Source organism: Sarcophilus harrisii, chromosome 1 (genome assembly GCF_902635505.1).
Source record: "Sarcophilus harrisii chromosome 1, mSarHar1.11, whole genome shotgun sequence".
Classification (NCBI taxonomy): domain Eukaryota; kingdom Metazoa; phylum Chordata; class Mammalia; order Dasyuromorphia; family Dasyuridae; genus Sarcophilus; species Sarcophilus harrisii.
This window is the reverse complement of record NC_045426.1, coordinates 660,348,382-660,420,310: the sequence shown is the minus strand read 5'-3', so window position 1 is coordinate 660,420,310 and position 71,929 is coordinate 660,348,382. Positions and strand designations below refer to the sequence as shown.

The following is a 71,929-nucleotide window of genomic DNA, read 5'->3' as shown; positions in this document are numbered from 1 at the left end:
CATTCCCTGGCTCAGGAAGGGAGGGAAGCAAACTCCTTGAACTTCAGCCAGGGTCTTCACTCCCTGAATGTATCAGGCTTTAGCCAGAGATCTGACTTAAGTGAGAAATGAAGGGATGTGATCTACTGGGCCCCAAACTTGAAAAACCTTGGTATTTGGGGATTTGTAGAGTGGGAATGGATGAGCACCCATTGGTCTGAGGCATTTGCTTTTAGGAAGGTCACTGACAATTACTGTGTCCAGAGATGGGGGACAAGGATGGAGAGAGGATCCCAAATCGTGCCATCTGTAGAGTAGCCTTCTCTCTGTTCCTCAGAGAAAAGAAAAAGAGAACTTGGAATTTATGGACTATTGAAGACTTCAGAATGCTGTTAAAGGTGGGGATGATCACTGTCTTCATATGTTGAAAGGGTTGCCGCCATGACTCCTGGAGACAGAGTTAGGAGCACTGGGGGGAAGTTTATATAGTGAGGCTATAGACTTATTTTCCCAACTCATACATTTGCTAGCTCAGCCCCTGATCAGGGCTCTAGAGGTATCCTGAAGGGCAATGGAATTCTTCTAATGCTGTTGACTTGAATTTCCATTCTGATATGTTTTCTTAATATCAAATACCAGTGTCAATATAGCTCCAATATTATTTAATCAGTTGATTTCTCTTTGGTGTCAGTGATAAAGAAGTAACATCATGAAATATTTACTGAGAGCCTATAGTAAAATTAGAAATTCCAAAATATCCCTTTTCATCAGTGAAGCACGCTTTCCTCTCTACTGGCTTGGTTCCTGGGGGGAAGAGGCTCAAATTGCGAACTGTTGTTACCAAAATTTCCGCCCCTCCATCACTGAGTGCAGCATCACCAATAGGTGAGTTGCTCTCTTTCTTGTAGAAGGTGATGTCTCTGCTGCCAGGTGGAACCGTTGCCCGACTGGTTCAATCACGTCACCCCTCAGGGCAATCTCTTTTCTAAAATTGGTTCCTGGACTAGAACTCTTCTGTGGTCCTTCTGAACTCTGAAAACCCATAAAGTCATAGCCTAGCCATTTTCTATATTCATTTTTTATATTCATTCACCTAAGACCAAGAGAAAATGAAACAAAACAGAAACAGAAAGCTAAGCCACATAGCTGCTTGGACAGGACAAGAGACCCGAAGATTTCTCCTCCACCCTGGGGGCTCACAATCATTTTTGCCTTGCTGGCCATCAGGGAAAAGAGATGAATCTCCTACCCTTTGAGCCTTTTGTATGCTTTCTTGGCTTTTCATCATTACCCAATAAGTGGATAAGAAATAGCCATTGGTTTGGTCACATATACTTATTTTGTATTTAATTTATACTTTAATGTATTTAACATGTATTGGTCATCCTGCCATCTAGGGGAGGGAGGGAGGAAGGAGGGGAAAAATTGGAACAAAAGGTTTGGCAATTGTCAATGCTGTAAAATTACCCATGCATATAACTTGTAAATAAAAAGCTATTAAAAATAATAGTAATAAAAAGAAATAGCTATTGATGCCTGCACAGGGTTGGGACACAAGCCCAGAAACAGGATTCCCCAATGTGGGTTGGTACCAGGCTGGGCAGATTGCACATCCTTGGATTGGCCCATTTATATTGGTTCACACACATTTATAAGATATATGTTTTGCCTATCTAGATTATGTGTCGATTTACATGTGTTTGTCTAAATATGTCTTGCAAGGAGGTATGAATAGATAATCTCTGGAATATCACCCACTCCTCATCAAGAGAAATGAATTCTTGCCTGGAAGGGAGAAAGAAAATTGGGAAACAAAGCTGGTCTGTTTTATTCTCTTTGGAGAGGAAATACTGAACTACATCTATCTGTACCCCCCAAATTTTGCTCATCTAGTGGAAATAATTTTTAGATTCAAGTTGCTTCTCTTTCCTGATTGCCATCCCTTAACAGGAAAGGAGTATCCGAATTTAATGTTGAAGTCTTGACTCCTTCATACCAAATGCTAGCTATATTGAGTATTAAACAAATCCATTTATCCAACATGATAGCCAACAGAAATCAGAAATTATGGAGATAAGACTATATTAGAACATAAAAAGGGGAATGAGTTCTCACTGGGAGTAAGATATTTCATCGAGAAATGGACAAACAGAGATAGAGACAGACAGATATAGAGATAGAAACAGACAGAAAGACAGACACAGGCAAAAAGACAGAGACAGAGAGAAACACTGAAGTACCACCTCACACCCATCAGATTGATTAACATGAAAGAAAATGACAGGTGCTGTAAAGAATGTGGAAAAATAGGGATATTAAAAAAGAAAAATGAAAAAAAAGAAAAATAGGAATGCTAATGTATTCTTGGGGTTATGAACTTGTGTAAGCATTCTGGATAAAAATTTGGAACTATGCCCAAAGGGCTATAAAACAGCATATACTTTGATCTGGCAATACCACTACTATGTTTATACACACAAAAAGATTAAAGAAGAAAAGGCCTATATGTAAAAAATATCTATAGCAGCTCTTTTTGTGGTGGACCAAAAATTTGGAAACTGTAAAGGGATGTCCATCAATTGGGGAATGGCTGAACAAACTTTGGCATGTAATTGTGATAGAATACTATTAAGCTGTATAAAATGATAAAGGAAATAGTTTCAGAAAAATCTGAAAAGACTTAGATGAATGATGTAAAGTGAATTGAATAGGGAAACATTGTACACAGTAACAGCAATATTGGAATAATGTTAACTATGAAAGACTCAGCTACTCTGATCAATACAATAATCCACAACAATCCAAAGGACCCATCATGAAAAATGCTATCCACCTCCAGAGAACAAATTGATAACTGTGAGTGCAGACTGAAGCATATTTTTTTCTCATTTTCTTTATTTTTTGCCTTCTCAATGTTTAAGGGAGGGATTGAAGGGAGGAAAGTAAATTTGGAATTGAAAATAAAAAATTTAAAATTCAAAATAGGAAAAATGAAAAAATAGCATGAGAGAAAGAACAAAGAGGGAGAGGAGAGAAGAGAGAGAGAGAGAGGGAAAGAGAGAGAGAGAGAGAGAGAGAGAGAGAGAGAGAGAGGGAGAGAGGAGAGAGAGAGAGAGGAAGAGAGAGAGACACAGATAGAGAGTCAGAGACAGGGACAAACACACATAGAGCATGAGCTGATTTACCCAATGGGAAATTCCCTGATGTGTCTAGTGTGGCAAGCTGGAAATAGGGATATGCTTGGGATGCCAACTCTTCTACATGATGGTTTTTTTCTTGCTCTTTCTGTTCAGGGACCTCTCTACGAACAAAGCTTGGAACAATATGTTTTCTCTTGAAGCCTGAAGCCAGAAGAAAGTTGTATTTTTTCCCCAAGTTTTTGACAACTCTGCCCTTTACATTGGGTACAGAGGGCTGATTTTCACCACTAATGAGAGTCTAGGTGCAAATACCTAGGCTTGAACTCAGGAAACAAGATCACAACCTACTACAAGAAGATTTTCCTAACCAGTAGAGCTTTTCTACTTTATAGAAATTTATTTTATGGAACTTTATAAGGTAGTGAGGTCCCTGTCACAAGCAGAAGATCAATGACCATCAGTCACAGATACTATCACAGAGACTCAACTGAGAGAGTTTATATTAGATGATTCCTTCTAAATGAGATTCTGTGATTCTAAATTATCCTTTAAAATAATTCCATAACCTCGAAAAAAATGTAAGGGTATCAATTTCAACCTAAAGAGAGCCATTAGCTCTTAATATGAAAATCTGCTCCCTATGTGATCGGGGAAGACCATAAAAGGCATTAGAAGTGGGAAATGCCCAGACACCCAGACACTGATAAAGAGAATCCTTAAGTTGAACTAGCTTCATCCCCTCTCTGAACTAGGCTTAGAGTCCTTTGGCTCAGACGTCCATCTATGCTTTGGGACCTTATCTCTTTCTTCAGGGTTAATTTCAGTGTTCTCTAAACTTTTCAAAAGACTTGAATTTCATCTCAATTCAATTAGCAGGATTCACAAGGAGAAAGGACGAGTATGGAAGGTGTCTGGAAATGTCATCAACTATAGGAAGCTATTTAAGGGTTTTGAGCTAAGGAGGAAGGCAACCAAAGTGGGCAACTTGGGCAAAATGGATTGGAGGGAGGGAACTTGGAAATGGGGAGACTAATCAGTTAGTTGTTTATTAGTGCTTATTATGTGCCATGTACTGCGTTAAGTGTGGGGATGATCTGGGAGTCATCTGTGGAGTTTAAGATTGAAACTTTATGGGTGAATAGGATTGCCAAGCCAGAGTTGATTCAGACAGTGTTTAGCACTGTCTATAGTGTTTATAGGCATATAGCAGGCACTAAAATGCTTATTAGAGGAAGCTTCTCTGAAGAACTTTGGATTTGACTGAGTGACATAGGAGACACTGGCATAAAACTGCCTGGCATAGCATGCCCTCATCAGTGAAGGTGGTGTGCTCTAGGAGCAAAGCAGATTGAAGTAGCTTAAGAGAACTTCAAGATGAGCAAATTTAGAGAATCCTCCCCAAATGTTCACGTGGATTGTTTGTGCACAATCTGTGGTGGAGGATTCTAAGTTTATCTTGGGACAGATCAGTCACACACTCTTTGCTTGATTCTAACGTAGTGACATCATTTTGATCCTCTTTGAGAATGAAAATCAACAACCAACCAATTAAGGGCAGCTAGGTGATACAGTAGATAGAGCTCAGACTTGAGAGTCAGGAAGATTCACCTTCCTGAATTCAAACCTAGCCTCAGATACTTATTAGCTGTGTGACCCTGGAAAGTCATTTAACCCTATTTCCCTCAGTTTCCTCATTTGTAAAATGAGCTGGAGAAGGAAATGGCAAACCATTGCAGTATCCCATTGCAGTATCTTTGCTGAGAAAACCCCAAATGGGGTCATGAAGAGTCCAAACATGATTGAAAAATGAACAAGAACAAAATGTTTAATGGCTGGTGATTGTAGAGAAGATTGAGATCAGAATTTGACAGGGTTAGGAGGCAAAAAATGAAGAAGAATCAGCAAAGAAGTTAAAAAGAGAAGCTCCATTAAAAAGGTTGGGGGAGAACCTATAAAAAAATCAATCAAGGACAATGAAAGAGGTAATTTTGATATTCCTGTAATTTAAAGAAAAACTCCTATCCCTTCATATGATGAAGGTGAATGAAATATATTTTCCTTGTCATTTCATCCCATTTTTGGCAAATGCTGAGGGATCCCAGTATCTATTCACAATTTTATACTTTTATCAATTATCAAATAGATTAGGGCTTCTTAAACTTTTTCCACTCAGGACCCTTTTCACTGAAGAAATTTTTACATGATGCTGAATATATAAAAATATAAAATGGGTATATAACCCAAACATTTACTGATAATAATAAATCATAATTTCACAATCTCAACATTCAGATATGACATCCCATATGGAGAATGTGAACCATAGTGTAAGAAGTTGGGAGAACAATGACTTGAGTATTATTTCCATTTTCCAGATGAGGAAACCAGAGAGGTAACCTAATTTGCTTACAGTAACTCGGGAAGTGAGTGTCAGGGCAAGGATTAAAGACTCCCAAATGCTCTGACTCCAAATTCAGTTCATTGGAGTTTGCACTCTCCTACATCACTCCTGCCTTAAGGAACCCACATGTGGAGAATTCTGTCTAGTTTTGTACTCCTTATTTCAAGAAAAACACTGGAGAGCTTAACCCATCTTAAATCGTGCAGAATCTTGGGTTGGAAGGGAGCCTGAGATCATCTAGTCCAGATTGTATGTAAAAAGGAAGTCTCTTCTACAAGGAAGTCTTCTTAAGCAGTAAGCCAGTCTTTGCTTGAGAAACTCCTGAGGAACCCATAAGCTCCGGAGATGACCCCTTTCACTTGGACTGCTCCAACTGTTAGGAAATTTTCACTTAAATGGAGCCTAAATCTTCTTCTGTAGCTTCCAGCCATTGTTCCTAATCCTGTCTTCTGGGGCCAAGTGGAACAAAGCTAATTCTCTTTCCAAGTCACAGTCTTTCAATTAGGAGACCGCTATCATGCTTTCCTCAATCTTTTCCAAGCTGACCACCCCCACATCTTTCAACAGATCCTACATGGCATCATACCCAGACCCTTCTTTCATCATCCAGATTGGTTGACTTGGACTCTCTCCAGTTTATCAGTGCCTTCCTAAAATCATCTAGCTTGGTCAATGTGAACAATTTTATATTCTTCTTCTCCTTCCTTTTCAAATTTTAAGGTGATTAGATTTGGAGGACTCCAAGCAAGCCCTCATTATGTGAGCTACAACCCCATTTGGGGGCTTGTAATTTCCATATTTTAATTCATGGTACAGAAATCCAAATCTTGTTCTCACACACAACTTTTTTAAATTTTTTTTTTATTTTTAAAGCTTTTTATTTTCAAAATATATGAAGAGATAATTTTCAACATTCACTCTTGCAAGACCTTGTTCCAAATTTTTTCTCCCTCCTTTCCTCTAAACCCCTCCTCTCCTCTACCCCCTCCCCTAGGGCAAGTAATCCAATATATGTTAAACATATGCAATTCTTCTATACATATTGCCACAATTATCACAAGAAAAATCAGATCAAAAAGGGAAAAAACAAGAAAGAAAACAAAATACAAGCAAATAATAGCAACAAAAAGTGAAAATACTATGAATTCCCATAGTCCTCTCTCTAGGTACAGTGGCCTTCTTCATCACAAGACCATTGGAAGTGGCCTGAATCATCTCATTGTTGAAAAGACCCACGTCTATCAGAACTGATCATCATATAATCTTGCTGTGCTGTCACACAACAACTTTTGACCACTTTCCAAATCTAATTTTTTCTCACCAGAAGCCAAGGCCTTCAAAGGTCGGCAGTATTGGAAACACTTTCTCAGCCTTTAAGGTCATCAGTTTCTTTCCCAAGATTTTGCAATCTTTACCAATGCTTTCTAGGTTTCTTCTGGTATTGTTGAGTTCACATGAATTGATAGAAGTGGGCATTAGTTATCTGAATGGACAAATCTCGGGAGAGTGTGTGTCATATCCTAGCTACATGCCTCAGGAAGAGAGCTGATCTTTCTATTGTTGTTGGGTCAACTAGTAACTACTCAGGACCTAAGCCTCTGCTGGGAGTCACTATCCACTATCTTTCTTTCATCTAACCTTTTAATGAGGTGACCTGGAAGCACCTGTGGATCTACAGATTCATTCTTGAGAGAGGGAAAGGGAGGAATGGGAAAAATATTTATTATATACCTACCATGTGCTCTCGCTTCTTCTCTTCCTCCTTGTCCTCCTCCTTCTCTTCCTTCTCCATCTCCTACTTCAATTTCTCTTTCTTCTCTACCTTTTGCTTCTCCATCTTCTCTTCTCTGCATTCTTTTTTTGCCTCTCACATTCTTCTGCTCCAGTCCTTTTCCTTCAGCTCTTCACCACCTCTTAAAGCCCTTAGCTCTCTTCAAGACTCCATTCACCTCCTATGTGGAGCCTTTCCTGATTCCGTTAGTTGTTCTTTTTCTCTACCTCTTGAAATGACTTTGTATATACTTTTAATTTACTTATGTGTGTTATATATCTTTCTCTCTTGTAGAATATAAGCTTCTTGAAATATTTAGGGAGTATTTTTGTCTTTGTATTCCCAGTATCTGACATACAGTAGGTGTTTAATAAATGTTTATTGAAGAGAATTGTTGGATTGATGAATTTAAACTGGGGGAAGAGGAAGAGCTGGAGGAGAAATACTTAAAATGAGGATATTCCAAATATGAGGGTTGGACAGGGAAAGGGTGGGGATAGAGCAGGTACCCTAGTAAGTTTTCAAGTTCCTTTCAGTCTTTTACCTTCTTTGCAGTTCCCAAACTCTCTAAATATCCATCAAAAGTCTTTCTTCAGGTAAAGTCCTTCTGTTCTTCCTCTCATGTGACTTTCTTGACATGTACATAGACAAATGCAAAGTAAATAAGTTCAAAGGAGAAAGAAAAACTACTAATGGTTTTGGAAGCTCAAGGAAAATTAGGGGAGAGAGGTCATCTAAGGAGGGCTTTAAAAATAAGGATTCTTTGGAGAATGGTTGAGTAAACTGTGGTATATGAATGTTATGGAATATTATTGTTCTGTAAGAAATGACCAGCAGGATGAATACAGAGAGGCTTGGAGAGACTTACATGAACTGATGCTGAGCGAAATGAGCAGAACCAGGAAATCATTATATACCTCAACAACGATACTGTATGAGGATGTATTCTGAAGGAAGTGGATTTCTTCAACAAAGACAAGATCTAACTTAGTTTCAATTGATCAAGGATGGACAGAAGCAGCTACACCCAAAGAAAGAACACTAGGAAATGAATGTAAACTGCTTGCATTTTTGTTCTTCTTCTCAGGTTATTTATACCTTCTAAATCCAATTCTCCCTGAGCAACAAGAAAACTGTTCGGTTCTGCACACATATATTGTATCCAAGATCTATTGTAATCTATTTAACATGTATAGGACTGCTTGCCATCTTGGGGAGAGGGTGGAGGGAGGGAGGGGAAAAATCGGAACAGAAGTGAGTGCAAGGGATAATGTTGTAAAAAATTACCCTGGCATGGGTTCTGTCAATAAAAAGTTATTTAATAAAAAAAATAAAATAAAATAAAAATAAAAATAAGGATTCTGAGACATAGACTAGAAAATTGTATAGGGTTAAGGGGATACAAAACTAGTTATACCAAAGTGTATCATTAATAGTTCAATGTCCATTTTAATGAATGAATGAAAAAAAAGCACATACCAAGCTTATGTGCCAAGCACTGGCGGCAAAAATTTTAAAAAGCAAAGAGTCCCTGGCTTCGCCTCTAGCTTACACTATAATGGGGGTGGGGGGAGGACATGAAGGGAAATAGTGGCTAGTTAGTGAGTCAAAAGCATTTATTTTTTAAGTTCAGTTTTATTTTCAATATTCAATTCTCTTCCTTTCCTCTCTCCCTCCTCCACCCCTTGAGAAAGCAAGAAAAACAAAAACTATTACAAATATGTATAGTTAGGTAAAGCAAATTCTCACATTAGTTATGTTTTTTTTTAAATAATAGAAAGGGAAGAAAATTATGCTTTAGTCTGTGTTCTGAGTCCATTACCACTCTGCTGGAGGTAGGTTGCATGTTTCATTACGAGTCCTTTGGAATTGTGGTGGGTCATTGCATTAATCAGACTTACTAAGTCTTTCAAAGTTGATTACCTTCATAAAAGAGGAAAAAGGACCCATAAAAACAAAAATGTTTGTAGCAGCTCTTTTTATGGTGGCAAGAAATTGGAAATTGAGTAGATGCTCATCAATTGGGAATGGCTAAATTAGTTAAATGGTATAGTAATGTAATGGAATATTATTGTTTTATAAGAAATGATCTCAGAAAAGCCTGGAAAGATTTATATGAACTGAGCTTGAGTGAAGTGAGCAGAACCAGGAAAACATTGTACACAGTAACTGCAACATTGTGTGATGATCAACTATGATAGACTTAGTTCTTCTCAACAATACAATGATCCAAGACAATTCCAATAGACTGGAAGAGAAAATGCCACTGCATCCAGAGAGAGAACAATGGAGACTGAATACAAATTAAAGCATATCATTTTCACCTTTTTTGGAAATATATTTAAAATGATTGTTATGGAAGTGAGTGCAAGGGATAATGTTGTAAAAAAACAAAATACCCAGGCATGGGTTCTGTCAATAAAAAGTTATAATTATTTTTAAAAAAGTGATTGTTATGTATAACCTATTATCAGGTTACTTGCTGTCTTGGGGCAGGGGGAGGTAAGGGAAGGAGGGAGAAAAAAATTTAGAACTCAAAATTTTACAAAAATGAATGTTGAAAACCATCTTTTCAAGGAGTTATGTTTTTCAGTGAAGTCTTGTACCACCTTTTCCAAGCTATTAATTCCTTATATATCTTTCCTCTCTAGCTCTTTGCCTCTTTTCCTTTTGTCTAATGCACTTATTTGATTTTTAAAATAATTTTTTAGCTCTTTAACTCTAGGAATTCTTGTTGGCTATAAACTAAATCCTAACAACAGAAAATTGAACATATAAAAACCAATATCAAAGATCAGTTTTAAGGAATTCAATGTGGATACATTGTTTAAACATTTACAGATTTTTTTTACATGAGAAATGTATATTATATGTTTAAGATTCACATTAATAATGGGGAAGCTCAAAAGAAAGATTGGCAGAATTAAGGTAAAAATAGTAATCCTGTTATACAAATGAGATGCAGAGAAAAAATAAACACATAGGCATTAGAGAGAGGAGGAGGGCTCATGGTTTTGAAAACCTACTCACATTAGGAATGGGTTTAATAGGCAATACTACATATATACTATGAAATATATACCACACTCCAAAATCTAGAAAGAAATAAGTGGAGAGGGATGGGCAGATGGGGAATCAAAGGGTAATGGAAGAAAACAAGGAAGGGATCCTTGGGTGGGGATACATTAAGTAATAGCAAGGCAAGTTATGGAACAGAATTTAATTAAAGAGTCTGCAGGGATAAGAAAGATGCGTGTATGTGGGTGTTTGTATATGTATGTATATATTTGCATATGTTGCTTAGGAATGGTGGAGGGGGAAAAGAGGGAAAAAAGAATAAAGTAAATAAGGTGTGCAGCAGAGAACCAAAGAACAATTTTCAAGGAAGTCAAGAAAAAATTGACAATCTTGAATATAATTTCTACTAATATATACAATTTCTTGATTTAGTAATTTGTTGTTTTCTATTTTGAATTCTCCCTGATGTTTTGCTAGGCACATGACAATGTTCTCTTTTGTTTTGCTTTATTTTGTGTTGTATTTCTTTTATGTTTTTTTTTTTCAAATAAATTAAATTAAAATAAAAAAGGAATTCTTGTTGAACTTAGGTTCAAGCTGAATTTGTCTTTGAGGTTTTGCTTGTAAGATGGTATTTTTTTTGAGTCATCTTTTTCTTCCATGTTTGTGTTTTGAGCTTCCTGTCACCATATTTGCTCTTTGTGATCAGGTTCCTTTTTTGTTTGCTTGTTCATCCAGTTTCCTTCTTGACTTTGGATTTTACGTTATTGTTTTCCACTTTTTTTGGGGGGTGGAATGTCTGATTTAAGGTTCTATACTTTTATATTCTTCTGTTGCTTTCACAGCTCTAATTGGGGGCCTACAAGCTTTTGATGTAGACAAAGTGATGTGATCTGGAGGGAGGTCTGTTCACTGTCTTCCTGGTCTGAGTCCTATAAACTCCTGTCCCCGTTTGAGTCCACTGACTTGTTTCTCTTTGGGAGTTTCAGAAGTTTACTACTTGATTTAGCTGCTATTGGGCTGCTGGGAGGCTCTACAAGTTCAGAGGGACTGAACTGATGGTTCTCTTTTGGTCTGTATCCTTCTTCTGAGATTAGAGCCATATAGTTATCAAAGTTTGGGACTCTTCCCTAAACTTTTGTCATACTGCTAGGTCACTTTGTTCTCTGCTTTAGACCTGTGTCCTAGCACTGGATAGTGAAAAAGAGAGATACTAGATGGCCCTCCCACTTGCTAAAGGATTCCCTGGGATCTTAATCTGATGCCCTCCCTCAGCATTTTCTTAGTCCCTTAGTGCTAAAATGTTTCCTGCAAGAGCCAAGAGCTTGCTGTTTCTAGCTCTCATCCCCATTGTCCATATCCTTCTTCCTAAGCTACCCTGGGTTTGGAAAATATGGTTCACTGTCACTTCTTGACTTTCCTGATAAAAATGCAATCTGTTGATTCTCAATCATTCTCATAATTGTCAAGGAGGTGCGGAGAGAGAGCTAAACTCAATAATCATTTACTAAGTGCTTACTTTATGTTAGGCTTTGGGTTACATGTTAGGGATACAAAGAAAAGGAAAAGATCACCTCTGAGATGTCCTTGGTCAAATGGGGGAGACAAAATATAAATAATAGGTACAAACAATATATAAAATAAATTTGGATAAATTGGAAATATTCTCAGAGAGAAGATTAAGGAGAACTGGGAAAGTATCTGTGCAGAAGGTGGTACTTGAGCTAAGACTTGAATGAACCTAGAGGAAGAAAAGATGTTGAGATGAGGGAGATCATTCTAGGCTTGGCACATAGCCAGCAAAAATACTTGGAAACTGGAAGTTGAGTCTTCTGTTCAAAGAACAGTGAGGATGTCAGTGTTCCTGAATTACAGAGGATGTGGAGAGGAATGAGGTATAAGAATATCTGAAATATAGGAAAGGTTCAAGTTATAAAGGGCTTTAAAAACTTGGGATAAGAGTGGGGAAGGTATTTGGAGATCCCTAGAGGACAATCCCAGGGATCAGAAATTAGTCCTCTATCATTTAATATTTGTATCACTAATTGTGTACAAAAACATAGGTGGCTTGCATATCAAATTTGCAAATATTACAAAATGAGGAGGGATAGCAGACACATTGAACAACAGAGCCAGGACTGAAATAATCTCAACAGTTTAGAACATCAGGCCTAATCTAGTGAAATGAAAATGAACAGAGATAAATTTGGTCTTAAACTAGAGTTCCACAAACTTAATTCTGTAACTATGAGATGACATCAGTATGGCTGGGCAATGGTTCATCTCAAAGAGATCTAGGGTTATTAGTTGACTGTCAGCTCTATATGAGTCAACAGAAGGAGGTGGCAGCTAAGAAGGCTAATGCCATATTAAGATTAAGGAAATGTTGGTCCCTTGCTCCTCTGCCCTGGTCCAAACATACTTTGGAGGGGAGGGGTGGCATGTTAAATTATGGGTACTGGATTTTAGGAAGATCATTTACAACCTGGAGAGCCTTTGGTAAATCAAGATGGTGAAGGAACCGTAGATTTAAAGAAAGGGACTTTACAAGGTTATATAATCCAATTCCCTCATTAAACAGATGAGGAAGTTGAGACCTAGTAAGGAAAAGTGATTTCCTCAAGATCACACAGATAGTCAGGGAACACTCCCATGGGTTTTATTATCATTTTTGTGCAGATGACTCCTGGATCTCTATTTCTAGTCATAGCCTCTTCCCTAAACTCCCAGCCTGCATCACCAAGTTCCTGTTGGACGCTCTAAACTGGATGTTTGGTAGGTATCTCAAACTCAGCCTATCCCAGACAGAGTTCATTATCTTTCCTTCCATCTCATCCCTTCTCCTAATTTCTCTTTTTCTATGATGTGTACCACCATCCTTTCAATCTCTTAAATTCACAATTTTTAGATCCCCAGTGTCTAGTGATACAGCCTGGCATCTGGGTGGTACTTAACAAATGTTTGTTGAATTAAATTTAATGAGGGAATGAAGAGAGGCTAGAAGTGAAAAGACCAATTAGAAAGTCACTTCAATAGTTAGGGGCCCTGGCTTAGGGGGTAGTATTAAAAATGGAGAGACAGAAATGAATACTGAAGATATAGAATTGACAGGACTCAGCCACTGATTGGATATAGAAAATAAGGGAAAATGAGGGGTCTTTAACTCAGAGGCACATAGTTATCAAATTAATATTCTGAAAGCACAGGTCTAGCATGTTCTTTCCCTTCTCATGAAGCTTCAGCAACTCCCTATTCTTCTAGGATGAAATAGTTTCCCTTTTTTTTTAACATTAGAGTCCTTCACAAAATGACTGTAGCTTCTTTTTGTAGACTGATTTCATATTATTCCCCTATGTGCACTCAGTGTCACAGACAAATTGACCCACTTGCCATTCTCCATATGCCTAGGTGGACATAAACTAGGAGCCCCAGACTCCATATCTATATCATCGTCCTATTCAATAAACTCCAGATTCTTCTTCTCAATTTTAGGATCAAATATCAAATTCTCTGTTTAGAGTTCAAAGCCTTTATAACCTGGCCCCTTTCAACCTTTCTAGGTAAGAACAGCAGGGAAAATCAGGCCAGCAGGAACAATTCTCATCAAAAGATATCAGTGGCTCTGCAATATGAAGCATCAGTTGTCCTCCCTTTCCCTATATGTGTGTTGGTCACAGATTCTCTATGTGTGTGACATCTTGGCTACATATATATTCCTTGCATATATGCTCTTCTATGCCTCTTTCCTGTCTGTGTTCATTCTTTCACACTAATCTGATTAGATTTATATTTCTAGGAAATTGTACCTCAGATTTATGAGAAATATTTTATGACTTTTTTTCCCATCCTATCTTCTCTTTCCTTTTTTCCCTTCCTCTGTCCCTCCCTCCTTTCTTTTTCTTTTTTCCCTCTTTCCCTTTCTTCCTTCCTCCTTTATTTCTTCTTCCTTTCTTTTTTCTATCTTTTTTCCTTTCTTTCCTTTTTTCTTTCTTTCCCTCTCTTTCTTTTCCTTCCTTCCTTCCTCTTGTTTCTTGATATTTTCTTTCTTCTCTCTTCCTTTTCTTCCCTCCTTCCTTCCTTCCTTCCTTCATTCCTTCTCTCCTTCCTTCATTCCTTCTCTTCCTTCCTTCTTTCCTTCCTTCCTTCCAGTGCAAGGGCTCTGATAGTATTCCATTATTGATGGGTATAAGTGCTTTGACTTATTCTATTTCTGACCTAGGCCAGTCCACTTCTCCTTAGGTAACCTAGTATTCCCCCATCCTTGCCTCTATCTTTGCTAGGGGGATACTCACCATGATGATACAGAATTTGGTTCAGACAGCCAGTGGATTTAGGCCACTGCAGCTCAGAATTCTCAAGGTCAAGGGATCTGGGTGACTACTTTTCTTGGAATATTATTACATTAATTGTCCTAGCTGGGAATTGTTTAGGGCACAATGGGTTAAATTGTGTCTGGGGAACTCAAAAGAGACCCCCCACATATTACATTTATTTTGCATCTACTTCATATTTATATATCTGTATCTATGTTGTATCTCTGCTCCCCATAGAACATAAATTCTTTGAGGTCAGGGATAATTTCAATTTTGTCCTTGGGTCTAGCGCCTAGGAGGGTCATGCATTTTGGATAGAAGATACTTTTGAAATGAATTTAGCTGAGTTAACTAGAACCATGTGCTTAGGGATTATGAAAGGATACATGTTTCCCAATGTAACTGTATATATGTTTTTTCTCTGACTGGATCTTCCAGAGTTTGGCCTGGTGGACATTGCTATACCAGGCAACAGCAGAAAAGTATAGATTAAAGCTGGAAGGGATCTTTGGGATCCTTTAATCAGTGTTCTTTACTTTGTGTGTATGTATGTATGTGTGTGTGTGTGATGGACCTTTTGCAAATCTGGTGAAGCCAACTGACCTCCTCTTGGAATAGTTTTTAAATGCATAAAGTAAAATATACAGGATTACAAGGGAAACCAATCAACAGTTTTTTTTAAAAGCCATAGAATTTCATGGACCTCAGATTAAGAACCCCAGATATAGTTCCACCTCATAATTTTATCGTGGGGGAGGGGGGGAATCTGAGTGCCAGGGAAGGGAAATGGCAGAGCCAAGATCACAGAGATCCCCTAGTGGGGTTTGAATTCGACGCTTCCCAAACGTTCCACATCCAGGGCTCTTTCCTACAAGGGAAAGGATCCGTGCTCTAAGGGCCTTTCTTGCTGCATCTGGGACAGCAGGAGAAGAGAGAGGAGCTGAGCCCGTGCTTGCTTCACAAGTTAGAAGTCAGTTCTCCCGCAGCTGGCCACAGTCACGCCATTCCTTTCCTCCTGGTGCCCTCTAGCGGCTGCTGCCTCGGGAAGAACAGTCCATACTACCTTTTTCACTTTAAATCTGGACAGAACTGGCAGAGGAGAACCTAGTTCTGAGCTTGTGACTTGGGCCTGGCTATTGGGCTTGAAGGGTAACGAGATCTGGGAAGCTGGGAAGGCCCTTGGACATGAGCTGGTCCCTCTTGCTTTCATAGATGAGGAAACCGGACGACAAATCCTATGGGGACTGGGAGGTGACCTCTAGCCCCACTACCCTCACTTTACAGATGGGGAAATGAAGGCCCAGAAGAGGGGGAACTCACTCCCTCCTCCGCCACCCCATCCCCGTGCAGTATGGTATAAATGACAGCCACGACTCCTGAACACAGGTGTGGAAATTTGTCTCTCCCAGACACCATACTGTCTCTGCAGAAAGGATAAATAACCAACATAGCGGTAGACCCAAGAATCAAGAGACATGGATTCAAATACTGGTTTCTTACTAATTAATTCACTGTATGTTGTTCGGTTGTGTTCAACTCTTTATGACCCCATTTAAGGTTTTCTTGGCAAAGATAGTCGAGTGCTTTGCTCTCTTTCTCCAGATTAAGAAACTGAGGCACACGGAGTTAAGTGACTTGCTCAGTCTCACACTGAAGCTGGATTTGATCTCAGGAAGATGAGTCTTCCAGACTCCAGGCCTGGTGCTCTTCTCCTAACTGCTCTTAATTCACTGCATAACTTTAAGTAAATCCTTTCCTTTCTCTGGGTCTCAGTTTCCTCATTTGTCAAGACAAAGGAGTCAGACTAGGATGAATGTCCCTGCTACTGCTGAGGGTACCACCATCTCAGTCTCACAGGCTCAGTGGCATTCATCCCACGCATGCAGCAGCCTATTACCATGCTTTGTTTTTACCCCTACAACAGCTCTCATGTACCCCTGGGGCAGGCCCTCACACCTGGGCTATTGCAGTGGCCTGCTGGTGGCTCTGCCTGCTTCCATCCTTGCCACACCCAGCTGCCAAAGGGATTTCTCCAGATCTCAGGTCTCAAAACGCTACTCTGTTAACCGGCGGTCCAAGTGGCTTTTAAAGCTCTTCACTGTCTGCTCCCTTCCTAGGCTCCAATCTTCTCACACTTCATCATTTCAGCAGTTGTTGGTCTTTTTGCCAGACCCTGGTGACATTTCATCTCCAGATTCCAAACCTTTGTACCGGCTGCCTCCAGTTCCTACATGCTCATCCTCTTTCTCTTTGACTCCTGGCTTCTCTGAAGAGTCAGTTCAGTTCTGCAGGCGGCGTTCCAGTTCCTTACCCATCTCTTCCCTTTTCTAGACCTTCCAGATGAGATCACCTTTCAATATTACACTATATATATTATAAACTGCATATGTTTTATATATACATGTGTATATATTATACATTGTATGTATTTATGTGTATATATAATATACAGTGTATATATATATATATATATACAGTTTATCATATATATGCTGTATATATATTTAACATATAAATTGTTATCTATTTCATTTTTTTGCATATGGTCTTTGTTAGAATATAAGTTCTTTGAAGGCAGAGATAGTGCTTTTGCCTTTCTTCTCACAGTGCCTGGTACATAGTAAGCCCATAAGAGAGTCAGCTAAATGGCACAATGGCTAATGTATTGGACCCAGACTCAGGAAAACTTGAACTCAAAACTTTCTAGTCGTGTGACCCTGTGCAAGCCACTTAATAGCTGCCTGCCTCAGTTTTCCTATCTATAAAATGGGGGTAATAAGAGCACCTGCCTTCCAGTGTTGAAGACAAAATGAGATATTTGTAAAGTGCTTTGTAAACCTTAAAGCTCTCTTTAAATGTTAGTCATTAACAATTATTGATTTAACTGAAAAAGGGGCTCTGGGGAATATCTTCAAAGTCTGGGACCCAATACTTGCTGCCACCATCCAAAGAAATAAAGTTAATAGTTGGTTTCTTTTGCTCAGGGTAGGAAGAAATTTCAAAGCAGCAGAAGTTGGCTTCTTTTCAGGAAGAATTCCTACTGAGAGCTGTCCAGGAGGAGAATAAGCTGCCTTACAAGGTAGTGGGTTTCCTGACCATTGGGCAGTTCTCCTTTCCAGGATATTCTGGGAGGGGCCAGGCTAGCTGGTTGCTGAGGTCCCTTTTCCACCTGAGACTGAGAATACTTTGACTCTCATCCCCTGGGCAGAGCCCAGCTGCTCCAAACAATTTCATTTCTCACATTTCTATAAGCTACTCAAAAGATTGGGATCAAAGCAATGTTGGAGCTAGAAGGAAACTATGAAGTGCAAGGGGTGTCACACTCAGATAGAAATGGGAGCCACTAAACTGTGGGCTACATACTGACTTTGAAAATCACATATTTTATTGTATTTTTATTTATTTTGTTAAACACTTCTCAATTACATTTTAATCTAATTCTGGTACATTCAGGAGGGCTGTGAGCTACAAGCCACTAAGGACAATGTCAACAGACTCTTCTTACTTGGCAGATGGCAGCCCATATTTCATGAGAGCTTTAATAATTAGAAAGCTCTTTCCTTCACTTCACTCCTGTGAGTTAGTTAGTATACTAATTTCCCCAATCTTAAAAGTAAGGAAACAGATTCAGAGGTTGGGACTTGTCTATGGCCTCACAGTAGAGGCAAGCAATCACTTACAGTGGATGGAAGGGGGCATTGAAGAAGGGATCACATTGGGTGAGCCTTCGAAGTCCCTTCCAGAGTTCTTGGGTTCAAAGTGACCTAACTTGACTCCTAAGGTCCTTTTTGACATTGAAAAATCTAGGATTCTGTTAAAAATCAGAGAAGATACACTGGGCAGAGCTTGTCCCCAGCAGGATTTGCTGTCTCTGGACTTTTTTATTTAAAGTTTGAGATGATTATTGATTAGAGAAATGCAAACTAAGACAACTCTGCAGTACCATTTCACACCTCTCAGATTGGCTAAGATGACAGGAAAAGATAATGATGAATGTTGGAGGGGATGTAGGAAAACTGGGACACTGATACATTGTTTGTTGGTGGAACTGTGAAAGGATCCAGCCATTCTGGAGAGCAATTTAGAACTGTGCCCAAAGGGCTATCAAACTGTGCATACCCTTTGATCCAGCAGTACTACTACTGGGCTTGTAGACTGAAGAGATCATAAAAAAGGGGAAAGGACCCACATGTGCAAAAATGTTTGTAGCAGCCCTTTTTGAAGTAGTAAGAAACTGGAAACTGAGTGGATGCCCATCAATTGGGGAATGGTTGAATAAGTAATGGCATATGTATGTTATGGAATATTATTGTTCTATAAGAAATTAGCAGTGGGCTGATTTCAGAAAGGCCTGGAGAGACTTACATGAACTGATTCTGAGTGAAGTGAGTAGAACCAAGAGAACATTGTACACAGCAACAAGAACACTATGTGATGAACAGCTGTGATGGATTTGGCTCTTTTCAACAATGAGGCTAATTTTAATAGATTTGGGAGAGAGTCATCAGCATCGGGAAAGAAAACCACGGAGACTGAATGTGGATCACAACATAGTTTTTCACTTTTTGCTATTGCTTTTTTCTTTCTCATTTTCCCTTCCTTTTGATCTGCTTTTTCTTGTGCAGTATGATAAATGTGGAAATATCTTTAGAAGAATTGCACATGTTTAATCTATATTGGATTACTTGCTATTTAGGAGAGGGAGAGGGAGGAAAGGAGAAAAATTTAGAACACAAGGTTTTGCAAGGGTGAATGCTGAGAACTATCTTTGTATGTATTTTGAAAAATAAAAAGCTATTATTAAAAAAAAAAAAAAGGTTTAAAGTGATTAACCTGAGCCCCAACCTGTTGATCATCCACCCATTCCAACTAATTCATTCTTCCCTCTGAAGAGTTGAGCCCCTTTTCCAGGCAGTTCTTTGATCTTGGCCTTGTTCTGCTTGATGTTTTCATCAATGACTTGGATAAAGACATGGATGGCGTGCTTCTCAAGTCTGTGCTCAGTATAGAGCAGGAGGTATAACTGCCATGTAGGAAGTAGGCTCCAAAAAGAGCTTACAGGTTAGATGGGATCATCTCTAATATGGTCAGATTTAACTAGAGTAAATGTAAAATCTTGTTCCTGAGTTCACAAGAATTAACTGCAAAAGTCTAGGATGGAGAAAACCACATGTGAAAGAAAGAACAAAGTTGTCTTTGCAAACTCAGCGAGTCATTCTTAAGAGACTCCTCTGGTCCAATGGAGAGTCCTTGGGCCTGGGTCTATGTCCCCATTCTACCAGCTCCTTGCTGTGTGAATGAGCACAATGACCTTTTCCCTTCACTGTGTGAGGTTAATAACAGCACCCACTGCATAGGGTGGTTGTGAAGACTGGGGGAGGGAGGACACTGAAAGCACTGTATTCTACCATACTCTGCCATGGCCAGCCTCTGTCTGTTGTTCTGTTCATTTCCAGAAGTTTCATTTTAGAAAAGGTATGGACAATGTACAAAATGAGCCCAAGACTGAGGGGAATGAAGATCATGTCACATGACAAATGGCCAAGAAAACCAGAAATGTTTAGTCCGAAGATGAGATTTTTGTCCGAGGCCTGATTGCTGTCCTAAAGTATCCAGTCCAATGAGCATTTCTTTAGCACCTACTATATGTGGGAACCTGTGCTAAAGCAATGGAGAAACAAAGTGAAAACATCCCCTGCCCGAGAGAAGGCACACTGGTGACTGAGGATAGCACATGACACCTAAGCTGAGTCTTGAAGGATGCTCAGGGTTCCCAGAGGTGGAAATGAAAATGGGGCACATTACAAGTAAGGGGACTGCTCAGGCAATGGTGTGGGAGATGATGGATCACAGGATTCTTAGCTGTCATTTCATCAAACTTCCTCTTTCATATTTATAAATGAGGAAACAGAGGCCCAGAAAGTTGGTCTTTAAATCCTACAGTAACATAACTAGGATTTGAAGGGAGGCCCTGTGACTCCTGAGCTGGGTCTCTATCACACTTTGCTGTCCATGCGGCTGTTGGCTGTAACATAGTGTGAGGTAGGGAGTATGGAATAAGCCAGGAAAGGTAGGATGAAGTCAGATCATGAAGGACTTTAAAGGTAAAACTGAGGAGCTTGTACCATATGGGGGGAAAGGGAATCATGGAAGGCTGTTGAAAGCAAAGGAGTGACATGACATGGATAGAACTGGAAGATTATTGTTAATTTGCAGGAGGCAGAATGGAGAAGAAAGAATAGAAGTTGAGAGTCCAATAAGGAGTCTTTTAATAATCTAAGACAATAAAGTTAAATGATTCGCAAATGAAGAGGACCTAAACTTGGATGGTGGCCATGAAGATGAAAAGAAGGGAGAATAGTGAGATATGGAGACAGAATTAACAAGACTAGAAACTAACTGGGTATGGGGGGGAAGGGGAGGGAAAGGTCCTGGGTCACCAAAGCTCCCTTGGTGAATGGGAGGATGGTGAGCCTCAACAAAAAAGGTGAAAGGTTGGGGGAGTGTAAGGATTAAGCAATGAGGACAGCTCTGTTTTTGACATGAATTTAACATGGCGATGGTACGTTCCAAGTGGAAATGTCGGTTACTGATATGAGAATGGAGGTGAAGAGAGATTTGAACTGGAAATACAGATCTGCATAGAAATAATAATTGACCCCATAGGGGCTGAGATCACAAGAAAGGAGGGAGAGAGAGAGGGCCCGAGAGAGAACCTTATCGGTCACCCATGGAGTGTGGTATACAAATACAGGTAGGAGAAGAAAGCAGTCACAAACCCAAGGAGGAGAAAGTAACCGGGAGGGGAATGATGAAACATGAAATGTTGCAGAGAGGTAAATAATACTGAAGACTGAAAATAGGTCATCTCCTTTAGCAAGGTTAGGCCCTTAGTAACTTTGGAGTGAGCAAATTTAGTTGTGTGGTGAGGTTGGAAGCAAAACTGTAAGGGGGTGAGAAGTGAGTGGGAGGCCACGTGTGCAGAGGAAGTGAAGGCAATGTGTGTAGAGAGCTTCTAGGAATCTAACAGTGAAAGGGAAGGTAGAGAGATAAGATGATAGCTTGAGGTCATGGTAAAGTCAAGGGAAGACAAGGATGGGGAGAACTTAGGCATATTTGTTGGCAGCAAGGAAAGAAGGAAAAGGGAGGGGAGAAAGAGCAAGAGATGGGGAAAGAGACAAAGATAGAATGACAGAGATAGAGAGCAGCTGAAAATATGGGGATTTCAGGGGCAATCTGCTAGAGGAGGTGAGAGGGGCCCATCTCTTCTCCAGCAAGTAAGACCATAGGAGGAAAGAATGAGAAGTGATGTTGAGGGGTCCTGAAGAGAGGGATAGGAGAGAGAAATCCACAACAGATGGCTTCTACTTTCTTGTAGAAGAGGGATAAAGAAGTGGTGAGTCTAGAGAGGTGTGTGCCTTCTGGTAATGCCACTGAGGTACTTCTAGCTGGGCTGATCAAGAGGTTTGGCAGAGCCAATATAAGATTTAGCAAATCAGTTACATTAGCTAGCCCAAAAGGGTCATTGCACAGTAATAAAGGAACATATGAGATCAGCTAACAATCTGCTAGGGACTCATTTGGTGTGGCTGAGAAACAATGAGCAAGGAGAAGAGAAATCAGATGGTGGGGGGTTACCAAAGGCTGGGACTTGGCAAGCATGAGCAAAGACAGATCCAGGGACTCTACAGGAGTCTAGTTTACTCTAGGGTGGGATTATGAAGGGAGGAGAATGAGGCCAGAGTAGGGCCGATAAGCCAGGAGAAGAGGAAAGGGTTACTAGAAGTTCTGAACTCAGGTTTTGGGTGTGGTGGCAGTTAGGAAGCTATAAAGATTCAGGTTTTACAGACTGATGCAGAGAAAAACTTCCTAAAAACTTAGCAGTATCCAGAAACGGACTGAGCTCAGGAGGTTGAGAATTTCTTCTTTGGAGGCATTTCGACAAAACTGAGTCCGTTCCTTGTCAGGGATGCTGCAGACACCCCTGCTTCAAAAGCAGCTCGGACTAGATGGTAGATCTGGATGTGTGACCAAAGATCACTTCTGGCACTAGGACTGGCTGGCTTCAAAGTCAGCAATCATGCCCTCCTAAAACCAGGCTATTTTCAGCTCTCAACAAAACTAACCCTTTTTGTTTGGACAGTTGAGATTCATACAGTCATTTTCTTTTCTTTTCTTTTTGCTGAGGCAATTGGGTTGAGTAACTTGCCCAGGGTCACACAGCTAGAAAGTGTTAAATGTCCAGATTTGAACTCAGGTCCTCCTGACTTCAGGCCTCTACCCCACTGCACCACCTAGCTGCCCCCATCCAGTCAATTTCAGCAGACAAAGTAGATTTGAAATCTGCATTTAATGCAATATTGACCAATATGTTCTACAATTGGGCGGTAATAACAGTAACTGAATTGGCATTAACAAAACATACAGCACTTTCATTTACAGAACACACTCTATTCCCAGTGTCCAGGACCATCTTCAGAGATACTTGGGCCAAAGCCTCCTCTAGAACATCACGATGTCAGATTCACAAGGACAGATGAGAGCAGACTGGGTGGGAGAAGGGACCTGATGTCTCAACTCTCAGACCCCTGCCACTGACAGGACAAACACCACACACAGCCCATCGTCATCACACTCATCAGCCCCCAGCAGAGCTAGAAAAATACTGTTCTGGTCTGTAAAACTAAGAATGGCACATGGTGTGTAAGGGACCCAGAGTCAGGGCCCCAGCCTTGCTTCGATACATGCGAAATGCAAGACTCAGTGGAGCCCCTGGACTGAAGGCACACACAACCTATGAACCTTTTGGCGTGGCTGTGACCAAAAGGGGCGATGGATTTTGAAAGGGTCAGAAGGACCTAAAAGTTTTACCTGAACTAAAAAAGGGTAAATGAACAAGCTTCTTTATTTGGCTTCTCTGACAAGACTACATGGAATCAGTAACTCTAGTCTCAGGTACGATCTCATTTTCTCTACGTTTAAGTTCATCCTTACGAACTCTATGTGTTGTTTTGGGGTAGGGACGGGGAGGATGGTGGGTAGTGTGACCATGAGTCACTTCACTATCCTGACAATGTCCTGGTAAAATGAGTTCTGGCAGCCTGAAAGCAGGCAGCACATGCTCTGTAAACATTCAGTGCTGGCCTTCTCTCTCCCTCATTCCTTATACTCTAGACTCCCAGCTCTGAGGCATTTTGGAAGCCAATGTGTGTGGTGAGAGGGGTGGATATCTGTGCACGTGCCTCCAAAGCTTTGCCCGATGATGCCCTCCATCATGGGCTAGATTTCCAAGGACAAACTTTCAGAACATATTTTTTTCCCTAAATTTCTGCTTGGTGCTCCTTCACTGGTGCTGATACCAAATTTCCAGTAAGGAGGAGTGACAGCCCTAGAAGTTATTTTGGCAAAACTAACATCATTCTTTTGGATTAGCACCAAGCTCATATCACATCAGAAAAGAGCATTTTATCTAAAATGGGGCTTTTGTCTCCTTCCAAAACTGGTTTGGGCTGGAATGAAAAGGGGAATTAATTCTAAGATTATTCCTGTGTTCCTGCCTATTTGGGACAAAGTGTGACACTTAATTTGAACAGCTGGTAACAGCAGAAACAATATGTACAAATGATGAAAAAATACCCACATAGTCATGGTAAGGGCATATAATGCTGGGTAACAAAGTCAATAAATATCTATTTAATTCTCTCTTCTCAGTTTGTTCAGATTTACCAAAGTTGCCACTGAAGGCAAGACGTTGACAGTCTTCAGTACGAGAAATTCTTACAAACACATTCTAGGCCTGAAGATGTTTGTCATCTGGGCTGGCAGAGAAACCTCATTGTGTTCGGAGTTGATAGTCTACAAGAGAGATAATTGAGAACAAATGAGAAGAACTTCCGATTTCACTGACAACTGTTTATTTCCTTTTTATCAATAGGTTAATAAAATATAGACATTTCCAAACCAACATGTGTTTTAAAATAAAATTATGACTAAATGCTAAAGTTCAGTCCTCCTGAGCAGCTCCTGACATCTTTCTACTTGTAAGGGCTCCCCACTCAGTCACCAAGAGTTCCTTGTAATCTTGTTCTGCCTATTTTGAAATTTTCTGGAGCTAATTAATGACATTTGGGAACTTTTGTCAATACAAAGATCTTTCTCACTTTAAAAAAGACAAAAACAGGATGGGTGGGAAACCTGAATGATAGGATCAAACAGAAGAATCACAGACTAATGTCTACTGACAGATATGTATCTCCAAGCTCTATACTAGGGTATGGAAAAACCAGGAGTGAACTGGAGAAAGACTTTGATGAATCAATGATTTTCTTGATATAGTTACTCCTTTTAATGATATGGATCTTGACCAGATCTTTCCTTCTAATCCTATGAAATTCTTGTTCATAATCTGCCACAAATCCTTTATGAGAGGTTCACCAATGTGCTATAGAAGCTTTCTCTCTAGGTTTGTTAACACAACATGGGCACAACTGTAGTCCTTCTGCTGTCTGTTATTTCTTGCTTTCCCAACATGACTAACTCACGTCCTTTTCTAATAATACATCTCCTTCATGATATATTTTTCACAATTTCTTGGGCATGTCATGTTTGGCAATATAGCCTATTTCTGCCCACCATTCATCTTTCCATTGCCCTTTTGTGTCAACCAAAGTTCTAAGCTACAGTCTCTGATAATAGTATTTCCTGATTGTCAGTTGTAGAGAATGAACAGAAAAATATTGGTGTTAAAAGATGAGGAAGCAGCTTGAGATAATTAATTTCCCAAATATACTGTAATATATTCTTCCTTCTCTTTAGCTCCAAACTCAGCTCACTTTCTGCCTGCAATAACCTGTTTTTCAACCATGTTATCTTCCATCCCTTTTTAATATTTTGATAAGTCATCTCCAAATGCTCCCACATTTGTGTGATCTATAACACAGAATTGTTCCGTGTGTACTTGTGTATATTCAGAACCTTATTTTCTTAAATGTCATTTCATGTAACTTCAAGGAATAAGTCATTGAGTCCAAAAATGCAAAATTCCACCATTAATGATGACTAAAATAGATAAAACATATTGGTAGATAGAATTTTTTTTGCCTATTTCTTTTTTTCTGTCTTGTTTCATATACAAATGCTCCTAGGCTGATTTTTATTATTTAGGTTTTATGCCAAGCCTTATGCAATCTCTTTATTACCTTCTACCAATCTTAGCTTTTTAAAGAGGCAATGCAGCTCATAATCTTCTACTGTATTTTTTGCAGCATTTTGCATGAGTTTATGTTATTAACCAATGTTACACCTGGCTGTCATGTTTTTTCTTGGCAAGAGGATCAAATGTTGATAGGTTGAGGAAGTTTCTGGGCTCTTTGGGCCTCTTTGTTGTATTGTTGTATCAGTTAAATTTCTGTAGAAAATATATTTTCCTTTATCAATTTCCCAGCATCAATAGCTTGTGTGAACTGAAGTTGTTGTAAAGGTTTGCAATGTCTTATCATATTTATTCTTCTTGTTTAGAATTGATTTTAACCTTTAGTCTAACGTTATTCTGAATGCATACTAATAGCTGATTTAGCAATGACCTTCCCTCTTTTCTGTTTGTTAAGAGAGTTGATTTCAAATTTTGTGACATTTAGTATTGTCACATCCAGCACCTTCTAATAATTTTCTGGAAGGGAAAAAAATGTATATATATAGGCAAGAGGTTTCTGAAAACCCTTCAACTGTTTCATTTCTGAATCTTGAACCATACTGTTTGTCCAAGTCTCCCATGCCCATCCTTACAATGAAGTAACAGAATATCAGTGAGAGAGTGTATGAGTGTGTGAGTGTGTGTGTGTGTGTGTGTGTGTGTGTATCATGAAGACTTCAAGGTGAGATAACTAAATATCTCGTGAAATTATGTTTTTTTTGTCTTCAGATACAAAAGAAAACCATTTTTACCAACTCCTTTATTTGCCTCTCAAAGGAGAATGTGTGATTATTTCGTTTTTATGTACCTTCCTTGTACACATGTGTTTTCATTTATGATGAGTAATGTCAATATTGAGATGATTCCCTTCTGAATTGCATACAAATAGCTTAAAGACAATTATTTTCAGGATTTTAGTTAGATCATCAGTCACAAATATATAATGTGACCCAAAAGTTTGAATAACATCCTTAAAATATGATCATTCTGAAAGGAAAAATAAAAAGATACACTTTCATTATAAGTCACACTACACTAAAAGTCAGATTACAGGAAAAAAAAAGTATTGTCATATTTTTGGATCATACTGGTTGTGAAGTATGAGAACAATGAATCTCTCTATCTGGAACCTGGTTGTGGGAAACTGACATACTAGATATGGCAGCCTGATGAATGGGAAGAGCCTTAGGACAGAAAACAGGTCTGGGTTTGGATCCCAACTCCAACACTTAATGGCTGTAGACAAGTCACCTTTCCTCTGTAAACCTATTTCTTAAAATGAGAACAATAATCTCTGCTTAGCTTCCCTAAAAGGGTTTGTAAAGCTCAAATGAGATTAATGTGTACAAAGTGATTTGTGGGAACCACAAATGCTAACAAATGTGAGCTACGATCATGGGGATGGGGGAGAGTGATCCTAATATCAAAGGCTATAAGATATGATCAGCCAACCTACCTCCATTCTGGGTGATATACCGAACCCAAGGCAATGCCTGGTAACCACTTTTCTCAATGATCTTCAAGTAACGCACCTGCAAAGACCAAGACCAAACAATCAACATTTGTTTGTCCTCAGAACAATAAAGTATTACCTTCTTGGTAATAGCCTACCTTCCTCCTAAGAGAAGAATCTGTTAAATCCAGAATTTGGAAATGCTAAGCAAATGTTTCACTGTAAACAAATGCTGAACAAGGCACAGCAGCCAAGCACAGGATTCTCCTTTATTTTTAAAACAGAGATAACTCAAAGATAACCTGCTTCACTAAGTAGCATAGGAGAGAACCATGCATGATCTTGTACTAAAGTAGTGTTAGGAGAGAGTCCTTGACTGGTAGTCAGGTAAGAAATATTCTAGTTTGGCTTGGCCATCAGCTAGCTTCCTTGTATGGAACTTTCAACAAATGACTCCACCTCTCTGAGTCTCTGTTTCCTCAATTATAAAATGAGAAGGTGAGACTAAATGATCTCTAAGAATACTCCTAATTCTGTTCTGTCGTTGTCAGCTTTGAAATTTCATGTTCTAAGGGTAGTGCTTCCCACTCCCAACCCTGATGTTTTAGATTCTAAGGGCCTTCTTAGCTCTGACCTTCTATGTCCCTCTCACTGTGGCATTTTGTGCTTTGATGTTTTCAGGGCTTTAAATTACTAACTTGTTTCAGAAGTTCTTACTTGAAACAGCTTTTAGCCTTCTCACTTCTACATTCCCGTCTCTCTTTTCCAATTAGATCTGCCCTTTTCCTTTGCAAAAGAACTTGCAGTACCAGTAAGTAACAATATGAATTTTCCCTCCTTACCCTTTCTTCCCCCACCCCACCCCACCCCAACCTTGGACATTACTTTCAACAACTTTACATCATCACAATAAAGACCTGTATCCCTGAGGTGGTGAAGTATGGAATTTCAAACTTGACACTTATGGGTGGTTTTCCTTCTTTGTCCTCAGCTTCAACGCTGGGCAGGCCAAAATGAGCTCTCATCAGATACTCTTTCCCTCCCTGTGCAGAGAGGAGAGATGAAACAGTAAATACTAAAATAGAAGCAAATTTAGTCAAGAGTCTCACCTCAAACTTTGACCACATTTTTGGCTGGCCTTAAGTATTGGTTTAGAGTAATAAATTCACTGGAAAAAAGTCCAAGAACAAGCACACCATTTTTCAGTTGCAATGGATGCATGACAGCCAATGACTCTCATGTACTATGCTTGCTTTCAAATTTTCTGCCAGAGTTACCAAGAAAAATAGCTGGCACCTGATAGAGGAAAAGGCAAAAGCTGAATATGAGTGTATATACATGCAGGCACATTAGACAAAGATGTAAGAATAATCTTCTAAAGGGATCTGCTGGACCTGGACCCATTTAGACACAAGCCACTAAATGGAAATCAACCAGTTGGATTTAGATCTCCTTGGTCTGGTGAAATCTGCACTAAATGTTAAGGTTTCCAGCCTGAATAATTGAGTTAGACCCTCTTCAAAGTTCCAGTTGACTCCAGGTAGAGATAAATAGAAAAGCCAGAGAAAGAACAAAACCTTCCTTTGTGATCCCCAAAGCCCCTCTGCCAAAACCCTGCTGTGGTTCCTTAAGATCTAACGAGAAGTCCGGATTCTCTGGCTACACTCTTGAAGCCACACCTGGCATCACTCTTGCTCCGACTGATGGGAAACTTGTGCTTCCCCTTCCAGATATGGCCAACAAGTTTCTATATACTTAGAATTCCTTCTCCATAAACCCAGCCTGACCTGTAAGAATCCCATGCTCTCTCAGTTCAAATGTGAAGCTCAACTGCCTTTCCTGATCATAAACTGCCTTCCTTGGGCCTTTGGGATCTCCACTGCATTTCCCTAGTCCCAGCTTTGCACTCAGAAGGTATGCTACATGGCAAGACACTGAGCCTCTCTGGGCCTCACATCTGTAAAATAGGGACAAGAGCTCCACAACATATTTCTAGAGGAAAGCTCTCAATAAACTTTTATGTGCTGTTTTGATGGCAAGTGGGATTAATTTTTTTCATTATACTTACCTTCCATTCTTAACTCTCCTACTAAACTGAAAACTTCTAGAAATCAAAGGCTTCAACCTCCATATACGTTTCCCCATTAGAATGTAAGCAGTTTGAGGGCAGGGATGGGTTTTGCTTTTGTACTTTTACAAAACATCCCTGGTGCTTAGCAAAGAGCCTGGAACTCAGGAAGTGTTCAATAAATTTCATTTGTTCAAACACCTAAACCTCTGATTTTCTTTAGTGCCGATCATGGGCTCCACATGTAGCAAAAACTTGATAAATGTGTTGATCTGAACCTTCCTCATTCAGTCTGAAGGAGAAGAGATTAGTGAAAAGTCTGGATTTTCAATTCAGACACCAATTTCTGGATATATACAGCAATCATCGACCAAGGTGACAAACAGATAAGTTGGGCTAACAAACCAGCCATTTTTTGGGTGCATTTGAAAAGTTCTTTGAGAGACTTAAAAAAAGGAAAACATATGTGGGTGAGGGATAGGGCTAAATTCTCAGTTTTTAGATTGAAAAGACATGCCACCAGTTGGGGGCTGAGGGGCTCACTCACCGGGAAGGATTTAATTGACCAAACAATTTCACTGTTCTCTGGGACCCACTTGACGTTTCCCACTGTGGTTTTGAACTTAGGTGAGTCAGCATCGTTGGGCACGGGAATGTGGATCTCCACATTGTTAGCAGTAGATCGACGCTTAAACTGGCTCTTTGCCTATAAAAAGGCCACAAACAAGTTGAGCTTTCTTTCTTAGCACAGGATAAAAGCAAGACCCACCACCCCCACTAGTTTATTGCAACTAATTCTTTGCAAACTGTGAAGGGACATCTCTGCAGCTGTGGTCAGGAAATTGGGCAAGGAGGGAAGTTTATTTCTGAGTAATATTTTGAAAAAACCATAGCAGAATGTTGTGGGGCAGAGGGAGAGACATTTAGTAAACATTTGTCAGAAAAGTGAAATTCAATCCCTACATGTTTGGCTTCTATTCAAGCCTGTGGATTTAAAAAACTAAATTGGGTCTGTAGTGTTATTTTCATGTGACTAAAAGACTTGCCTTTAAGTCCTCACTTCAACTCATATCACCTATGTGACCCTGGACTAGGCATTTACTGGTTGTATATTAATGATAAATAAGAGTTATTTCACTAGTATAAAGAAAGATATGATGGATAAGAGTTGTTTCACTTGTATAAAGAAAGGAAACCTAGATCTGCCCTGCAGGAATAAGCAGTTGGCTCCCATCTCCAGGAGGCTCCCCTTTGGGAAGCCCAACCTGTAGCCCGCAGCCACACCTGATCCTTCTTCTGCTCTTCTTTAGTTGGCACTTCTCAGACAATCTTCTCTCTAACAATCCTGCCAGGGGCTGAGACCTTTCCTTAACTCCATTATTAATGGGAGCCCTGTGCCCACAAGGCAGCCCATGTGTTTTCGTATGGTTCTAACTGGTCACAAAATATCTCCCAATACTGGGCTGGCAGCAAGCTGCCTCTCCCTCTAACTTTCATCTCTGTAGTAGTGTTCTACCCAGAACAAGTTCACTTTGTGTTTCACAGAAGCCCTTAGGAAGCCCTGCTTTCCCAGCCTCCTTCCTGCCAGGCTAAACATCCCCTGTTCCTTGGACCAAATCTAGTTTTGAGGCCACTCTCCATCCTGGTATGGTTCACTCCTTATCATTCATCAGTGACTCATTAAATGACTGAGCAAAAACAGCACTGGATAAGTGACTGGATAGGCTCTGACAATAGCCATGAGATCTTGGGCAAATCACAAACTCCACAGAGTCTCCATTTATTAGTAAAACAAGGCTGATGATACCTCTGAACTACAGAAATGTAAATTATTCACAGTATGGTAATAATAATGATAAATGCCATTGTTATACTAATTAAAATCCATAAATAAATTTATACAAGTGAAATATGTCATAAATTAAAATTCTCCCTTGGGAGAATAAGCCTAGTATTTTCAAAGCAAACTATCCCCTACCTCAGGACTGCTGTGAGCAAAATGATTTGTAAACCTTCAACAGTCAGAGATGGAAGCTGTTACTGTTAACTACCATTACAACCAATAATAGAATGGTTGAAAAATGAAATCTGTGCTTTGTCTGGTGGGTAGGATCCACTTGAAGCTGAACAGGCTTCTGAAGGGGCAACCCACCTTAATCATGTACTCGATGCGGCTGTGGGAATGTTTTTCAATTACAGATTCGATCCATATCAAGGGCTTTACCTGGGAGGAGACACAAAAAACGAAGAAAGTGTTGAGTCTGACTTTAGTAACAATTTAACCCTTGCCAGAATCAGATACTTCACAACTGTCCAACCCCAGGCAGTATATTTTATGTATGTTTCTGGCAAGCTGATATGACAGGGTAAACTCAGTTTGTTTAGAAATGCACCCTCTGTAGAAGCCAATTGCCCTTGCTGGGAAAATGGCACCTTTGGTTTCCTCTTCTCTGAATATTAGGCCTAGGATATCTACTTCCACACCTCACGACTTTTCTTCATCTTCCTCTCACCTTGGCCAACATCTTCCTTTAGGGCATGAGGAGAAATGTTGCTGTTTTAGAAAATAATGTCTGGACCACTCAATTTAGCATGTGAATGAAGAATGTCCCGCTTCTCCCATTACCCAGAAACTCTACTTTTAGAGCCACATTTAAAGCTGTTCTGTTTATAGTAAACAACCCAAGAACTAGAATGTTCAATAACTGAGTTATAGCTAAACTAGCTGCGCTACAGTTATGCAATTATTGTGGTGTAAAATATGACAAACATATATATAGAAATATGGAAACATAACAAGGGGATACAGAAAATGAAAAAAGAAAAATATAAATAAATTAATTGTGGTTATGCTAAAAAAAACTCACTAGCAACAAAACAGTTTACTGGCAGAAAAGATATTGGAATAATGAGCAAGGAAACTACTGTTATTTTATTCAAATGTACAGTACTATTTTCCCTCTTTTTTACTAAAAATGTAAATCATTTGGATTTGATGGTTTTTATTCGAGGTTTTGTATCATATTTTTATGTGATGAGTTATTATATTTCTAAGAAAAATCATGTGTATGAGATATGCTGATTTGCATCTTGTCCTATTTTACTTTTATATCATGTTTCTCCAGAGTGAGGAATATTTCAAATGGATGAATACTGGACCAAAAAACTGGTGTCTTGCAAATGTACTGGTGTAGTATGACTCGATTTACCTATACCTGATTATCTGTAGGGTGACTGGAGTTTCTGAACCTGCTAGGCTTAGCTTGTAGCCAAGGCTCACAGCCAGAGTTCCAGGTTTGTTACTATCTATTTGATATCTGCTTAGGTTGGTACTTTAATACATTAATTACAAACCATTCTTATCTAGTAATTAAATGGCTTCCCAGGAAAGCCAAGCAAACCCCTCTGGTAAAGATGCGTGGCTGCCACCTGATCAGGAGATAGCATACCTAGGGCACTCCTTGGAGCACATGGATACCTAGGTCATCTTGGCCAATAACTGGGAGACTGTTCCTTACTTCCTTTCTCTCTAAGAGGACACTTTTTGGTTAGTCCTTGCTGAGTACCACCAGGTGCTTATATTTTTAACCGTCTAACGCTCACCACCACTGTCACCACTCTCAAGTCCAGGAGCACTTACATGGGTATTGAGGCGATAAGACATCAGTTCAAACTCTCCATCGGGAGGAATGAAAGAAATTGTCCGGTCATTTTCAAAGCGGGAAAGACGTACACACTGATGGAATTTCACATCTTCCAGCTCCACTGACTTACTTTTTCCACCTGGCGGGAAACAAGGAGAGAATGGGTGGAAAAGAAACAACCAAGAGGACAGTAGAGAAGATAATAAACTATCTTAGAGGACAGAACACAAGTCAGAAAACCTGCCTCACAGGGTTGTGTGAAGAAAATATTTTGTAAATTATAAAGCACCTCAAAAAGTGATTATTAACTAAATAAAAATCAATAAGGAAACAGGCTTTTCCCCTTGCCTTTTCAGCAAGTTCCACTCCTTGCTAGCTATGGAATCTTGGACACATGGCAACCTGACCTTTGGTTTTCCTGGCTTCAGAATGGTATCTCCCTGACAAATGAGGTGTGAGGATCAAATTAAATATTGGAGAGAAAAACCTTTTAAAACTAAAGCATTATAGCAATAAAATTATACTGATTATAGTCAGTCAATAAACATTTAAGGAAGCCCCTACTTTGTGCCAGGTACATAAACTCTAGAGATATAAAAAGAGAGAAAAAAAAATCTCTGCTCTCAAGAAGCTCACAGGCTAACAGAGGAACAACATGCAAATAGCTGGGTACAAATAAGTTATAGAAAGGACAAAGAGGAAATAATTAACAGAGGTAAATTACTAGAATTATGGAATGGAAAAGGTTTCTTTAGAGTTGGGATCTTAGTTGGAATTGGTAGGATGCCAAGGCTACTGAGAGGTGGAGGTGAGAAGGGAGATCATTCCAGGCAGGGAGGACAACCAGAGAAAATATCGAGAACAGAGACATGGATTGCCTTTGTCCAAGGAATTTTTCCAGGGCACACAGAGAGGATCATAGCCTGCACTGCATGGGGAAAGGGGAGAGGAAGGTATAAAAAGCTAAAAAGGCAGGAGGGGTCAGGGTATGAAGAGCTTTGAATGCCCTTCAAACAGGATTTGATATTTGATCCTGAAGGTCAAGGTACTGGAGTTTATTCAGTAGGGAAGGGAGTGATGTCAGACGTGAGTTTTAGAAAGATCACTGTGATAGCTGAATGGAGGCTGCGTTAATAATAATGTTAACAGTAGCTGACATTTATAAAAGACTTGGAACTCTGTAAAATCCATGATGCTATTATCTCATCTGATGGTGACAACAATAATGTGAGAGGGGGAATCCTCATTTTCTAGAGAAGGAATTTCACAGAGAAGTTCAATAATTTGCTTGGGGTCACAGGGCAGTTGTGCTGGAGGTAGGAAGGGAACTCTCCAGGTTACTTTGTACTATTGATTGGCATTGTTCTCTTCTGGGTCTCCTTTTATCTACTGAAGTGATGCTTCTCAGCTTCCTTTAGCAGATCTTCTTCCAAGTTGTTCTTGCTAACCTTGGCTATCCCTCAAGGCTTTGTCCCGGTCCTTCTTTCTTCTCCCTTGATCCTACTTCCCCTGGTGGTCTCATCAATTCCCATGAGTTCAACGATTACCTCTATGCTTATGATTCTAAATCTACTTACCCAAACCTCTCTGAGGACCTCTGGCATCTCCAACTGCCTCCTGGACAGTTCAAACTGGATACCTTGTCAACATCTTAAACTCCACATATTCAAAATTGAACTTATTTCCTCTCTCTCCAAACCTTTCCCTCTTCTTACTTTCTGTTTTGCTGCTGAAGGCATCCCTATCCTCCCAGTCCCTGGGCTTACAACCTAGGATTCATTTTGACCCCTCACTCTCTCTTATTTGTCCTGTCCTGTCCCCATCTGTTGCCCAGGCTTTCACCTTTGCAGTATCTCTCGTATGCACACCCCCTCTTCCTTTTCTCTTCTGATATTGCCACCACATGGTTTACCTCCTCATCTCATGTCTGGACTACTGCAACAGTCTGTGGGTGGAACTACCTGCCTCAAGTTTTTCCCTATTCCAACCCATCCTCTATGCAATCACCAAAGCAATGAATTTCCTAAAGTTCTCACCATGTCACCTCCTTCTTACCTCAATAAATTCCAGCAGCTTCCTAGATGCTCCAGGGTCAAATATAAAATTCTATTTGGCATCCAAAGCCCTTCCTACCTTGGCCCACCCCCTGCTTTTCCAGTCTTGGAAAATACCCTGTGATCCATTTTGGCTTTCTTTCTGTTCCTCAAACAAGGTACTCCCATCTTCTGACTGTGCATTTTCTTTGGCTATCCCCCATGCTTGAAATGCTTTTTTCTCATTATTTCTAATAGAATTTATCCTGTCTACAATCTATTTGTATGTGTGGCCTGCACCCTTCGGTGGAAATCCTCAAGAGCAAGGCCTTCTTTTGCCTTTTGCCAGAGCTCAGGATTATGTCTGGTGCATAGTAAACACCTAATACATTTACTGTCTGAGAAGAACACTGGATTGTGACCTGAGTCCCCATCCTGGCTGAATTGCTGATTAGCTGTGACCCTGACATGTCTAACCCTTTTGTGAGCCTCATTTCTCTCACCTGAAAAAGGAAGTACCTGGACTTGATGATCTCTAAGGACCCTTCAAGCTCTGATATTTTATATGGCTATGGAATAAGCCATTTTAAATATGTTAAGTTTCACTTATTTAGACTTATTGGTAAAGCTAATCTGAAACAGACAAAAATAGCAAAGGCCCAGTTTTAAAGAAAAAATAAAAAATAATTTACATAAAGTAATATCCTGAACAATTAATACTTCAAAAGTATTCATATCATTTATTTTCTTAGCAAATTCTTCTTTCTAGGATAGAAAGGTGTTTTTTTTCATTTCACACTCAACTCTTAAGAATCAGAGACTCACTCTCCTATCAAAAAAAAGGCTATATAGTATCATATAGCAGAAGGAAACACAGACAAAGAGCTCATAAAGAGACCATTGGTGTGTATACTTACGCCCTGTATTGTCAAAGAGAACTTTGTCGTTGAGACCCAGGCGCAATTCTGGCATCCCTGAGAGAAACACTCTCATCTTAATGGAGCCTACAATTTCACTACGAAGGACGTTCCCATTGGCACTGACCTATGTGAAGAATCAAGCAAGTGAGGCAACGGATCACAGAGAGCCTTTATCCATTAATATAATGAAATTAAATTAATCAATCAATAAGCATTTAAGTTATTACTGTGTGCTAGGTACTATGATAAGTGCTGAAGATTCAAAGAAAGATAAAAATATGGCCCTTATTCTCAAGAAGCAAACATTTTCATGGGGAAAGACAATATACAAAAAGCATAAATGGAAAGTATCTCAGAGAGGAGACACCAGCAATAGGGTGGGGGGGAACAACTCTGAAGATGATATACAGTAACTTAAGATACTCTCATTTCTATTCAGATGATCCCCAAATATATCTATCCATCCTTCATCTCTCTCTCTGAGCTCTGGCCCCATACCATCAAGTGTTTGCTAGATACTCCACCTGGATGTCTCATGGGCATCTCAAACTTAACAGTCTAAAATAGAATTAATTCATTAGGCTTTCCTTCTAAATCCCTTCCCTTCTACCTCCAAAATGAATTTTTCCTTATTTACATTGGAGGAAATGGAAGCATGGAGAAGTAAAGAGACAAGTGAGTATCAAAGATAAGATTCCAAACCCAAGCCTTTTGACTCCAAGTCCTATATTTTTTCCATTTCTGTTTCAGAAAAAAAAAATAATGATATATATATATATATATATATATATATATATATTTTTTTTTTTTTTTGGTCAAAAATGAGCCATTCAACCAAACTTTGACAAATATGTAAAATTAGCCTTGCCTAGTTTTATGTAGAAATAAATCTTCCAGTTTTGCATGGGTCAGTGTTGAAAAATTACCCATGCAAATGTTTTGTAAATAAAAAACTATAATTAAAAAAAAAAAAAAGGGAAGAAAGAAATCTTCCAGATGTTCCAAAGCTCCCATCTTCCTTAAGCTGGACAAAAGTCAGTTTAAGAAAGAACTGTATCAGCTAGGTATTGAGGTAGAAAGAATAAGTTCAGATGGAATATTTGGGTAGAGAGCAGAGATTAGTTAGATCCTTTTTTTGTTTCTCAAATTTAAAACCTTTTCTTTCTTATGCTATACCGGTATTGATTCTGAGTGAGGCAGGACTAATGTGGGCCTTTATCACCTAGATGTGGTTTCATAGACCATAAGAACTAAAGAATTTCTTGGAAATAATATGCTAGCCCCATCTCTTATAAGTAGTGGACCAGAAAAAGAAAAAAGGCACATGGTTCAGGTGCACAGCTAGCAAGCACCAGAACTAGGGTTCAGATCCAGGTTCAGATCTTTAATTCTGAGATCTCAATCAAACAGGAATGGAGAGGATCACAGATAAGAAAATGGACAATTTTGATAGTGTACAATTTAAAAGATTTTGGACAAATAAAACCAATGCAACTAAGATTAGAAAAGAAGTAGGTAATTGGGGAAAAAAATCTCTTCATCTGGTTTCTCTAATAAAAATCTCATTTCTAAGATATATAAGGTCCTGACTTAAATTTAAAAGATGTAAGAGTCATTCCCTAATAGGCAAATAATTAAAGGATATGAAATTTTCAAAGAAGGAAATCCAAGCAATCAATAGTCATATAAAAAAATTAGTATTTAGAAAAATGCCAATTAAAGTAACTTCTTGAGGTTCTACACATACCCATCAGATGAAAACTGACAGAAAAGGAAAATAACAAATGTTGGATAAGTTGCAGGAAAGGATGAACATTAATGCACTAATGGTGGATCTGAGAATAGGTACAGCCACTCTGGAAAACAAGTTGGAACTATGTTACAGAAGTTGTTAAACTGTATTTGATCCAGCAATATTTATACTGATACTCCAAAGAAATCAAAGAAAGAGGAAAAAGTACTTATAGCATCTCTTTTTATAATAACAAAAATTGCACACTAAGGGGGAGTTCTTCACTTGGGGAATGGCTGAACAAATTATGGGATATGAATGCAAGAGAATATCATGTACCAGAAGAAATGAAATGTGATGGTTTCAGTAAAAGCTGAGAAGATCTGTATGATCTGTAGGAAGTGAACAAATTTATACAACCAACACTGCAAGACAAAATCTCTGATGACCAATGACCAACCATGATTTCAGAAGACAAATAACGAAATGCTACCACCTCCTGATAGGAAGGTGATGAATTCTAGGTGCAGAAGAGACTTTTTTTTTTTGGACATGGCCAATGAAGGAATTTGTTTTGACTATGTATATTTGTTACAAGGATTTTAGTTTTCTTTTTGTTTTCAAAGGTGAAAGGAAGAGGAAATATATTTTTGTTAACTATAAAATTAAAATTTAATAATCAAACAAAACAAATTTTAGTAATCTTTTTACTACACGGACCTGAGGATATCCTAGGTATCTACAGATCTGCTAGTTTACAAAGTTTAGTAGCTTTTATTTTCATTTAAAAAAAAAAAAAAAGGCAAGTAAATCAAGACTTACCAAGAGATTAACAGATTCTATGACATCCAGGAACACTTCATTCTTTCTATACTTGATTCCCTCGGATCTCCAAGACACAGCATTGGTGACAGTGGCTGGTGGACGGGGAGCTCCAGTTTCTAGTTTGTGGCCTTCCTGAGTGATATATCTTTACAACCAGATGATTAATGTTAAGGAAATATGAGTAACATAGAAACAGTGTAACTTCAGTCATTGACTTAATGCTATATTTCAAAAAATGAACAAAGAAAGCACTTAGAAGCCTAGAAATAATATCCTAAGGAACAGAATAATAAAACAGAACCTTAAAGTTGGGAAAGGGGTTTATAGGGATTCAGTCCAGATAGGTACCACTCTCTTCTCTCAATCTACCTAAGTTCTAAGAAGAAGCTTCATTTCCAGTGCTTCCAAATCAAAAGAAGCCACATAACCCATGACTTAATCTGATCACCAATAGAGAGATTCAAGAGAACAAGATAAGCCCTAACAAAAACAGTCTGATGGAATAAAGCAGCATGGCCCTTGCAGGGATCAAATCCACTGCACCCAAAATGAACCCAAAGAACCCCTTATAAGGCCATTCAAACCCTTCAAGGACAGCATGTCAACCCAGAAAGAATGTTTCTAAGGCTATATCAGTAATATTGGGATAACAATATACATTGCTTCAGGATTTTGAGGAGCTGTCATTTGGTGACATAGGGGCTGATCCAGATCAAGGACTCCCTTGCCAAACACATTTGTTTGTGAATTGCCATGATTGAAAAAGTCCCTCTCTACACAAAGGCTAGGACTAGCCTTTCAGACACAAAGTCCATCACCTCTCAAGCCTTACTTGTGAGCACCTGCCATGGAAAGATTACTTCCATGCTACAAGAAGAAACTGAAGAGGTTAGGTACACCTGGCTACTGATACTCACTCTTGCAAAATTTTGCTGTCAGTAGTTTGAGGGTATCCAAAATCCATTAATTCATCTAGTAATTCATATATTATTACAAAATTATCACGAATGCTCTCTTCTTCCAACTCTTTAAAATATTCAGAAAATACCTAAAATTTAAGAGAGAGAAAACACATGAAAACTTCACAGCTGATTCCTAAGTATCTCTAACTCTCCTGCTTAGAAAAGTACTTGGCAGTCTGGCCTGTGCATCACTCTTCAATTATTTGTCCTGAGATGATGAAACATTTAATTTTCTCAGTTCTATGTTGATGATAGAACAATCAAGTACTTACAGGCAGGATGAGAAGTTCATCCCACACTAGAAGACAGAGAATTGACCAGTCTAAAACCTGGTCAGCAGCACAGTCTCCTGCAACTACCTGTGTTCTCTTCTTTCTAGATGCCTTCTCTTTTCTATCACATTTAGGAGAGCCTATGAGTCTCCCAATCTATAGTTCTGGAAAATGTATCATCTCTCTAATGTGTTGTTCCTTTCTGATCACTTTTCCTAATTCTTACTCAAGTCCTTATAATCCAGATTACTGTAACAGTCTGCCCACTTATTTCTTGATTCAGGCTTTCCCATCTCCAGTATCTTGTTTCCTATAGGAATGTATCTAATTAATGTGCAGATATGATCAAATTTCTCCAACCTTGTTCAAAAACTTTTAGCAATGTGCCCTTGCTTATCAAACAAAAAATCAATTCCCAAACCTGGTATTCAAAGCTTTCTAGTTCTGACCTACTTTGATAGTCTTATTTTCCAGTGTTCTCCTGCACATATTGTTGTTGTTGTTGTTCTTATTTTTATTATATATTCCAGGCTCCCCTGAACTCAATTCTGCCTTCTCTTGGCTCTGTTCACTCTTGCAGGTATTCCTTACTCCTAGAATAGCATCCTACTTCTCATCCCCACCTCTGTGTTCCAAGAAGTCCTCTTTTATCTTCCTCTATCTGGATATGATCTCTCAGGGAGCCTGCCAAACAGTATTTTCACTCACACCCCCACACCACTATAATCTTCCAGTTCAAACTGTTCCTTATTACTATCTACTCTATGGTGGGAATCTTATCAAGGTACAACGTCTGTAATGTGCTGCCCTCTGGGGGACAAAGGGCATATGACAAGGGTCATGTTGAGACTGGTTGTGCAGGATGAAAGAAGTTATATTTTTAGGGAAATGAAAAGTTAATTTCCCAGTTTGGCACTTACCTGTACTACCTTATAAAGAAAGGCAAACACCAGAGACACACAGGCATTCTTCTTAGATGTTGCGACCACTGACAGAAAACCCATTAAGGAGCTTTCAAAGGGAGTATATTTGTAAAGATCTGATAATTATTTTCTCTTCCAGAGACCAAAAACCCTGATGGGGATAGTTGTGGTAACTCAGATCACACTATAGGTCAATCATCTACAGTGGCAATGGCCCTTAAATGCATCTAAGAGAAGGGCACAAATCACATGAAACTCTGTCCCTAAACCTCTAAGGCCTGACTCAAGCCTCATGTCTATCACAATGCCCTCCAGAATTTATTCCCTCTCCCTCCCAGTCTGTGTCTATGTCTTTCCTTTTATGTCCCTATATATAAGTACTAAAGCACTTATGTTCAGGTTGTGGCCTGCTATTTTATACTTAGGGATTTATGGCTACTTCTGAGCTTAAAAATGAAAGGCAGTGTAGTGGACTATGGGAGAAGTCTGAGGTCTGTGCTCTGGGACTGTTACTCACTCCATGGGGACTTGGGTGAGCCACTACTTTTCTGAACCTCAATTTCCTTATCTCTAAAATAGGATTATAATATTCCCATTATAAAATGGGATTCACTGGGTAGGTTAGAAGGGTGACAAAAATTTAAATTTAATCATCATGAGCAAAGTACTTTATAAATCCTTATGTGCTATATAAATGTCTAAATTGTTATTCTAGTCATTCCAGACCTTGGGTTTTTGACCTGAACATGAACCAGTTTGTCAATTTTCTTTCAAAAAATTTTTCATAATATTATTAAGTATAATTGGTTTCTTTAATAAGTGTATGTATTTTATTTTATTTCATGCAAGTAAAAACATGATTCTGAGAAGGGGCTCATAACACAAAAAAAAATAAGAACTCTGTTCAAGACAGATGTCTAGAATTTAATTCTATCTGGTACTTGCTTTAGTGCTCTTTAAAACTGCAATGTGCCAGCAAAGGGGTTTGTTCCTCCTCCCTAGCCACACCTTCTTCATGGACAGCCCAGGGGCAGGGGCAAAATATATTTAGTCCCATTTCTTTCTCCTCCTCCTCCCCTCTCTGGTTTGGTAGGTGCAGAGGACTGAGGATGTATACTGCCCTTAAGGCTACTTAAGTCTCCATAAAGTTATAAATATTTAGTAGCTACTCAGAGCTTTCCCTTTCTGAGGATCTACTCAGGATTTCTGAACATCCATCAATTCTGCTAGATTCTTTCTTTCACATTTAGGCTCTAAATATATGGGTATTTTAGAGGCAAAAATAGGATCTGGTTGTAAAGTAGGCTTCAGGGAGTAAAGCCAATGCCTGCCTGCAGCACAAAGAATATCTTTCAAGGAGGGAATGGAACAGAATTGGTAGCAGAATCCTAAACCTTATTCCTTAATAATATCATACTCTTGATCTGTCAGGGAAAGAAGGCTCATCAATCTGCTATCATTAGTCCCTTCTTGATTAGAGCCATTTCGATGATGTCAGTAAAGAAGAGACAAAAATGGAATAAGCACAAGAAAAACCATAAACTGAGCTAGGATTGGAATCATAAAATAAAGTTAACATTTAATATGATCAGATGCTTCAAAACAGGGCATTTACTGAGATTAGGAAGAGGGACTCTGGCTCAGAGAGGAGTAAAGGGGAAGTATAAAAAAGAACAAGGGAATTTAGGAAATAAAGCAGCACTGACATGGACCTGAAAAGAAAAGACCTTGGGTAGGTGTGTGTGCATGTGCATGCGTGCATGTGTGTATAGAAAGGAGACTGGGAGAATACACAAACTATAGAAAGTCAAAGAAAAAAAACTTCCAAAATCATCTAATCCAATTTTTTTTTCCTTCATTTTATAGGGTAAGGAAATTAAGACAAAGAAAAGAAAAGGAATCTGCCCAAGCTTACACTGCAAATTAATGATACCGATAATGAGGATAAAATCCAGGTCTCCTAACTCTAGTAACATACCAAGGGCTTTCTTTGGAAATAACTTGGGGTCATTAGAGGCATTCCCCAAAAGGATACAATACAAATTGTTGTGTTTAATCCACATAAAACGAACTCCTCCATGGGCCAAGATGGGAGATAGCATCCCTTCTTCTTCCTTTTCCATAAGGATTGGCATGAAATGCTCCACCTCTGACATGTCCACATCTCCTCGGTAATTCCGACAAATAAGCACCTACAAATGAAATGAAAAAAGCATTTGATTGAATTTCCAGTTCAATCTTCTGAATTTTGAAGAATCATTATGTATGTTTTCTTCTGAGACTTACCAGGAGGGCCTCTTCCTTCAGCTCTGTCCTAAACTATTTCTACTCTTGAACTCTTCAGTTGAGACCATAGGATTCCCCTGAAGAGAGGATATGTGGTGGCTCCCAAACTAATAATTTTATTTTCCTGAGATTGCTTTTATTCTGCAGTCTTAGTTTTTGATTCAGTCCTATACTAAATATATCTTAACTTCCTGTTTCTCATTCCAGTTGCTCAAAACTCCCACTGCATACCTGAGTAAAAATAAAAATCCCTTTCGTCCCAACCTTCTTTCCTTCTCCAGACCTTTATATATATTCTTTGCCTGCTCCTTCTGCTGTATTCCCCAACCCCATCCCGGGAGTTCCTATCCTATTATTAAGCTCTCTTTCATGCTAGATATTTTTCTCTGATGTCCAATGAGACCTGACTTTCCTTTAAAGACACCAAACCTGTCTCTATGTTCTTCAGTGATGGATGTTCTTTTTTCTCACACATGAAACACATTACCTGGCATAGAATAAATGCCTGTCAACTGATGACTTATAGCATCAAGAAGACCCCCACTGCCATTTTCAGAACCTGGCTTCACATTCACCATACCCTCGAGAGCACTGTCCTAGATCTTTCTTCTCTTTCACCAGTTTTTAAATTCCTAAAAAAAAGCTATTTACATTTATTGCCTCTACTCTTTTTTCTTCTCACTCACACATCAACACTTTATATTTGATTCCTGACTTCATCACTCAACTGAAACTGCTCTTTCCAAAGCTATCAACAATCTTTTTACTTGTTTATTTTTTAAATAATAGCTTTTTATTTTCAAAATATATGAGAAGATAGTTTTCAACATTCACTCTTGCAAAATCTTGGTTTCAAATTTTTCTCTCCCCTTCTTTCCATTCCCTCCCCTAGACAGTAAATAATATAATATATATTAACAATCTTTTAATTGTCAAATACGGTTTTCTCCAGAACCAGCTATATCCAGTGAAAGAACATTGGAAAATGAGTGTGGACTGCTTGTATTTTTTTTTTTCTTCCCAAGTTATCTTTACCTTTCTAAATCCAATTTTTCTTGTGCAACAAGAGAACTGTATAAATATGTATGCATGTATTGTATTTAAGATATACTTTAACATGTTTAACATGTATGAGACTGCCTTCCATAAAGGGAAAAGTTGGAACAAAAGTGTTTGCAAGGGTCAATGTTGAAAAATTACCCATGCTTCCTGTGTAACAAGAGAAGTATTCGGTTCTGCACACATATATTGTATCTAGGATATACTGTGACATATTTAACATGTATAGGACTGCTTGCTATCTGGGGGAGGGGGTGGAGGGAGGGAGGGGAAAAGTCGGAACAGAATTGAGTGCAAGGGATAATGTTGTAAAAAATTACCCAGGCATAGGTTCTGTCAATAAAAAGTTATAATTATTAAAAAAAAAAAAAAAAAAAAGAGTTGGACAAATAAAAAAAATAAAAATAAAATTTAATTTTTTAACCTTTTTCCAAAAAGAAAAAAAAAATTACCCATGTATATGTTCTGTTAATAAAAAACTATAATAAAAAATTTTTTTAAGTATATGTTCTCTTTTCAGTCTTTTTTTTTGGGGGGGGCAAATGGGGTTAAGTGACTTGGCTAAGATCACACAGCTATAAAGTATTAAGTGTCTGAGGCCACTTTTGAATTCAAGTCCTCCTGATTTCAAAGGCTGGTCTTCGAAGTATCTACTGCACTATCAAGCTGCTCTCCTTGACCTCTTCCCTCCCCACTTGACACCATTTACCACCCTCTCTTGATGGATATTTGTCTGAGGATCAGGCCTAATCTTTAACATTGATAGCACAGAACAAAAACTGCTAACATCCACTACTCTGGGGATGAACTCCAGCAGTGCCTGTCCAGCACACTTCCTGATACATCTTTTGCTTCTCCTGAGACACCCACCATTGATTATATTCCAAGAACTGAACTGGAGTCAAGGGCACAGACACCCCAGATACCCCCAGAAAAACTGGCTCTGCTACTTTCTAGTATGTAACTTTTAGTTTTTCTGGACCTTAGTTCCCTCCCTTGTAAAATGAGGGAACAGAAATTGTGATTCTTAAGGTCAGGTATCAATACTATAATCCCTCTACTCTTCTATGTTCTCCCTCTGAAGCTCATGGCAAAATGTAATACTGCCACCTTGAAAGAAAAAGAAAAAAAAAAATCTAAGGTAAATTAAGGATGGTAAGCAGTCTAAGAGTGGGAATGTTTTAATCTAGGTAGTTACTGTCTTTCTGCACCCTAGACCACATTGAACAGTTTGGGAAAATGGTTCCCCCAGGCACTAATTTTCTATCAGTCAATAGGCATTTATTAAACACTTATTGCAGGCTAGCACAGGGATAAGCTCTAGGGATACAAAAAAATAATCCCTGTTCTCAAGGAGCTTCTAGTCCCATGGAGAAGTCCACACATAATCAACCATGCAAGAACAAGATAAATGCAGGACAAACTAAAGATAATCAATAGAGGGAAAGCACTACCATTAAGGGGAACTAGGAAAGGCTTCTCATAGAAGAAAAAATGTTGGCCAAGACATAAAGGAAGCCAGGAGGAGAAGATGAAGAGGGACAGCCTAAAAAAATGGCCAGAGATAGAAGATCGAATCTCTTGTTTGATGGACAGCAAGGAGAGCAGTGCCACTTGACTGCAGAGTACATGATGGGATTGAGTAAGGTGTAAGATGACTGGTCAGGTGAGATGCTATGATGGGTTCTTAATGCCACATTATTTTATATTTAATCCTGGAATTGATAGGAAGTCACTAGGGTTTCCTAAATAAATGGAAGGGGGGTGAATAGTCAGATCTGTGCTTTTGGAAGATCACTTTGACTGCTAGGTTGGAGAGAAGCCTGAGGTAAGGAGACAAACCAGAGGCTACTGTAATAACCCAGGTGTGAAGTGTTAAAGGCCAGCATGGGATGGTGGCAGTGTCAGAGGAAGGGGGCATAGATCAGAGATAGAAGGAAGCTAAAGAAGACAGGACTTGGCAACAGATAATTGCTTTTTTGATGAATCAAAACTGAACATTGTCAGTTTTTTTTTTTTAATCTCACTGTAGAATTGTGGAGTTTGGTTTTTTTTTTTTTTTGAATGCCATAAAAATCTCAATCTGAATTTGCTATAAATTCTCAAATTGAAAATGATTTGTCAGAGAGAGAAATTCAACCTCATAGGGAAATTTTGCTTTTGGGGGACTTTTCTCTAAACAGAAATAATCGGGATTAGAGTACTTGAATTAATAAAACTGCTTTTGGCAGGCTCATACCCAAAATGTAGTTTTTAATTTGAAACATACTTCCCATCCCCTCCCTCAAATTTGATACATTCCAAATTGAATTGCTTACCTTTCTCCCCTAACCTAATGGGGGCATCAATATTCACCCAGTCTCTTATGTTTAAAACCCTTTACCACCTTCATTCTGTACTTGCTAAATTCTGATATTTCTCTGGCACCTTTCCCCTTCTAACTATTTTCACTATTGGGCCCTCCATTCAATTTCCCTGAGCTACTACAATGGCCAACAGCTGCTCCCTCTCTGTTTTTTTCCTCACCTCTCTCCATCACTCATTTCTCAAACTGCCGTAAGGTCTATGTGCACAGATCTGATCATATTATTTCTCTGTTTAGAATTATTTGATGATTCCCACTTCCCTCTAAATAAAGTTCAAGATCCTTAGTCAGGGCCTTCAAAATGTGGCAATAAGATGACTGCCTAGCTTTACCTCACTACTTCTCCTTAGGACTTGTTACTCTAGTAAAAATCTACTATTTGATGTCACACAGACATGCTCTGCCCATTCCTTTCTTCTGTCTCTTTCAAACTGTTTCCTAGTCCTAAAATAACAACTATTCACGGTTATATGTAACTTTATAGAGGTTTACAAAACAATTTTCTCAAAATAACCCTATGAGGTAGGTAATACAAATATGATTAACCTCATGATGACAAGCATGAATTATATGACTGGTCCAGGGCCTCAAAGCTAGTAAGCAACAAAACCTGCAGTTATATCTCTCTTTCTGATTTCAAGTTCAGTGTTCTTTCTAAAGGCACTGAAAGATGTTTTCTGAAATTTCACTTATCCTTTAACATACAACTCAAATGTCATCTCCATGAAGATGATCCTGATAAGTTCCCTATCCATTAATAGTATTACTATTCTTTCTTCCTCAGGTTTTTCGGAGCACTTAGTTTGTACTTTTCTTATATAATTACATATAAATTACAGAAAAGAGGATATTATCTCCTACTGGATTGTTAAGTTCCAAAAGGATATTAATACTTTGTGGACAGGACATGGGTTCAAATCATGCCTGATACATTGTATGACTGTAGGAAAGTCATTTAACTTCTTAATGCACCAATAAACTCTCTAAGAATTTAAGTTATACTAATGGATGATGTTTCTACCCTGAGAGTTCCCTATACCTTTGACATCATATATTTGTCTCTTCCACAACACAGTAAAAGGTCCTGTAATCAATCAATAAAGATTTACCAAGTATTTACTATGTGCTAGGCACTGGGAATATAAAGACAAAAATGAAACAATCTCTGTTCTCAAAAACTTAGCAGTATATAGTAGTCATTTTGAAATGTTTGGTTTTTTTTTTTTTTAATTGAATGAGTAGATTCTACAGATATTGCCAGATTTCCTCTCAGGTATTTCACTGTTGTCCATCAACTGTGATTAAAAAAAAAAAAAAAAAAAAAAGTCTTATGCCCAAGTTTAAAAATAGCTCTACTTTCCTTCCCTGCCTATCAGCAAAGCACACAAGTACACCATTACATTTGTCCATTTTTGTTTGCTCATTTTCCAAATGAGGGAATAGGAGTTCAGGAGGAGGAAGCTGAGGATAGAGAGACAAGACCAGAAACCAGAGCTCTCGATGACTGGCTTGTGAGGTCATTATAGTAAGTCTGCTTACTATTTTTTGAGGATATTAGATTTTTGCAGAAAGTGATTATGTTCCCACTAAGGTCTCTTGTACCCAATATAAACACCCCTACTTTTTTCAGCTAATGATTTCAGAGATGGGCTAGACCAGATGCTCTCTGATCTCTGACATCCCTCTTAACACTGCTTCTTTCTAAACACTGCTGACTGTCTTTTTCTCTCTTCATATCTAAATTCTTTTAGTCCTTCTTCCTTGGAACTCCCAGGTCCCAAATGTGCATGGACATTTCTACTGTGAGCAGGCTTGGAAAAGACAAGACAAAAGTAATTTGGGATTCAGCTCACTAAAGGAATAATTATTTTTAGATAATGAGAGTCAAATTCCGAAATTCATTCTACTTCCAGCTGCACTCCCCACATGCTGGCCTTCATTTTTTCATCACTGGCCTTCTTGCCCCAGAAATGTCTCTGCTATGGGGCCCTTTCTTTTGATTGGAGTGTTCCTGGCCTGAACTACCATTTCACCATTTCTGGTATCCAGGTATACCTTCCGTCTTGTTCATTTTTCAGTCTAGATTTCACCTCTTAGCTACTGCAACCCCTTAAATTCCAGAACCCCTGCATGTGTTGCTTTCTTCCATTAGAATGTAGAACTTGAAGGCAAAGTTAAGAATTGTCTTTTTTGCTTGTATTTGTATCCACAGTGCTTAGTAGAGTACTTGGAACACATTAAGTGCTACCTGAAGTACTGCCTGCATGCTAAGTGTCTAAAGGGAAAAGAACTTTTTGTAAAAGAAATTTGGACAAATACATGTTCACTGTTTGCATGAAATACTTTAATCACCTCCTCACTGTGGTCTGGACACTTATTTAAAAGAAATTCCAGGGAAAGGAAGCTCAACAATGGATTACACATTGGATGTTGGCTTTGGTCAATGTCCAATGTTGATGTTACAGATCAGATCACTCAACAGGCTTTGCAACATTGCAACAGTGCTAGTCATGCTGTTTTTCTACTACCAAGAATGAAAAGTGCTAGAAGGAAAGAGAACAATCCCCTCCCCCTCAGCCCTATCAAACAAGTCCCTTCTTTATCTTCTTAGTTCCCCCAGAATCCCAGTAGCAATTAAAATAAAAACCAAAAAAGCCAAATATCCTGAATTTCTCTAAAAGATGGGAGAATTTTGATTAGATGGGTCAACTGATCAGTCAGTAAATAACCACTGGCTAGACTAGCCTGTACCACTGGTCTTTAAATGTATGATCTAATGAGCTATGATCCATAACTCAGTAATGTCTATAATTCCACCATTGGGACTTGATTTCAAGGAGATTACTATCAGGAAGACCTCTATGTACAAAAATGTATATCACACAATTAAACTGTGTGATTACGAGGCAAGTCACAATCTCTCTGAGGCTCATCTACAAAAAAAGGGATAATAATACATGCACTATCTATCTCACAGGGTTGTTGAAAAGCTCAAATTAAACATGCATGTAAAGTATAATATTAATACTTAAAAGTGTTATATGAATGTCAGCTTTATATTACTACTAATAAAGGGCAATTGACAAGAACTCTCCCAAAACTGTTCATTAATGTTATTTGTAAATAACAAAAATGAGCTTTATTTATAATAATAAACTATATGTCTAATAATTGGCTAGCTGAACAAATAATGGTATATCAACATAAAGGAAAATTATTAGGCCACAAAGAATGCCAAATACAAAGATTATGAAGTTATATCAAGTGAAGGAAGCAGAGTCAAAAGAACAATATATACAATGAGAGTAAGTAAATACAACTGACACTGGAGAAGCAGTAAAATTCTGGTTAAAAATAATGTTCAATGTCATACTGCCCAGGACACATTGTAATCAATAAACTCCTTTTTCTTTTCCAAGGAATGTACTTTGTAAAAGGATTTGTTGGGCATTTATTGGAAAGTATATGTGGCATCAAAACAAAATGTAACAAATGCAATTTATTTAAGCCCCCTGAAGTCCTACAATAATAGTATTAGGAACACTAAAACTCAATGAACTAAGACTGTCAAGGAAAGTTAAGGACAACAAAAAGGATTTTTAAAGGTATCCTGGAGAAAAGAGTGAAGAAATATTCAGTGTAAATGGGACAATGATAATGACTGGGAGTGAAGGCAATTATTCAACTATGTCTTTGCTTCTGTTTTTCTGCTAAGGAGAATGGTCTTTGGACTGGAAAGGACAGAATGAATAGAGAGGCACTAAAAAAGCACCTAGTTGCCCTTAATGCATTAAAGTGATCAGGCCCAGGCAAACGCATTTCAGGACTTCTGGATGATATTTCTGACCCTTTGTCATCTTTGCATGATTATTATACAGAAAAAAGATGCTGGAGCTAGAGAAAGGAGATATGATTTCTGTTTTTATAAATGGGGAAAAAAGTAGAATATGAAACTCATAGACCAATAATTAACTTGACCTTGATTCCTGGAAAAATTTTAGAGTTGTTTTTGAAAGAGATCTATCTCAATGCTGGTGAACATTTAGGAAAGAGAGTAGTGATCACAAAATGCCAGACTTTCAACAGAAACAGTGTGCTAGACTTAACTTCATTTCCTCTTTTGACAGGATAGAGCGGGGGAATGCTGTAGATACTGTTTAGTTCCCTTTAGTAAAGCATTTGATGAAGACCCTTGAGCTATTCTTGAAGGCAAGATGGAGAGATATGGGCTAAACAATAACACAAGTGAATTTGGTACTGGCTGATTAAACCTAAAACATAGTAAAAGACTCTCTCTACTATAGTGTCCACCGAATTTGTGTTTGGCTTTGTGCTATTTAACATTTTCATTAGTCACCTGGAAAAACGGTAGGAGAAGCTGTCAATAGGTTAAATAGAAGAGCCAGGACTCCCAAAATACTTGACGGTCTAAGATACTGAACCAAATTTAATAAGATGAAATTTAATAAATCAATGTAAAGTCTTCCACCTGGGTTTAAAAAAATCAACTATTCAAGCTGGAGGAGCATGGCTAAACAGTAGTTCACGTAAAAAAGATCTTGTAGTTTAGGTGGGTGGCAAGCTGAATATGAGGCAACAGCATGACACGACAGGCACAAGAGTGCAGAAAGGGGAGCACATATTCTCTGCTTAAATTCACATCATGTGATAACTTGTTGGAGGAATTGGGGCTCCTAAGCTTGGAGAAGAAGCTCAGGAGGAATATAACTCCATTATTTGACTGGTAGTTATTCGGAAAGAGGGACTGTACTTGTGCTGTTTAGGCCCAGGGAATGGACCTAAGAACAACGTGGAAGGTGCAGACGTGAAAGAAAAATAACCTAACAAGGAGAGCGAGCCAACAGCGCGACGGGATGCTCCAGGTGAGGTCTCCAAACAAAGGCTGGTTGGTCAGTTTACCTGGGATGATACTGAGATTTAAATTCCGGTCAGGGCTGGGTTAGATAAGCGGTCTGGAGAAACTCCGAGGACCTGTGACCGGCCTTCTCAGCCCTGCACAGCCACGACGCTCCAGCCAAAGCGCCCCTGGCTTTCTAGCCGGATCCTTCCTCGGCTGCTCACGGAGCGCGCTCGCTTCCCTGCTTTCTCGTTGGCTCCCTAAAGGCCCGCCCCTCCCCCGCACCCTCCCAAGCCACCTAACTCGACCCTGGGGGCACGGCTAACCGCCAGGCGCCCCACTTCCTCCTCACCTGACACGGCCAGCGGAGCCCACGCCCCTTCTCCACGCTCCCCGGGCCACCTCCACGTCAGGGGTCCCGCCGCAGGGGTGAGACTCCCGCCTTTGTGCCCCCAGAGTTCAGCCCCACGCCCGGCACACAGCAGGCGCCCAATAACTGCTTCCAGACTGACTGCCTAAGTGCTCCTGGATATGACTGGCTGCCCTGGGACGAGGGGCTTCGATCCCCTGATCCAAGGGGGAAGGCCAACATCTTTGCTTGGGAACCGTGACAGGGTGACAGGGACGGGGAGCAGGGTGGGGGAAGTCCCCGCCCCCGCCTTGGGGAGGGGCCGTTACCAGGCAACGAGGAGGGCAGAAGCGGCGCGGGCCGAGGCCGGGTTTCCCTACCTTGCCCTTTAGATCTAGCACATACACGGCGCTGGCCGACATGGCGGCGGCGGCGGCGGCGGGGAGAGAGCGAGGTCTAGGGCGAGGCGCGGCAGCGAGAGGCGGCGGCACCGGGGCGAGCAGGCGGGCGCGCCCGACCGCGGCACCTCACTTCCACTTCCGCCCTGGAACCGTTATGTCCGGCCTAGGAGAACGGCCCTCGTCCTCTGGAGCATGCGCGTAGAAGGGAAGGCATGGGCGCGCGCCTCACTGGCGCAGGCGCCCTGAGGGCCGAAGAAGCCATTTATCCCGCTGGAGTTCCGGCGGCAGCCCACCTCTGTGGCTGAGTAGGAAACTTCAGGGGGGAGGAGGAGAGTGAGAGGCCTGGCAGGCCCAGCACATAGTCACAGGGTCTAGGGCGTTGGAGTTCGGTGGCAGCGTAGAATAAACTGTCAGCACTGGGAGCTGGAGATCCGGGGGGCCCTTGGAACACAGGATGATAGAGCTGGGAGGGCCCTGAGAACCCGGGATGTCAGAGCTGGGAGGGCCCTGAGAACCCAGGAGGTCAGAGGTGGGAGGGCCCTTAGAACCCGGGAGGTCAGAGGTGGGAGGGCCCTGAGAACCCGGGAGGTCAGAGGTGGGAGGGCCCTGAGAACCCGGGAGGTCAGAGGTGGGAGGGCCCTTAGAACCCGGGAGGTCAGAGCTGGGAGGGCCCTTAGAACCCGGGAGGTCAGAGGTGGGAGGGCCCTTAGAACCCAGGGGGTCAGGGCTGGGAGGGCCCTTACTTAGAACATAGGTAGGGAATCTTAGTGAGGAATCTGAGCGAGTCTCGGGTATACCTATATGTAAACTTGATTGCTAAGAACTTTGTAACGTATTCTCAATGATCTAATAGATCTCGGGAAGCATTAGGAAGCTTGACCATCTTCCCAATACCTTGATTAATGAACATCCTTTATGGTAGGCTTAGTTACCCCGGAAACTTGGCCAGTTCCTGATGAAACTCCTCCTAATGAAAATCCTCCTAAAGGAATAAACAAATATTCTTTTTAATGGACCTCTTGCAATAAAATCACTGTGCCTAAGGGAGGCCGTTCTATCTCCAAGGTCACCTATCAAATGGAAATATTTAGCATAGTGCCTTCTTTGTTCTCAGCTTATAAAAACCCTAATGGAAAAGGACTTGGAGAATTCAGTTAGCAGGATTGGTACCACTTCCTAACACTATTTCCCACTCGAGACTCTGGATAGCTGTGACCCAAGTTGTCCCAGCTGTTGTGCTTTCTCAAAGTGGTGATAATATGTTGTATCTTGTCCTCAAACCTAGATTAATCCTATAACAGGGGATGTCAGAGCTGGGAGGATCCTTAGAATCCAAGATGTCAGAACTGGAAGGGCCCTTAAACTTGCACAGACTCACAGGGCCTATGTTAAAGGTGAAAATGGAACCAGGTCCTAGGACAAGTGTTGTATCACATCAGCTACATCCCACTGCTCTCTTGAGTTCCTTTCTGTAACCTCTATTAAGCTTACATACCTTTCTAGGAAACTTTCCTTCCAATATGCTTCTCTGAATTTTTTTTTATCCCACTAGGCTTTAAGCTCTATGAAGGCAGGGTACTTTTTACCTAAACTTTGTATTTTCCCCATTGCCCAGAAACAATGCTGCTTTGCATTGAAGAAGGAAAAACAACAGCTAATATTGGTATAATTCTTAAAGTTCTCATGGACTGTGCTAAGCACTTTATAATTAGTACCTCATTTGATCAGGAGGCAGGTCCTATTATTATCCCCATTTTACAGACGAGGAACCTAAGGGAAACGGGGATTGTGACTTGCCCAGGGTTATTCAGTTAAGTGTCTGAAATTGAATTTGAACTCTGGTTTTCCTGACTCCGGGCCTAGTAGTCAAATGGCCACTTCTGACTTGTGGGAAGCTTTGCCTTGCTCTATTTCTGCACTGGGCCAAGTACCCCCTCCTTAGGTAGTATGGGGTCTTTCCTCATTCTCCTCCACAACTTGGCTCTCATCTTGGTAATCAATGTGATGCAGATATCCTGATGAATTTTAGCCTTATTGCAAGCTCAGAATTCCTGAGCTAAAGCAATCTATCAGCCTTGACCTTCCCAGAAGTAGGGAGGAATGGCCCACAAAACTGCATATAAAATTATGATTCTGAGAAGAGGTACTCAGCCTTCACCAAGCTGTCAAGAGGATCCTGGACTCCTACTCCATATCAGGGCAAACTTCTCTTTATCTTTACCAGCAAAGATCATTTATCTACATGTCAACTCAAATAAGGAGGCAATTTTGTTCAAGGCCCTTTTCTTTATCCCAGGCTATTTTTCCTTCCTTCACTAGTCAAATAATCACTATCTTAAATGTTGCCTCATTGTTCACCAGAGAAGGATGGGGAGGGAACCTATGTCCTGAGGCCACAAGGCAGGAGATACATGATTATGTTTTGCATCCTTAGACCTGAGATGATTCCTGCCCAGACCCACCACCATCATATCTCTAGAAGCAGAAGTAACTTTAAACCTTGGGCAAGATACTTAATCTGCCTCAGTTTCCTCAACTAAAAAATAAGGGTAATTATCATGCCTACCTCCCAAGGTTGTGAGAATCCAATATTTAATAAAAGCTCTTAGCACAGAGTCTGGGCCATAGTAGACACTTAAATGTTTGTTTTCTCCCCCCTTCCCTTTTTCACCAGTTTATCTCCACATTGGGATTGCATACCCTAGTCTTAGTTTCTCAATCCCTTTCTTCCTTAAAAATTCAGCTCAAGAGCCATTTCTTACATGAAGCCTTTTCTGATCCCTGCAGCTTCTAGTCTCTTTCCCTCAGAAGTTACCTGGTGGTTGTTTTTTGTGTTTATATACTTCTGCATGTACATGTAAGCTCCCTGATAAAAGAGGAAGCTTTCTAAGGCCATTATTGTTCTGGATAGCTGAAATTAGAACACAAGTCCATATTCTTTGTTAAGAAAGTTTAACAACCAATGAGAACTAGTTTTGTTAATCAGTCACTTTATCAGAAGCCACTTTATCAGTGGCTTAATTTCTGGCAGGGTGACAGACCATGGTGTGTATGTGCATGTTTATCGTGAAGTTAAATGGCTGTGTAAAAGGAGATGGAACAATGCTGGCAAGGTAGCAGGAATCAATATAGTGAGTTCCCAAGCTTCTTTGATGTTTCGGAGAATGCACCAGACTGAATCCTAATGAGGAATACAAAAGTTGCAGTAATGAGGCAGACTGAATGAGACACGGGACAGAGTATGGTCAAATAGGGGGAGGGGGAGAATTTTAGCACCTAAAGAACAGATTGTGAATCCACATAGTGGGTGCCAAGTACAAAGCTGCAGGTTCAGGTACCTAGCAGCTTTGTCGCCCACTTTCTACTTTCAAGTCACAGATCCAATTCAGAATGAGGAAAATTGTGTTTGAGATGGTTTTCCAGGGTTGAGAGTGGTTGAGTGGTCACTGGTTCTGGGCTGTGTCAAGGATCTATTTCAGAAGCAGCAGCTGCAGCTTCTGATCAAGAGTAGAACAGGATTTCAGTTCCATTCCAGCTTTTAGCCCAGTTTGAAGTCTGCAAAGGAAAAACCAGAATAGAAATCCCAGGCCAAAAGGGAACCTACAGTTCTGTCATGTTGAACCTGCAGAGCTTCCCAGATGGCTGATAATGGCCGAGTCCAATTAGCCTGAGAGAAGGTGGGGTCAGACACTATAATGTATGTGACCACACATGCCAAACACAGCAGGCTATAAGCAGCCTTTCTTCTCCCATGTCCTTCCAGATCCCTTATCAAACCATGGAAACCACTCTCAAAGCTCCCAAAGACTAGGGCCCTGGCACACAAATTCTGGCAACCTACCAAACTAGGAAGGCTTTGAAAACAAGTCCCAGTGATTGCCTATGAACCTGTTGTCTGATGAATATCCAGCTCTGATAAGCTGGCAGCTTCATTACTAGGTTAGTCAAGTGACCACCTATCAAGTGATCACCAGAGCCAAGGCTGAGTGGAGGATGAACATGTACTCATGAAATCATCTTTTAAACATTGAAACAGTTTTATTATTTTCAATTAGGAAAGTAATGAAATGATAATTGGCAATAATTAGCACCTTAGAGTCTGTTGGTACTGGTGCAGCAAGTTTTTCCCCCCCCTACAGACAGTGGAATAATTGTAAGCTCAGAGGCTGAATTATCACTCTTCTAGTTGGACATTCTTATTTGTAAATAACGGTCAATGACCTTATATAAATAACTGATATTTTTTAATCTAAATATTAGAAATTTTGTGTCACAAAGAAATTTAAATTACCACAAGTCTCACTTTAATAAAGTGTGACAAGTTACTAACTTGATTACAGAACCTTTAAAAATAGTCTTATTGAGGAACATCCAGAAGAGGGAGGGGAAGGGAAAGGGTAGAGAAGGGTGGAAGCATTTATACAACATGCCAGAGTTATCCAGAACACAACTGAGTCCTTTTCCTCAGGGTCACACCACTCAATGTGACAGAAGTCTATTTTGTCCAGCTGACTTTGGGGATGTCATAATGTTCCGTGAGAGTATCTAAGTGTCTGTTGAAATCCTAGAGGGGAGGAAGAAAAGAAAATGTTTCACCACAAGTCCAGAAAAGTCACACAAATTCCCTGTCTCTGATCCTACTTCCCATGGTGTCCCCCTTTCCAATTAATGCACATCCCCCTCCCCCCCCCCCCGCCCACAATCCAATCCATCCCAACATAGGCTGGAAGATCTTCCTTTTTGCTAACACAAATCTACAAAGGGACAGTAGCACAATGGAAAGAACATAGGCTTTTGAGTCAGAAAATGAGTTCAAATCCTAATTCCCTGAAAATTCCTTTCCCCAGTCAGTATCTCCCAGTTACATATTTGATGGGCATTTATAACATTTATGACCTGCTGGTTTACAAGAATTCTCAACCAAACAAGGTATATAAGCCAATCAAAGATAAATGCCTCTTCTCAAATTCTACCTTTCATCACTACTTCCTGACCCTATTAACCACTAAAGATGCTGCAAAGTATAGAACCCAGAATGTCTGCTAAACCTAGAGTTTTAATAACAGTTTTTTATTGCTTGGTAATTCTTACCTCCACCCTCTGCTTATGAGTTTTGGATGCTTTCTTTAAGATTCTTTCCATTTGCTTAAAGAGGGGAAAACAAAGAAACAAAGGTTATAAATTCATCCATATTAACCACACTTTAGAGCAAGAAGGTGTACTTCAATTGGAGCTAACTGTTCTCAGTAACATTTTGAGTGGTTTCTTGAAATGTAACAGAGCAGCTAGTTCCATGGTTAGACAATTTCATGTGCCACTGTCAGATTCAAAGCATTCACTGGACTTTATAAATTGATGGAGAAAATACATGGACAACTGGCAGAAGAGTTTTGAAGGATTTTCAACAATTGTAGTTATAATATATTAAACTGTTTCTGAACAATAGACAAAATCATAAAGCATGACTTCAATCTCCTCATTCTACCACTCTCTACCATTCTACCACATTCTGAGAAACTCCCACTGTCATAAACAAACTGCTCCATATTCTTTTTTCTTAAAGAACATTATATGCAAGAGACTTCACAGATCATCTAGTTACATTCCTTAATTTCCAGATGAGGTAACTGAAGCCTACATAGTCCAAAGCTGCTCAGGGAACTAGTTACACACTAGGGTGTTTCCCCCATACCCTTTGCCACGATTACAGCTCGCCTCTTTCTACTCTTTGGCTTCCAAATATGTCCTTCAAACATGGATAAATAAAACTTTCTCACATACAGATCTTGTCTGCACTGGGTGACACAGTGGAAAAAGCACTGGACTTGGGAAAAAGAAAAGTTTGGACTTTAAATACTCGCTCGATATTTACCAGATATTTTTACAAGGTAAGGCATTAGGATCTCTCTTTGCCTCCGTTTCCTTACCTATCAGAAGGGAAACCCCTTCTAACAAATGGATGTACCTTTCCTGGTTGTTGTGAGATTGAAATGAGATACTATAGGTAATATATTTGCAAACCTTAATGTGCCCCATAAATACTTGCTACTTTTCATGGCTTCAATACTGCCTCCTGTGGTAATCCAAAAAAAACTTTACCTCTCTTTGTAGGGTGACTCTGCTCTGAACAGTCCTGCCTGGATGTTTTTCCTAGAACCTTATGTATCTGTAATCTTACAAACTGAAAGTTTTCATGACTTAGGAAGGAGCTCAATCTCTACAACTTTTCCATCTGTGACATCAAGGTAAAAACAAAAACAATCAAACCCTCCCGGGCATGGGATCTCCTGTGTTCTGCACAGAGGAGGTATTTTTAAAACCTAGATGACTTGACTTGAATTCAAGTAGGTGAACTGAAAAGAAGATTCCAGAATTAGACGAATCCTTAGAGACCACCTCGTTGAGCCCTCTAGTTATAACTGAGCAAAACAAGTAATTCAATTTGTATTAAAATTACCTTTGTATATTCTCTAAACTTGCACTTTGTGTTAGATGCCATGAATTCCAGGTAGTGTGGTATAGTACACAGATGGAATGTTTTGACAACAGGAGTAAAAAGCCTAATTCTTGTGTTCATTATCTGTGTGATAATGTGCTGGCCTTAATTTTCTCATCTGTAAAATCGAGAATGGCTTCCATGATCTCTTAGGTCCTTTCTAGAACTAAATCCTATGATCTCATAGGGAGCTTATCCAAACTTTATTCTTCCTCTAGACATGGGAACATTGTTCCATGGACATCAAATAAAACAATTTTCTATCTCTTGTAGAACCCAAAACAATGATTTCTAGAGTAGACACTACATATCAATACTTGCTGAATTGTTGTTCTAATTTGTGATCTATATTCCTGTCAGGATCTTTCAAAGGTCAAAGTACATACAAGACCATGAGGACCAAACCTCAAGTGCACTGCAGTGATTTCCACAAGAACTGAAAGAATATAATAGTCACATTCTGAGAACTGGATGGGATCTCAAATGTCCACGAGTCTAATTCTCTTACTTTAAAATAAAGCTGATGCTCAGAAAGTTTAGCTCTTCTTGATTCTGGTCCTGCAATGATCATCATTTTATGCCACATTTTCCTCAACAATTAACTATTTCACTTGTGATAAAATGTTGGTGCCTCCTTTTGCTGCTGCTATTGTCATCATCAAGAAACTGGGATGTTGTGATGTAGAAAGGGACAGACGTTCAACAATTGTCATTGTTCTCGAAAAATTATGTTCAGTTCACCATCACTGTGGAGAGCTTCAGAGTAAAACCATGGTCCAACTATTCTTACTCACTGTTTGAGGATTTTCATAGTTGTAGGAAAAAAAACAAAACTAGGGAATCCTGGTTTTCTATAATGCCTGCTCAGGCCTTCACTTAATAGTTTACAATCTGAAAATGCTCAGAATATACATCAAATAATCTCAATTTCAAAATAAGGAGGGTTTTTTTTTTTATTACAATAAGTACCTGAGCAAAAATTATTTCTAAAACCCAACAATTTATGAAAAATCCCAAAATTATCCTGGACATGTATTAATCCATCCCTCTATTAATGGAGAATCATATATTGTAAGGCGGACCAACATTCCCTGCTTAATAGCAACTGAAACATATATAGTGCTTCCAAGCAAGGGTCTTGCCATATAATATCTTACTTGGTTCTCCCAAGTCTATAAGACATGTATACAACTATTAAGTATTACATACAGATAAACCCTATTTTTTACAGATAAGGAAACTGAGGCTGACACTTGCAATCACAGCACATGTCTGAGGTAGAATCTGAACCAAGTATTTTCTTAGAAAGGAAGCCTAAGTCTGCCTCTGTCATCGCTCCCGGCAGCCTCCTCTGCGTGTATTCCTACCTTCCGAGGTAGAATACATAAAACCTCTCTCCCCTAGGACCACCTTTCGGAGGCCTTAAGTCAGCTGGTCTCCCTCCCCCTCCATCTTCCTTCCGTTTTTCTCCACGACCTCCTGTGGCTCCCCGACTTCTTAAAGGGGCCCTCAGAACACAACAAGGGCGCCCAAGGGGTCCCGGGCGGCCTGAACGCCCGCCGCTCCCTCCTCGGAAGTTTCCATAAAGCCCCGCCCCTCACCCTCTTCTCCTGCATCTTCTCGTAGGCGATCTGCGCTGGGGTCCGCTTGTCCAGCCCCCTCCGCTTCTCCTCCTCGTTCTTCTTGCTCGTCACGATCTGCTCCAGGACCTTGCTCTTGTCCTTGTCCTTCCTCTTCTTCCTGCGAGAGCGGACAGACGGCAGTGGGACAGATGGAGAGACGAGGCCTTCTTCGGCACCAGGCCCAGTCCCTACCCCCCCCCTTCCCTGCCCCCCCTCTCCCTGACAGCCTGTCACTGCCATCGCACTCACCGCTTCGTTACACCTAGTTCCGAGACCCCTTTAAGCTTCAGGGCGCTCCTCTGTACCTGCTCGTACTCCGCCATAACAACAACTTCCGCCCGGCACTACTCCTCCTACCTCACTTCCTGTTTAAGGTCACGCGAGGCACGACGGGAAAGACGCGAACCGCGCTTTGGGTGGGGTCCTTTATGTGTACGAGAAGAAAGGCCGCTCAGAGTGGCGGAGCACGGCCGGAAGTTAAGCGGTGCGCCTGCGCAGCGTCATTGTCGAAGCGATGTAGTGGCCCCGGCGGACCTAAAATAGACAGTGCGCCTGCGTAAAGCCCCGACCGCTAGAGGGCGGGGGACCGACTTGTTTTTATTCCACGGAAAAACTGAGTCCTGAGCAGGGGGCGTAACTGCGTTTGTGACACTCCCTCAGCTGTTTGGGTTGCTGTTGGTCCCTTACTACTGACTGTGTGACGTCAGGCACGCTCCCTCAGATCTCCAGCTCCCCTCGGTGAAATGGTCCCTCCCGCCCTCAGACGCGTAAATTGCCTTAGTGTAAAATGGAGATGACAGCATCTACTTGAGACACAGAAACAGACACTTAACACTTCCTGGAGAATCGGGCTTTCACACGTCCATTTGAAAAAAAAAAAAAAAAAAAAAAAAGAGGGAACACTAACATTTGGGGGAGGGGCACCCGGATATCCTGGAAGGCTTCCCTTAGACCGGAACCTACTCGCTGTCCGAAGCTAGGATTTCCAGAGTTCACACGAGTCCGATTTATGCTTTTCCCCTTGGATGGTCATGCAGGCTTATCCTTGTTCTAAATCCTGTCACCCCTCCTTCCTCCAAGCAGAAGGACCTCACTTTATGAGCTTCCATCCTTCTTTGCCTCTCCATAAACCGGTCCTCCCTGTCTCACAATTTTTGAAAAAAAAAAAAAAATTGCTGTTTTTGTATTCCCAGCTCCTCAGGGAAAGCCATGGATACAATAGTTGCTTAATAAATGCTTATAAATTGCAATTTCATCTGCGTAAGAAGCTCCCCAGGGAGGAAAAATGCAGATCTGCAATTTAGAGGTGTCTTGTAGATAAGAGAATCTAGATTTTCCAAGCCACATAATCGTGGAATTGAGCCAGCTAAGAGGAAAAGATTTCTCTGGGGTTGTTGCCACAATAAGCCCAAATTTTCGGCATCTGGTCTTCTAGAGAGAAGCAGAAGTTTGTGAGTAGTGTATCTATTGGAGAAACCAGGGATTTCCGGTGTGATTCCAACAGCTGCAAGTGATTTAAAGCTGTTTTGTGGGAGAATAAGAAGTTGGAATCTTGCCACTCGCTATTACTATGAATTGTTTGGAAGCAGGTCGTGGTCCCTTTAAGAAACTGTATTTCCTTTTGATCTGTGATCCCTTTCAGATGCTCAGCTCCTCCTGGAGAAGGCTACCTCCTAGATAAGTTATCTTTCCAGGATGCCAGGGCCTTTGATTCAATTAGAAATCCTGGTCAAAACGCATCCCTTTGAAGTATTTTTTAATTCCAATAGGAGATCTGGGCTGTCTCAGCCCCCCACCAGGTCTGACCTGCTCAGCCTGTCCCAACCCCCCAGTAAGACCCAATATAATATCTTCCTTCACGGAAAGTCTTTGCAGATGGACCTAGATAGCTCATTCAGCTGTCAGGACTCTTCTATCCACTGAGAAAGCTGATTTCTATCCAACAATAAACTTTCATTTTGCAACTAATAATTCGGGAATGAGTGGATTTACTCCTAAAACTTGCAGCCGATTTAAATGGAATTCTTAACAATTCTCATTGCCATTAATCTCTAGACCACCAGGAAATGAGACCACTCAATTTGAACAGTACAAGTTTGATAGGAAAGGAAAAGCACAGTATCCCCAGTTTATTTGCTTTCTGAAGGAAATCCAAAACAATGACGCAGTCAAACAGGGCCTGTGCTGAAACCTGTTGGAGAGGTTCACTGTTGGATAAACACTATCTTCTACCAGATATGCATTTGTTACCTTGAGGGCTTATAATGGAGCTGGTGACTTTGTTATTTACATTTGTGGAAACCTAAATATAAGCATGTTTTGATATTCCTTGAGTAAACTCTGAGTGAGGGCAACAAGTCAAAGATAACTGACTCTTTGGGGGGTCAATCTTTCTGTATTGAACTCAGTTCATTTGAAACCAATTAAGGATCCTTAAGATCCAGCTAGGAGGATAGATTTGGGCCTGGAAAAATCCTTTGGATTAGGAAGGAAAATTTAGCTGATTTCCTTCTATAGATCACAGACCTAGATCCTAATAGAGGATCCAGTATAATCCTTTTACAAATAAAGAAACTAAAATTAGTTGACTTACTTTAAATTAAATCAATAGAGAGGCAGCTAGGTGGCACAGTGGATAGAGCAGGAGGATCTAAATTTGAATCTGTCTTCAGACATTACCTCAAAAAAATCCAAAACAAAATTTAATAGCAAGTAAATGGCAGAACTGGGATTCAAACTCAGTTCTCTTTCCATCATGTTTCCCTGATAGAATATAAGCTATTTGAATACTTTTTAAAAAATCTAGCATCTAGTATAGCATGTGGCCCATAATACACACGTAATAAATAAAACCTTGTTAATTGAACCATAACTAATATTTATATACCTTACTTTACAGCCAAGAAGGCTGTGCCCTATGCTTTTCCACCATTAGATTTTTCCTTTTGGTATTACTCATACCTGGAATGTTCCCTCCTCCGTGTTTGAACTTAATTCAAAAACCACCTCCTCCATCAACAATAACTTGCTCTTTCAGACCTTTTCTATTATTTTCTTGATACATTAGTTATGCATTTATTACAAATTTTGTAATATAGGTTTGTAAGGTTTCTTAGCTTCTGAAAGTGGAGACTGGCAACTGAATAAATACTCCCTCTTTTTTTATATATGGTGTGAAGAAAATTATGATTTTCATATTAATTGATATTGACGTGGTGTAGCCCTTAGGAACATTGTATGCTACCCAAATTTGGAATGATGTTGTGGAAACTCTAGTACTGGTAGAGGACCCAATACTTTTCAAGAAACCCCTGGCCTTGGGAATGATGTAGTCACTTTAGGAATGTAGCTAATTGGGAATGATGTGGCACAGTCTTGGAGAATGTTTGTAAAAGAAAGGGAGTTGGGCCTGATATCTTTATTCCACTAAGCTATCCTTCAAGGATGTCTGGTTTCTCATCCAAAAGTCTGGGCTGCTATCTCAAACCTGGACTTAGACAATGAACAATTTTTAATTTCATGAGAGAAGAAAGGGGGTTGTTGTTAGCATTCATTACCAAACTTTCTGTGAACCCCAATCCCATGATGTACTTTACCCTGCTCTATTCTTTGTTCTATACTCCCAGATCCCTATAAATTTACCTTTTTGCCTCCTGCTCTTTGCTATCTTCTTGTCTTGGAATTTTGCTCATTTAATTGGTTACAATTATAATGAAACTTTTCTACTTGACTTAGAAATTATGTAAGCTTCCAAATTCTTCTGGGACACCGGCAATACTGGTCTAGAACTCCAATATATTTTGGGGATCCCATTAAAACCTCCATGCTTCAAAAATATGATATGTGTAATGAATATACTAATAATTTAGATTTTTCAGAGTTACCATTCCCCAGGAAATTCTGACTTATCCCACAATGTAGCTTGAAATGATCAATCAATTCTTGACAAGGTTCTCCTGTGTATGTTAATTGACCTGAATCAAAGATCGAAGAATCTAGTCCAATTTAAAACAATCATTTAAGAATTGTTCCCATAAGGAGTGGATGCTCATCAATTGGGGAATATCAACTGGACAGAACTGGCAGCTAATCTGTGGATGGTAGGGATTGCCTAGAGCAGGAATCAAGCAAGTTTAATTTCAAAGTGAGAGAAACAGCTCACAAGTGAGGAGGCAAACTAGACACATGTGCTGGGACCTTACTTATCTTGGGGGATTCAAATTAGTGAGTTTAAACCTTGATACTCTATACCAATGACTAGCCAGTGAGCTACAATGTGACAATAAGGGTTAATGACAACAATATAACAAGTTTAATTCGTAGTAAAGCTTCATGACCAGAACTTATCCAAGCTTTTCTGATGTTTGTCTGAACTCAGAAAATATCTGGTGATAGTCAAAGCAATATAATTTACATGTGATTTTTCCAGAGATTAAGCGCAAAGGATTGTGGTTATGCCAAACTCAGAGCACAGCTTGCATATTGGAACTTAGCTCTGGAAACAGGGTGTCTCTAATATTTTGTCACCAGATCATCTAGCTCAGCCCTTTGATTTTCTAGATAAAACTGAGGCCCCCAGAGGGGAGCTGATTTGCTAAAACAAAAACAAAAACAAACAAACAAATAAACAAAAAACCACACCCAAAAATTGACAGAATCAAGACTCAAATCAAGGTTTTCTGAAGCTAAATTTCATGGCTTTTCTCCTTACCTCTTAAGGGTCTCCAGGCAAAGCCTACATACCAGGTTAAAGGAATGTAGTTCCTCAGAATTACATTCTGAAGGGCTTTAGAGTTGCCCAGACCCACTTTTGGCTCACTCACATAGCCAGTCAGTTAAGATATTTTGAGGAGCCCTTAATAGCTAGTTTGCATCTGAAGCAATTTGGTCTCTTGTATAGCTGAATCATGAAGTCAATTTAACCTCAAAAAAATCATTCATTTGTTTCACAAATAAAATGATTAGGTGATTGTTTTTCCATCTCCCACCATTTTTTCCTAGGATTTACATGTCCTATGAAAAGGGCCAACTATAGAGGCAAAGCTATATAACTGTAGTAGGAGCTCTGTGATTTCCAAGTGAAATGGCAGACATTCCTCCCTAACCCGATACACTATACCCCGAATGAATGAACCTTGGGAAGATCATGGAATTTCAGAGTTCTAAGATAAATTGTGAAATAATAACTTACATTTCTCTAGTCCCTTGTGGAGGACAAAGTTTTTTCTTCACAACAACCTTATAAAGTAGGAAATGCAATAAAAATTAGTTTTCTTTTATATATGAGAAGGATGAAATTCAAGGTATTTAAATGACTTGCCCAGGATCATACAGCTAATACATATTTTACAAATTCAATTCAATAGGTGCTTATTGCAGACTAGACCCTAAGATATAAGGAATTAGGGGAAAAATCTCTAGTTCTTGCCCTTAAAGGGCTTGCAATTTACTGGGGTTAGGGATATATTGGAGGTAGGTTGTAAACTGGAGAAGGAAATGTCAAACAACTGATGCTAAATGAAATGAGCAGAACCAGGAGATCATTATACATGACAACAAGATACTTCCATTGTTTAGCTCCTTCCAAAGTCTCCATTTTGAGAAAAGGCCCAAAGTCAGCTCTCCTTTATTCCTCTCCCAGGTATATTCAGTGGAATCTATCTAACAGATGTAAAGTCCTTGAAGGTCAGAACTCATTTTTGTTTGCATGTTTATCCCCAGTGCTTAGCACTACCACTCCTGAAACTTGCTAGGTGCTTAATCAATCTTGGTTGATTGGGATTGTTTTATTTCCCCATTTCTTAGTACAATTCTTCGCACATAGTAAGTACTTAAATGTTTTTTATTCCCTATTTGAGCCATTCAATAATTCGGTCAAATAGAAGTAATCTTGATTCATCAAACTTTTTATAAATTTCTCATTGGCAGTCAAGACATTCTCTCTTGAATATACATATTTGTGTGTATGTATATGTGTATACACACACACATATATCATGTGTATGTATTTATGAAATAGCTTTTTTTTTTAATTGGTTTATAAACTCTTTAAGGAAAACTATGTTTTATTTTTCTATGTATGCCTAGTATTGAACATGACCTTGTAGATAGTAGATGATTAATAAATGTAGGTCAAATAATATTTGTGCAGAGCTGCATAACCAACTGCTTCCTTGGGCAGATCTCATCTTGAGTATTGTGTTCAGGTCTGGGCACCACACTTTAGGAAGGAACTTGACAAAGTAGCCCTTGGTTGGTGGAGGGCAACCAGAATGGTAAGTGTAAAGTTAAATCTATGGCATATAGGATTTGATTTAATTCAATTCAATGAACAATTATTTAGTGCCAGATATAAGAGAAATGTTAAAGATGCAAAGATATAAACCAAAAAGTCTTTAACCTCAGGGAATTTATATTTTACTTCAAAATACTGAGGTGAGTTAGGAAGGAAGAAAAAGAAAGTATTTATTTGAAAAGTATTTGAAAAAGAAAGTATTTAAAAGCCATCATATGGAAGATTAGATCCCCTTAGACTGTGAGCCCTATGAAAGCAGGTACCGTTTTTGCTTTTTGTTGTATTCTCAGCACTTGGCATAGTGCCTGCTACATAGTAGGCATTTAATAAATGCTTGTTGATTTGACCTGTTTTACTTCATCCCAGAAAGCTGAATTAGGTAGGAGTGATGGAAGAAGCTGCAGAAAGATAGATTTCAGTTTCATATAAGGAAAATATCCTTACAGTTAGAACTCTGCAAAAGTAAGATAGCTCATGTCAGGAGTGACTTCTCCACCATTAGAGGTGTTGAAATAGAAGCTAAATGATCACTTGTAAGGCAAGAAGAGATTTCTGGTGTAATGCCAGAGAAAGTGAGGCAAGATAGAGATTAGAGAGTTTTTAATATTTTATTTGAATGGGAGAGATATACTGGGACCAAATTAGGATCCATGGTTTGGTCCCAGGGCTGAATGAGACTATCATCTCCAAGAATCCAGCATCCAGCCAGCATCCAGCCCCCAATTTGAGTTCTCCATGACATATTTATACACAGTAGCTAAACAAAGGCAGGGGGGTGGAGTCCAAACTCTGATGATCTGGAATCTCCAGGCAGGAACCATCAACTTGCTCTGACAGGTAGGACCATAAATTCTAACAAACTAGGAGTTAAGAAAGTGTCTGACTCTAGACACAATGTCTGGAGTTCCCCTTTCTGAGTTTACACATTGACAACTTGAAACTTTAGAGCAAATAGCCCTGAGTTATATCAGTCTTCATGAACCAGAGGTGGGGGTTGCAATTAAGGGGATTGAGGCAGAACATTTAAGGAAACAGAGGCAGGACCAATTTGGGAAACTGAGGCAGGACTAATCAGGGAAATTGAGTCAGGACAATTAAAAGAGAGCTGTGGTATAGCATTGGTAAGATACAGGTTAGAATGGAAGATCTCTGAGGTCCCTTCACCTTCTAATGGACTCTCATTCTATTGTAAACCTTGTATCAGAAGTTTTATTAGAATGAAGGGCTTGGTTATACTGGGGAATTAAAAAAAAAATATCTTGGAAAACAATCTCAATCTAGGAAACTAGAGAAATGTATACATAGTACTCCTAGCTTGATAATATTTATTTCTTACTTATTAATGCTCAGAGTTTACAAAGGAAGAAAGTTTTATTGATTGATCAAAGGAAACTCTTGGAAAATGTACAGATTTTCTAATGAGCAGTCCTAGGGGGAAAATCTATAGAAATTCCCAATCACTTCGAGTTCGTAATGAGTAAGGAAATAAATGATAACTGATCCTTTTACAATGCTGTAAGTGATTTCATGTGTTATCTCATTTGATATCATTCTTATTAAACAGGTTCTCTCTCTCCCTGTAAATCTTAAATGTTCATAGTGAAAGACACCATTCTGCAATCCTACAGTTGCTGGTTATTACCAGCAGGTGATGTCAGGAGCTACTGTTTGGATTGAACTTCCTGCAAAGCTCCTTCAGAAAAGCCAGCAGTTATTAGCAGATATTTCTTTCTACTTGAGCTCCTTCTCTAACTCCTTATGCCAAGAGATACAGGTATGACTTCAGTTGTGGAGGTAGAAATTTGGATAAGATGGCAGATACAGTGACTACATGCCTTAATATCCTTTCTCCCTGACACTTGGGAGAGATGTCTTCCATTTCAGGATAAAGTCTTGTCAGAAGAGTCATCCTTGGTGAAAATCTGTAAAAGAAAGTCAACTCACCTAAGCTCACTCACAGAAAGGAAAGGAAAAAGTATTATATGGCACTTTCTATGTGACATACATTTTAAGTGCTTTACAAATATTAATCTTATTGGATCCTTACAACAACTCTGAGAGATAAGTCAAATTGTCTTCATTTTGCCCTTGAGGAAATTGAAACAATTTTTTTTTAAGTGACTTGCTGAAGTTCACATAATTTATATGAGTCTAGGGCTGGATTTGAACTCAGTAGAGTGGACCTGAGTTTGGGGGAAAGGGGCAGCCAGTGGGATATATGTACATCTATGTACTCTTTTCTAGCTAGGAATGCCTTTCTTAGGGCAGAAGATTATGGCATCTATAACTCAGTGATCAATGAAACCCAAGAGATTATAACCTCTAGGCTGGGGAGGGATGGTAAGAGTTTCTGCAAACACACAGAGCAGAAATAGATACATTTTTCCCCCATTTGACCCAAGAAAAAAGTGGTTTATATTCTTAAACCCAAGTTCAGTGCAAAGGAGAAGGAAGAATCTTGATTTCCTAAGGAGTATGATACCTGAATCTAGCCTTCTAGAAAAGATAGGAGATTTCTTGGGCAGTTTCAGCTTTAGGATGAGACACACATACAGAGAGAGAGAGAGAGAGAGAGAGAGAGAGAGAGAGATACAGAGAGAGAGATACAGAGAGACAGAGACACACAAATACAGAGATAGAGACACAGAGAGACAGAGTCACAGACACCCAAAGACACAAACACAGATAGAGACAGACAGAGAGAAAGATTTTAAGAGAGAGAAGAGGATTTCCCAAGTGAGCCCTATAGTTGGAAAAGCCATAAGGGTTAAAATCTCAACAAAAGAGAGCAAGAGATTAGAATTTTGCCTCCCTACTATTAAAATAATTCAGACAATTCAGGTCTAATGGGAAAGTGGTTACATATCCAGTAGCCCAAAGTATTTTTGCCTTCTGGAATTTACTTGTGTGGAAAAGGTGGGGTGCCCCCTACCCACTGTGGAACCTGTGATCACTGCTCTTACATGGTGGTGGTCTCGTGTATTTTAGACTTGGACTTTGGGTTCCTGTTTGCTTTTCTTGTTTTATTTTTTCCTCCTGTCCCAGTGATTGAAAGACTTTTGGAGTGGCAAGTCTGAGAGTTTGGGAGTTCTTGGGTTCTTTAGTTGGTTGCACTTCAGGAGGATTCCCCCAGCAGCTACTGAATTGTTTTTCAGAGAAGTTATTTCCAGCATGAGGTTGAGCTCAAGCCTCAATCTAGTTTCCAAGAAAACATCGATGTGGAGGGAGCTGTTTGTTTGTATAGTGCAGAATCAAATGAAGGTAGAATGCCTTATTCAACAGAACTACCAAATATTCCTTATCTTAACATTGTAAGTATCAATCTCCTGGAAGAACATAATAGTAATAATAAATTGAAATTTTGTATTTGATGTTGCCAATTCTGGTTTATGAGTTTTATGTTTTAAGCGTTTCTTTTGAGTGGATGAAATAAATAGCAGTCCTATACCTGATCTTCATTGTACAGAATACTTTTCTATTTCTCTTTTTTGAGGATATCTCTGACATGCACCAAATTTAAGCTGCAGACAATTTTTCCTAGAGCTGTAGGATGTCAGTGGATAGAGGCAGAATGGATCAGAAAAGGAGCTTTACCCTTCTTTTTAAGAGTTAGGTTCTGCTACGACTGAATCCAGTCTGTTTGCATTGATCCAGAGCTGGGGGGTTTGGAGAAGAATCATATGGAGAGAAATTATTTTGTGTATTGCTATATATGATAATGTATTTAGTCTTAAGCATAGATAATCCAGAGATTTATTGACCTCAAGGACAAAAAGAAACAGAAATTCATGACAAGTGAATAAAAACAGTATAAATGTTATAGGGCTGAAGGGGACCTTAGACCAAACAACATAGAATGCCAGATCTGGGAGGGCCCTTAGATCATAGATCATAGAATGCCAGAGCTGTGAGTAACCTTAGAGATCTTCTAATCCAGAGATTCTTAGCCTAGCATCAGTGAATTTATTTTTAAAAAATATCTTGATAACTTCATTTGAATATAATTAGTTTATTTTCTAATCCTATATACTTTATTTTATGCCTTTAAAAACATCATTCTCATTCTGATGAATCTGTTGGCTTTACTGACTATCAAAAGGATCCAGGACATAAACAAAATTGATTCAGTCTAACACCCAATATTTACAGATTAGAAAACTAAGGCCCAGAGAGGGAGCATACTTTGCAGAACCAGGATGAGAATTTACTTCCCAATCCAGGTTCCAACCCATTCTTTTGCCTACCACATACTTACATGTTGGACAGAGGGTGGAACTGGACAAGATGGGCAGCAAGCAGCTTTGGGCCCTTCTCCACGAGAGACTGTAATGTGAGTCCTATTGAAGGTGGGGGCTGGGAGCAAAGGGAGGGCATAAGTTGCTGATGCCAGACAGGGATTTTGCTTAAATACTCTCCTGGGTGATTTAGAAATCCTCACAGCTGGCAGGAAGCTGACTCCTCTATGTGAGACTCTTACCCCTACTTTTTAAATCAAGTGAACACTGGGTTTAAGAAGAAAACCAGTAGAACTGATCCTGAATTAAGACATGGGCAATAAGCAGACAGTTTTCACTCCGGAACAGCTGGAAGCATATCAGGTAAGAGCTCTAAGAGGGAGAAACCAGGGTCTGTCATTTTTACCTAGTTTAGTTCAACATACTAAGTGTCCAACAAACTAAATGCTTGACCCTGGAGAAAAAAAGATGAGAAACATCTATTTCCCTCAAGGATCTTACAGTCTAATAGGGGGATAAACAGAAATAACCTACAAGACAAATTGGAATGTGATAAAGACATATACGAAATTAAATAGAAAAGGCGAGAGCTTTGGGTCAGCTAGAATCAGCTAGAAAAGGACATTTATATTTTATTTTAAGAAAGGGAAGGATTTCTATCAGTAGAAGTGGGTAAGGGGCATTTCTTCCAGTTATAGAGGATGGCTTGTGCAAATACATGGAGATAGGGAAACATGAAACTGAAGGATGTTGAGTTCTGTAGTTTGGTTGGAGTGAAAGGGGGTAAATTGCCATTAAAATCGGATTATGAGGGGTCTTGAATACTTAATCAGGGAGTTTGGCTTTTCTTTTGCAGGCAGGGAGCCATTGAAAGGTTTTGAGTAATTGGCTGGAAAGATTATTCTGGAAGCATGTGAAGGACAGAGTGGAAAAGGGAGAATTCTTGGGATCTGAGATGGGTGATTTTAACCCATGTGTTTCATAACTGCTGCATCTTGGATTATATCTATTATATTCATTGACCTAGACTATATCTGTGTGGTACTGAAACAATGCTACCAGAAATTCAGCTCGTTGAGGAAAAATACTAGTCAAAATTATTGATTTGTGTTGTCATTTTCAGGACCATGGATAACTGACCTCTCAGATTAGACAGTTATGTTCATGAAGTCCAAAGGGGATTTTATCACCCTTATAAAAAGACATATTTGTGGCACAAATGGGAGGATCTTTATTAATTCCCTGCTGTCTGAAAATGGGGAGGGGCAAGCTTTGAAAACCTAACATTCTCTATTCTACTTACTTTGCAGGATTGTAC

General features: G+C 39.5%; 2 protein-coding genes and 1 long non-coding RNA gene across 5 annotated transcripts; 1 reads left to right on the top strand and 2 right to left on the bottom strand.

The window, feature by feature from the left end:
* Nucleotides 1–22,953: 22,953 nt before the first annotated feature.
* On the bottom strand, nt 22,954–52,145 carry AP1M1 (adaptor related protein complex 1 subunit mu 1). 2 transcript variants are annotated; one of them, XM_023496992.2, is made up of 12 exons: nt 51,943–52,145; nt 42,681–42,837; nt 40,643–40,710; nt 39,406–39,536; nt 38,486–38,633; nt 35,929–36,055; nt 32,975–33,117; nt 31,487–31,558; nt 29,882–30,040; nt 28,184–28,309; nt 27,270–27,345; nt 22,954–24,477 (listed from the first exon to the last, which is right to left on the bottom strand). In XM_023496992.2, exons 1-12 carry the CDS (start codon nt 51,982–51,984, stop codon nt 24,455–24,457), a joined length of 1,272 nt encoding a protein of 423 aa, XP_023352760.1. In that variant the 5' UTR covers nt 51,985–52,145; the 3' UTR covers nt 22,954–24,454. The 2 variants fall into 2 exon arrangements, with proteins under 2 accessions (XP_023352760.1, XP_031803813.1); XM_031947953.1 differs by lacking the exon at nt 51,943–52,145 and adding an exon at nt 51,566–51,650.
* LOC111719260 lies at nt 51,554–58,993 on the top strand. 2 transcript variants are annotated; one of them, XR_002769464.1, is made up of 4 exons: nt 51,554–51,642; nt 57,747–57,851; nt 58,075–58,208; nt 58,820–58,993. It is a non-coding gene; the product is annotated as an uncharacterized LOC111719260 (long non-coding RNA). The 2 variants fall into 2 exon arrangements; XR_004231230.1 differs by lacking the exon at nt 51,554–51,642 and adding an exon at nt 52,181–52,268.
* Nucleotides 55,979–60,652, bottom strand: FAM32A (family with sequence similarity 32 member A). Its single transcript, XM_003760995.4, has 4 exons — nt 60,331–60,652; nt 60,061–60,199; nt 57,055–57,108; nt 55,979–56,527 (listed from the first exon to the last, which is right to left on the bottom strand). The coding sequence occupies exons 1-4, from the start codon at nt 60,402–60,404 to the stop codon at nt 56,459–56,461; spliced, it is 336 nt and encodes a 111-aa protein (XP_003761043.1). The 5' UTR covers nt 60,405–60,652; the 3' UTR covers nt 55,979–56,458.
* Between the last annotated feature and the right edge of the window lie 11,277 nt (nt 60,653–71,929).

Excerpts from the sequence above, each read along its gene's own strand:
- AP1M1 (XM_023496992.2), bottom strand. The coding sequence starts at position 51,984 with ATGTCGGCCAGCGCCGTGTATGTGCTAGATCTAAAGGGCAAG. Across the intron at positions 42,838-51,942 it reads TGCTAGATCTAAAGGGCAAG|GTGCTTATTTGTCGGAATTA; the intron begins GTAGGGAAACCC and ends TTTCATTTGTAG. Across the intron at positions 30,041-31,486 it reads GCATCGAGTACATGATTAAG|GCAAAGAGCCAGTTTAAGCG; the intron begins GTGGGTTGCCCC and ends GCCTTTTTATAG.
- FAM32A (XM_003760995.4), bottom strand. The coding sequence starts at position 60,404 with ATGGCGGAGTACGAGCAGGTACAGAGGAGCGCCCTGAAGCTTAAAGGG. Across the intron at positions 60,200-60,330 it reads GAACTAGGTGTAACGAAGCG|GAAGAAGAGGAAGGACAAGG; the intron begins GTGAGTGCGATG and ends CCGCTCTCGCAG. Across the intron at positions 57,109-60,060 it reads AGAAGATGCAGGAGAAGAGG|CAAATGGAAAGAATCTTAAA; the intron begins GTGAGGGGCGGG and ends CCCCTCTTTAAG.